This window comes from Phodopus roborovskii, unplaced genomic scaffold, assembly GCF_943737965.1.
Source record: "Phodopus roborovskii unplaced genomic scaffold, PHOROB, whole genome shotgun sequence".
Lineage (NCBI taxonomy): Eukaryota > Metazoa > Chordata > Mammalia > Rodentia > Cricetidae > Phodopus > Phodopus roborovskii.
The window spans coordinates 248,934-318,603 of NW_026125940.1; the positions used below are offsets into that span (position 1 = coordinate 248,934).

A 69,670-nucleotide genomic window follows, 5' to 3' on the forward strand; every position below is an offset into this window, starting at 1 on the left:
TTCTTATTGTTTATATTGTTATAAAATCTGTCTCCTCCATTTATGTAAACCTTGACACAATATGCCAGTTCCAAAGGCCTTCATATGAATGTTTTTTTAAGTTATAAATCAGGGAAAATGATATTACTGATGGTTCCTGTCATCTGACAATAATAATAATAATAATAATAATAATAATAATAATGGTGATGATGAAAATGATGAGTAGAAGATGAGTTGTGAAATCTGAAGTTTAATACAAGGCCAAATTCTGAACCACGTAGGATTCTGAGCCTTTAAGATTTCCAGGAAATAGCTAAGGGAGACACTAAACTTTCTTGACAAGGGTCAGGGTGGGGACTTGAGCCAACTTTATTTGAAATTGAAAGAACAGGCTAATGCTGGGCTTGCTTCTGCTCAGGTATTCACCTAGTATAGGGCCCAGCACAGGAGGCATGCTCCTCTAAGGTAGTGGTATCTGGCTCCCCATTTGGTTAAGTGTTTCTAATAGACTTGCCAGATGATGCCCTATGCTCTCTCTTGACAAGTCTTATATCTACAGACCATTCCATTTTTCTACATTTCATTCACTGTCTAAGAAAATGCCAAGTACAAGCCAAGCAGGGGAGAGAAAAGAGAAATGGGAGGAAGGTTGGGCTCTAACTATTCACAATAATTGCCATTTACCGTGCTATGGCCTAAGCTGGAGTGGGTTAGGAACCTAGTTTGGTTGACCACAAAGTCCTAAGTCTCAAGCATTGTGCAGCCTGTCTCAGGGCCCATCTCAACTTATCTTACCCTGGAAGAGCTTCCCTAGATTAGAGTAGGACTGAGAGGCCAAAAGCAATCAGATGAATGGAACTGGGACTCAAATTCAGAACAACTGTATACAGGAAACTGTGTTTTTTGTTGGAGGTTCCCTTAGCGGCCTTTCTGGTGCCTTCCCCAGAAGCCAGCCTGGCTTGCCATTTCGAGCAGAGTTCCCTGACATGTAGGATTGCCAGATTAACAAATCAAAGGATACCCAGTTACATTTGATTTTTGGAGAAATGATGGACTATTAAAAATGTGAGTATGTTCCATCCAGCATTTAGGACACACATATTAAATAATTTACCTGGAATACCACTTAAATTGTGCATTGTACATTTAACCTGGTAGCCCTGCTTTGTCTGAACATGATGTTTCAGAGAAGGATGGGGACATTGGGGCTGACCCATACAGTGGCCTTAGCACACGTGAAGTTGTTACCCTGCTGCAGTTGGTAACTCTTGAGATACCTCTGAAAGTGTAGAGTTTGGACAGTTCTCCAGCACTGGTGAATGCTAATCAACCTGTCTTGGGTTCCTGAAGAAGTACCCAGTTTTCACAGTGAAAAACCTTCACATTGTGACATGTTTTTCTTGCTGGAAAAATGTTGGCTGGTGATGGTTTTAAACATCGAGGGGGTGGTGTCTTTGGAAAGCAACAAATGGATTGTGAGTCCTAACACATTTCAGTCTTTCTACCAAGCACATTTCCTAATTGTTGTTTTAAAGACAGGCAAGTTTGGGGGATCTCTAGAAGTCCTAGATCTGAAAGGCAGTGGTGCCAGAGATCACTACAGTTCAGCATCTGCTTGTTGTTTATGAAGCATTTCCAGAGTGTCACTCCCTTCACCTGGTTATTATTACTGTTGTTTCTGTACCATAGCAGAGGCAATGTACTAAGAATTTCATGTTCATTGCATAAATTCTGATTGTCCCTGTGCTCTATGATAATACCAATAGAAAGAAAATCAACTGTGAAATCTGAAGTTAGTAACCATATCAGTTCTCACCAGAGACTCAATCATTGCCTAGTGTCATAGACCTGATATGCTAGCCCTAGCAGGTCTGACTGACCAAATCTATGGTTGTGTCCAAGGAAGGAAGCTGGGCCTTTGGCTTGTTCCTAGTGACAGGTACTGAACCAAGGGCTTTACTATGCTTGACAAGTGTGCTCCATCTTCAGCCCCTGGATCTATGCTTTAAATCACTAAACTCTATATTCATGTAAATTCCGGACTATGTGAATGGTCACATGATGACTAACTAAAATCTTGAATACTACCATTCAAAGAATTTTCTTTTTGCTCAGTTATCATGGAGAGAGGATGACTGCTAGAAAACCAAGAAAAGTCGGTTTCTCCAAGAGCAGTTTTCAGGAAAAAATCCAGTCCCCCTAAAGCCCCCACCAGCCATTTCTCTGTTGTCCCTATTCTGAAAATTTGAGATTGAACAGCTTCTAACTCCAAGATGGATTTCTTTAGACTGAGGTGTGGTGCCTCTTTCTAAGGCTAAGACCTTAGAGGGATCTCTAAAGCAGTGTGCTGAGTGGACTATACTAGGGGCAGGCCATGCTGGCAAACCCAGTAAAAGTACATCCTGGTGAGAGTTTCCTTGTCTTTCTACCGATTCAGCTTCAGGCATGCAAGAGTGGCTGCACAGGACTGCTGCCATTGTACTCTTTGAAGTCCTACCAAAAATTGCTGGATTCAGTCTGTGGAAGTGATTGTGATGCCTTCAAAATTCTGAAAGATTTTAAAGGGTAACCCAAGGAGCAGGTAAGGCCCTCTTTGCGGGGGAGGGGGTCCTCCAAGAGCAACTCTTCTTAGACTCTGCAGTTTTTGACAATTACACCTTTAAAAAGAAAGCATTTTCCCTTGAGGGCCAGGGTGCATGCAACCTCAAAAGTTAGGGTAGGATTCAGGGACTGGCCATCAACTTGGCAGGTCCCTGAGGTGACTTCAGCTCCAGGAGCCAGGACCCTTTATCTTACTCCTGGTTTCACAGAGTTCACCCAGCAGCAGTGGGGTCCTTTCAGTAGTTGGAGAGTGGGAGAGCTCAACACAGGCAAAAGCCCACTCCATCCTACCTGGACACAGATGAGTTCTTATCTTTTTCTGTACCAGTTTCTAGGCTGTCACTTAGGCCCAGGCTTCTGCGCAGAGCAGCTGCTGGGGCTTGGCTTTGCTGGGGCAAGAGAGGGAGATAGGAAAGCAAGGACTCTCTGTGGGGGCCCACTTGCCCTAAGCTCCAGCAACACGGCATGCACTTACCTGAGGCATTTAGCTCTCAGCAGGGAGGACTAAGTCTTCCCCTGTTTCTTCATTTTGGCCATTGTCCTAGTTTCCCAGGAAAGGTACATTAGCTTCAAGGTTAGACAATCTGCTCTGCAACGCCCTAACTTTTAAGTTGTAGTGTCACAGCTCAGGGGACCCTTCAGCTGGCTATGGAGCCATACGCTTGGTCATGTTCCTTTCTAAAATGCCCAGCAAATTTTATTATTGCTTTTTTAGTACCAGAAGGTGTTGACTCATCTCAGTAAAGACTGCTCAGGGCTGTGGCTCAAAAAGAGGTCTGTGCAGCTGCTAGAGCAGGTCCCTCCAGGGACAGATGCAGTCTTCAGTGCTGGCGGAACCCGTAGGGAGGCAGAAAGGCTTTGTGCCTCTGGCAGACTATCTCCTGGGTGAAAGACTTCTTAGAATGGGCACATTTTTTTTTCCTGCAGAAAGCAGAGCTGGGACAGCCACTCCTCCCCTAACCAGCTGTGCCCCAAGAGGGTTTCCTGGGGGCTCCCACTCGCTGTAGCATCCTCATAAGCTGTGTATCCGAATATGGCAGGTAGAAGGGTGTAGGCAGGGTGAATGTGAACTGGGACAGTGGAGGGCCAGCCTAACCACTATGCTAATGTCCACCTGAAATCAGAGGAAGTGACCTGAATGACCTATGGACTGATGTCTGAAGGAGTTTTCAGATGAAAGTTTCAATAAAGTAGGCCTGAAATGCACATAGTTATCAACTACAGCCATGCTAAGGGAATAGAATAAAAAAGCTTCTCTTAAGCTCCAGATTTCTACCCCTTTCTCCAGGCTAGGTGCACCCTTCCCAAAATAGACATCTCTATTGGGAATGTTTTCCTTTTTGTTTCTGGCTTAGTCCGAACTTTAACTGTAATGATGCTTCTTTTTCTGATTTATTTTAGTCATACACAAAGTAAAGAAAAGATAAGATGAACCTCCATGTTTTCATGCAGTTGTAACAATTATCACAATTTGGCTGATGTTATTTCATTGAATCTTGCTACTGCATATTTTTTTAGAGTGGGCAAAGCTCAAGGATTGTGACATTTTGCCATGAAGATATCTAAAGTAAAGACTAAAAGGCATTTCTGAGGCTAAGGATGCAACTTAGTAGTGTTTTCCTGGAATGCTGAGGCCCTGAGTTGGATCTCCAGCATCACACATACTCACTGTCAGTCCTGGTGTTGTGATCATACCTAGCAAGCACACCAACAGTCTTTCCTGTCATGTGGTCTCTTCTGAATCCCACTTCTTCCAAATCCAACAACATATATAACAACCACTGCATTTTGAACATTCACTTTTTACTTTGCTTTGAGGAGTGTGAAGGATTAGAAACATGGGCCTTAGCAGTCAGAAGCCCACCCATCCCCCCGGCTGTTCTTGTTCAGGAAAGAGGCTCTGTATTCAAACATTCTTTCAGAGCAGAACAATTGTCCTAGCAAGTCCCAAGCAGTGAACCTGGATAGAGGTGTCTTCTAAAGGTAGTTTTGTCTTTTGCCTATTAGTGGCTCTGGGAATGCTGCTTCTATGTCCTCCATTACTCAAATGGGGGAAAAATGTGTTCCTTAGAGTCAGGTGACTATTGATAACCACAAAAGTAATTTTAATTCTGTTGCTTTTTGAATTTATGCATATGCATCTTCTCTATAGGGGCCGCCCTACTAAAGATGGCCGTTTTTAGGATTCTAAATGGGTTATGTGGACAGCTGATTTTTATACACTGATACTGGCTATTTGGCATTCTTTGGGTGGTATCTTTCTGGCTTTATTTATCTGAATACTTGACTTCTAAGTCGTTCTCTTTATTCTATCCTAAGTTATTAGCATCTTTCCCGTATAAACACACACACAATTCACCAGTGCCTCCTGTCCATCTTTGCATTGCTCTTTGAATTACCAGAAAAAGAGCAGCACCCTCCACAACCCCCCCCCCCCAAATCCTGCATGATCAAATTATGTGACATCTCTGGCCCTTAGCTCTTAGTTTTCTTGCCCAGAAAGACATGGCCAAACCAACCGGCACAAAGTTGGGTGTGGAAAGTACTATCTACAAATACACAGGACTTGAAAAATTGCCTGCCATTCTGCCAGTCTTCTGTGCCAGGACTGGAAAAAAAGGCCTGTAAAAAGTAGCCACCCACCTTCCAAATTTGACCTATCATGACATGGTCTTGGGTAGGACAAGAAAAGCCTCAACTCTAGATTCTCAAATGCCACCATTTGTGTTCAGGAACTCACTGGTACTGTACCTTCTGGTTCCTTTTCCACCTTCTAAGTGGACCTGGAGAAGTGTACCACTAGATTAGGCACTGTGTACTTATCTAGTTTCGGGGGAAAAGCCACTGGGCTTCTCTGAATGCTCTACCTCAGTGGGGCAAAGAAAATTTGCATTCTGTCCTTCAAGAATCTGGTACTATGGCATGATAGGGGAAAGAACAGATGGAATATCCAAATATTTTATAGTTAATTGAAGACAGTTGCACAGCTAAACTGAGCTATGATCAAGGATGGCCTGATTCCCTGGTGGTACTACAAGAACTGCATGAAGCACAGTGTTTACAAGTTTTAACACAATCCTGCTTTGTTCTCCCTTACAGGTCCCCAAGGCATGCCATGGACTGCTAGCATGAAGGCTGATGGTGCCCTCTGGAGGAAATTTGGGGGCATTGCAGAAGCCAGGCTGGAATGGAGAACATTTTGTTCAGCTCACTTAGGAGACCCAGTAAAAGCAGAATCACAGAAATGGGTAGGGTGGATGGAATTTATGGGGCTGGGAGCTTCTTTAAGACCTTTAGGGATTGTAGGGGGTACTTAGAACATGGCAGCAGAGGGAGTGTCCAGGCAGACTGTCAGATGAACAGAGCTACTACATACAACATACTAGATCTAAGGGATATGGAACCTCAGGGCACTGGGGAGAGTGTGACATAATCACCTGGCTGAGTGCCTTTCCTAAGCAATTGGCATAAGAGCAAGGCAGAAACAGGAAGATTTGCCCCATCAATGAGGAGAGAAGGAGGGGAGGAGGTAGAGAGGAAGGGACAAGAAAAATACCAGAGATGCAATAACTTGTAAGACAGTAGAGAAAAGGAGCCTCACAGGAAGATGTTAGATAAATTGGTATCTGTAAGTTTACTGGGGACTTATTTTTTTCTGAATAGTATAGTCCCAGAGACTCTGCTAATAATGTATAAAGGTGTATAAGAGCACTCAGTTTGAGCAATTTTCCCTGTACACAGATCTGCCTTCGCTGTTTGGGCTGTGGAGGATCTTTTTTCTCCTGCCCAGCATCAGAATGTGCAAAGTTTAGGGTCTTTTCTTTTTGCCATCATCCCTCTCCTCCAGAACCATTAATATAAGGATTATCCTACAACTGCACTTCCACAGCAGGCACAGTCTATGTCTGGAGGGCATGCATGGGAAGACACGGACTTAAGACCCTTAGCAATCAGTCATGGCCTTAGTCTGCTCTGGGAAATAATAACTTTAGTGTTCTGCAAGAGGCATATACAAGGGACTTGTATAGGAGCAAAAGATTTAGTCTAGAGCTAGTGTTGTATACTATACGGTTCTGGACTCTACTATAACCAGGCAGAAATGTGGAAAAGCATAACCACAAAAGAAGTTCAAAATACACAATATTTGTTCTCTTCCTCCACAGAAAATTTTAGGTTCTGTTTGCCTCTCCCCCGCATTGTCTCTCATTTCAATAACCTTATTTCTGAGGAGTATAGAGATGACAGTCGCTGCTCTTGTTATAGACCAATGAATTGCCTTAGGTCCATTCAGTAGACTCTTGCTTCTAAATCAGTAGAGTTATGACTGCCTGGGACTGCTGAACTGAGAGAGAAGATTGACAAAGACCACCACACCATCCCTTAAGGTTCACCTGTTCTAGAAAGTTATAGAAAACTTTCCCTAGCTAACATCACCACTTATATTTGGTACTCAGGTCCCTTCACAGATTTCAGAAATCATTCTTTCTAGTATAGGTGTTACATATATTCCTGTTTTTACTTCTTGACCATTTTTTTTTATATAAAATTTCCTCCGAGACAAGGACTATATCCCCCCCCACACACACACCTGACTGCTACACTCCTTGCTTCTCTATGCCTTGTCTTCATGTTCAGATGAGAATAGTACATTTCCTGGGTAGAAATTTGACTAACAGATTCCCAGATTGTGATAATGTCTTCTCTCAAAGTTAATTCTCCTCAGAAATCACCTATAACTTCTACTCTGGCCCTTTTCTTACTATGAACTTGGCACAAATTTTGACCTCTCCTGTGAGTCTCCCTTATCTAACTATATAATTATTATAATTCTAGGAGGAGGAGGAGGAAGAATGATTTTTGCTAACAAACAGGAAGGGGAAAGGTTCTAGGGTCAAGGGCAGCTAGGAGTGAGGGTTATCTGGTGCATATTTGGTAGCATAGCATGTACGTTTTTGATCCAGACCCCCTCATCAGGGTTACCGTTTCATATGACTTCAGTATGCTCAGACTGAGATATGACACATTAGATAGACCCAAGGCTCAGTTGGAGGATTTCAGGATCCCTCCATTTAATTCCCACCCCCAGTTCACTTTTCAGATAGACGCCAACGAAGTTTTAGAGAATCTTTAGAAAAGAAAAAAAAAAAGAAAGAAAAAAATGAAACAATTAGAAGTGAAAGGCAGAAAGAGAAGATGGAACCCTTAAAGAAGGGAGTATCCCAAAGGAGGTGGGGACAAGGGGAGGAGAAGGGGAGGAGGAGAGGAGGAGGAAAGCGAGCCTGTCTCTTTAAGGGGGTTGGCTGTCAATCAGAGAGCCCTTTTCATTGCAGGAGGAGAGGACAAAGATACTCAGAGAGAAAAAGTAAAGGACAGAAGAAGGAGACTGGACAGACCAGCATCCTTCCAGCTGAACAAAGTCAGCCGCAAAGCAGACTAGCCAGCAGGCTACAATTGGAGTCAGAGTGCCAAAGACATGGGTGAGTTTCCAAAACTTTAGCATCAAAGATGCAGGCATAGGAATGCAAAAGAGAATTTCCAATGTTGGGGCTTTGGGTTTCCAATAGTTTAAATGAGTTGTCTTTTGGCACTTGTTTTCTGTTTAATTCCTTAGCGTTTGGTAATATTAACTCCTTCTCTTTTGTACTGAGCATAATGCTTTCTTGCCAACGAATTCCATCAGAACATGTGGAGTCCCACAGATCCTTGGAGAGAGTGCCCAGCAGGATGGATATGGCCATGTGGCTTTCCACCCCTTCACTTCCTTCCACTTTCTCCTTTTCCCTGATCTTAAGGCCCTGGCTATGGTGGGGTCATCTGTAACACCGGTTCCACTGGCAGCAACTTGAATCTTGATTATAACCCTCAGATGTGTCACATACTCACTTCCCTGACATAAACTTCAGAGCATGTTTGGTATCAATAGGACAGAGGAAATGGGAAAATTGACATTCCAGATTCAGAAAAATACAGTTCACAATGGTTTTGTGAATAGATATGGATTATCTATTATCTACATCTAATCCCTGTCTATGGGGATATATATATATATATATATATATATATATATATATATATATATTGTATGTGTGTGTGTGTGTGTGTATGCGCGCATGCACAGCTCAACATTCCTAGTAAGTGTCATGGACTTAGCCTGAATCCCTGCTATAACAAGAAAGCATCTGTCTAAGAAGGGCACTTGCTAAGTTGACTGAGACCTGAGGGCTTTTCTCTGTTTTGTAAGGATGGAAGCTGTGAAGTTCTAGTGTCCAGCAGCATCTATTCAGAGTAAGGTGTGTGGAACATAAGGTACTTTGCCTAGGTGAGATACTGCAGAGATGTGTACATATTGCTCACATTTGGGAAAGAGACTCAGTTGTCCTCTGTATTCACCATGCAACATAGTAGCCAATACATTGACAGAATCCACAGAAGTAGTTTTTCAGTTACTCTGAAGTGTTGTTAACCTTCCATTTTTTTCCTTCTCAAGTCACTGAGGCAACTGTTACAAGCATATGTGTCAGTAGGATTGTTAACAGGGTGGCAAACTAGACTGGGACTCCAAATAACCAGGTTTGGATCTCAGCTCAGTCTCGAATGAACTCTGCAAAATCGGGAGTGTCACCATGAATCGCCACTTCATTGTGTGGAAGACAGAGGCAACAATAACTGTTTCGTCTACTTTCAGGGTGGAAGATCAAGTAATAATGATGGGGCAGTTCTGTCAATGTAGCCAAGTTCTATATGCATTATAAATTCTGATGATACCAACTGCTGTATAACAATGCATGTCCAGGCTGGTGCTTCCTCTATCGAAGGTTGATGGGTTTTTCTCTGTGCACCCCCTGTATGTTTGTGTAAGAACAATTTGACCACCAGAGTGCAACAAGGTGAAAACAATTACGGGAAGAGTCAGTTCCTACTCTGGACCCAGGAACCCTACCTAATGTGAGTGCAGCTGATTGAGTAGGTTGTTCCTTCAAAAGAGAGGGGGAGTGCAGGCTGGATCATACTTCCTCCAGAGATAAAGCCTTGAAGAAAAGACAGGAAGAAAGAAAATGATCACAGAAATGTTTCTTTCCTCCAGATAAAAGTCAGCACATACACACAAAAGGTGTCACTAGGATGGATATTTGGGTAAGCCACATATGTAGTAGGGATATTTGACACAGTATGTGAGACAGCGCGAATTCTCAGCCGTATCTGACAAGGCAGTGAAATGCTATTGTTTCTGATGTGGAGTGCATTGCTATTTAAATTCTTTTTTTTTTTTTTTTTTTTTTTTTTTGAATCTCTATCAAATGTGGCTTTATTCAATGACAAGCACTTCTCTGTGCTGTTTAACTATTGCATAGACAAGTCAAATCAAAAATCTTATCCGAGATGAAGCTGTGTGTGGTGGCCCATGCCTATAACACCCTAGGAAGCTGAGGCAGGAAGGTCAGTAGAAATGGCCAGCTAGACAACAAAGGGAGACTGTCATTCAAAAAGGTTAAGTGACCCAATCCTTAATGCAGAATTCATTTCTTTGTCAATAAACATAGTCCTCTGCTTAATCACCACCAGAAATAGGCAGCTAAATACTTTGACCACAAAATCTCTTAGGATTGGAAATGAAGCAGAGTACCAAATTCATTGGTGTCTGAGCAAAAGGTTTATGGACAGTGAAATAGCTTATTAAAACCTTGTCCAGACTTGGCAGGGAGATGCCTCAGATGAGTCTTTGGAATAACAATGGAACTGAGAAAGAGCCAAAGAGCCATAGTGAATATTTTCTGCGCAATAACAATGCCATCACTGAGTAGCAAAACATCGACTTCCTCAACCTTGTCATCTGAGAACAGTGCCGGTTACCCTGGCAACCAGGCTGCAATGCTTCCCTCCAAGTGTGGCTTGGAAGTACAAAATGTGGAGGCAGAGCAGAGGCTGAGTTCTATCAGGTACCTGAAGACCATCTGAATGTCATTACAAGCACCACAAGAATGCCAGGACCTAAAAAGAAAACAGATGTAGACCATCGTGCTTACTGACTCTTCCTAGAGACACTGACTAAAATGATTCCGGCAGGACTCTTCCTAGAGACCTGACTAAAATGATTCCGGCAGCCTTCGATACATCACTTCTTATCTGGCTCTGCCTAGCCAGGAGTGCTTGAAAAGCTTGAGACATTAAACAGTTGGCCCTGCTTTGGGGGCTTCACCTTGGCCCTGAGCCAGGACACCAAGAACCTAGTCCACATCCTGACAATAATGTTCTGCAGGGCTCTGAGTAGTGACATCTTTAACCCAGGGAGAGAGGGAGAGGGTAGGAACAACTTCATGTCCCACCCAAGTCAGTGACAAATTTTTCTTTTGTTTGTTTGTTTGTTTAGTCGGGGGAGGGAGGAAGAGAGGAAGAGATTGTATAGCCTTGAAAATCATCACTTGGTTACAGTTCTTTAGCCTTAGAAGAAAAAGACAAATACTGTCTCTGCCCACGGAACTTTAGATTTAGAAAAGTTCAAGTCAGGGCAATAGCCTGATAAGGAAAAGCCATAAGTCATGGTCAGTGAACAGACTTTTATCATCCACAGGCCTTACCCAGTGTTAAAGTTACATCAAAGATTCAGCAAGTCCTTCCTTAGCCTTTGCCAAATAATTAAGAGTGATTTCTCACTCTTAATTGGAGCTCTTTGCTATGCAAGGCTTTGAAAAAGAATCAATGACATCCCAAGGAAGAGGGTGAGATTCTACAGGTCAGCTTGACACTTTAACTAAGGAAAGAGGGTAATCTGGTAGCATAAGGTACAGCTACAGCTACACTTGTCTCTAGTGACAGATTACTCTTCATTTCCCCACAACTAGACAAGGTAGAGGGTAGAGACAGTGATCAAGGGACAGATTTAATACAGCCTAGCTTGTATTTGGGCCTACAGATGTTTGTACATGCATTGCATGCCCCCCCCCCTCTCTCTCTCTCTCTCTCTGTGTGTGTGTGTGTGTGTGTGTGTGTGTGTGTGTGTTTCAATCTATATCTGAAAAAGAACATATGAAGTACAGCAGGCCAGGTACTGTTCCTGGTGGTGATAGCAATAGGCGTTAGCATTCATAGAAGCAGCAGTGATAATAATACCCTTCTAATAAAGAGGTTGGAGTTCTTTTCTTTGTCCGTATGACTTGACTGTTATTCAGGCTTGAATCCTTAGGCCTCAATGCCTACAAAGCCCCCTTTGAATGTGGTTTAAGTGCTAATATCATACAGAAAGACAGTCATAGGCAAGGCTTTGTCCTAACAATATGAGACCAGAAGCAAATATCTCTGTCTCTGTCACTTCCTTATAATTGTTGTTTTAATTCTAGAACCCCACCCATGGATTTCCATCTATCCCTGGTACCAGTCACAGCTATTCTAGAATCTTGGCCATGTTAATGGCTATAGGCCCTGATCAAGGAAGCCTCTGTTTGTGAGTTGAGGTTAAGGGGTGGATTCTGGGAGGAGGGGAAGACTACAGTACAGATTAGAGACTTAGGGAGATGGGACCGGTTTCTCACTCAAAGAGCTTGCCTGTTGTTTAGTTCTATTGTATAGCATTTTTCTATCTCTCCCTTTGTCAGCTGGATTCAAGAGACAAGCTGGGAATTGTGCAGGGTACAATTGGTCTCTTTCTCCCATTCCTTTCTATGAAAGCCCTTCCTCTCCTCCCTTTGATGAGTTCCAAGATTCAAACTGGATTTCCATCATGGAGCTAGTCCTTGAGGTGTGCCTAGGGCTTGGGAAAGGAGGGAGGGTGTTGGAGCACTTGGCTCTTGCTTAAAGAGACTGAGTCAGGATCAGGACAGTCAGTGGGATGGGCCGTAAACTGAGAGTCAAAATAGTACTGTTGGTCTCTGACAGAGAACATGATAAGAAGGGAGGTTCTATTCCAGATTGGTCATGCTTGTTTGGGGGAATATGAAGATTAACCAATTCTGAACTAATGTCTTCTGAACTAATAGTTTCACCACAGGATTTGTTTACAACCATTTTAACACTGGATAATAAGTAGCTTTGGTTTTGAATTTAAGAAATAAATTTGTTCTCCCAAATAAGATTGGAAGTTTTCTGAGGAAAGAGAATTGGGCTCTTAATTTCTTTCTATTTCTTGCTGCATGTTATTAGTCATGTGGTTAATGTTAGTGTCCTCAAGCCACTCAAACACAAAGAAAAAGAAAGCGTCATTAATTTTCTCTGTGATCACTCATCAAAATGAGGCATTTAAATCTCATTGAGTAGCAGTTGTATTATGTAATTCTTTTATACTAACTCTACTACATAACAATTTATACTTAGCTGGGAAATGACAAAATTCCTTTTAACATTCAAACCCTGTTAACCCCGAGGTATTCTGAAACAGAGAGCTTATGGTTTTAGGCTGTTGCTCGCTTGTTTCCCAAGTTTATTTCTTAGATTGTGCAAAATCAAAGTGAACCCAATGGCCTTTTATTCAGAATGCTTTGACTGTCAACTACTGTGATGAAAAGATAGTCTCTTTTATGTTCTGAGGTTTCCGCTGTTGGAATTCACCTTTTGGCATTTGCTTGGGCAGATTAGCCAAAATTCTGTACTTCCACTGAACTTAGAACAAACATTGCATCTGAACTTTGAGGAATTTAACATCTGATGCTTATTTTGATATTGTTGAAATATTTTATAACCTTACAGCAGTAGAGTTATCTCAGGTCCCTTGTGTTGGGTTCCACACATGAGAGAGACTCACTAAAGTCTGTGGCCTTGCTCCTTGCTGTGAACAGCAGTAGAGCAGAAAGAGGGCGTTAAGTTATTATCTGAGAGCTAACAAAACAGAAACAAACAGGTGTAAAAAATACAGTATCAGGTGGTGATTTAGAGTTGCCCTCAAAGTTTTGACGCCCAGTAAAAACACTGAATGTGACATTTTCTGGTTAGTTTGATGACCATCAAATGATCCTATGTCCAAGATGATCAATAATTCTTTGTTTTATCACTTGGTGATAAGAGGGGAAAATTGTCCTTAGTACAGATGATGTAGAAGGGCATCCATCAGCTAAAGTATTGAGCAGCTTTCTCTGTTTGGCTGACAAGAGCTCAATTTCCTGATCACACCTGCCTCACCATTATGCCATCCCATGCTGAAAATGCTGGGGTCAGTCAATGGGGACGGGATGACCACTTGCCAGGGTAGATGGCTGTCTTTACCCTGGGCTAAATAAACAGTCCTGCCATTGTTTACTGGATCTGACCCCCTCCCCACCCCCGGGCCTGCGGGGCCTTGCAGAATACCAATGAGGCTCCTGAGATCTCAGGAGAAAACAAGGCTTCTTTGTCTGGGCAAGTTATAGAGGGCTGTGTCCAAAGCTTGACCCTTTGAGAGAGAAAAAGGGAACAGTGGGGTCACTGGCCTCCCCTCCCCCACCTTAGGCTTCAGAGACCTTCTTTACTATGAGAAGAGTCTAATAGTCTGAGGGTGGAGAGGAGTTAGAAGGGCAGAGAATGAAAATGGTGGTGCTGTTTACTTCCGAGATTTTTTTTTTTTTTTTTGTCTTGACTTCCTGAGTACATGTAGTATTGTGTGGGTACAGTGATCAGTTTCAACTGGTCCACTTTTCTGCATGTATTGTACACATCTGTGCAAGTGTGCATATGCACACACATCATATGTCGGTATTGAACATCCTCTCTTGCAAAGTTCATGTTGAGTAAACTTGGCATCAACTCACAGCAGCACAACTACAGACCAATGAACAGCCTTTTGTGGAGTGCTTCAGTTTAGGGAAAATGAAAGGGATCCAGCTCAGCTACAAATGTTTCCTACATTCCTTGGCTTGGGCTTCTAAGCCTTATCTCTAATGCAATGTACAAGGATGTCAAAGAAGACACTCTTTGAAGGCCAGGAAAGGCTGTAAAGGGTGGGTAATAGGGCTTACATATTCTATGGTTCTGATAAAAGACACAAATGCCTCTGTCCCAACTTTTCCATGATACACATAATTTGATCTTTCAACATCTGTTGACATTGTGTGGAAATCACAACATTTTTAAGAATCTGAGGTTTTAATAAAAACTGAGCTCATATTAAAGGGATCGGTCAATGAACTTATGTTTCCGCTGGTACCCTGTTATAGATAGTTGAACTTGGCTTGGAGAAATACATGAATATGAAAGTCCAAACTTTAGAAAATTTTCATTCTATAAGGAGATAAGGAATTACAACATACTTATTACTAGCTAATATTTTCTCAGTCACGTTTCCTGATTATCTGTACATACATTTACTATAAGAATAGATTATAAAAATCAAATAGTCTATATGTGTATGTATATATGTATATGCATATTTTACTAAATGTATGTGTGCAGTTATAGCTTATATATTATATATATGTGCATATATTAAATACAGACTGTGTCTACATATACTATCTGATATATCTATATATGCATATACATTCTATTTAAAGATCTTAACATTTTCATTTTTCCACCTTTTGCAGATCTGGTCAAGAGGCCAGAAGGAACCGCATGTTTATCTGTCTAGTCAGTCATCTGCTTGGCATATCAGTTTCATTTCACATAACACCAGTATTTGGGCCATAGTTACTTCTAGAGTCTGTGACTACTTTGTGTACTTGTCTTGTCTCTCAGCAAAACTGTCCCAGGGCTAAGAGGTACCTGGTCTGGAGATTTTGGGTATTCTTAGCATTCTAAGACAACTGTATTCCAAGGTCCTGCATGTTCCTCTGGCCCACATCCCATGCTAGAAAACTGCTGTGTCCATTACAGAAAGTCTCTTTGTGGCTGTACCAACAAAATCTCAGTGTAATTTTGAGGGTACAGAAACTGGGCAAGCTCCAGTGGTATGGAGAAAACATGCAAAGCATGGGGAAAAAATCAAGCCTACATTAAAGTATATTTTTGTAGACTAGGGTATCAAATGCTCTGAAGCTGAAGTTATAGGCAGTTGTGAGCTGTCTGACATGGATTCTCTAAAAGAGCAGCAAGCACTCTTAACCAGAAAGACATCTGTCCAGCCCCAAATCTGTATTTGTATTCATGATGATGATAATGGATGTTGATGATGGTGGTGATGTGCAAAGCAATCTTCCTTGTCCTATGCCAGTTTCTTTCTTTGCAAGGATTTGGCATACCTTGCAACAAATACACATCATATGTGGGAATATCCAGAAACATGCAGTTTCCATCGTATCTTACACCTGGAGTGCTCTTTCAGTTCAAATTGTGTCTGAAAATACTAACGTCTATGGTCAGTACTCTTTCTTTTGAAATTCAAAATGTGTAGAGAGCTGCGAAGTGCCGCGCCTTAAAGATGGTGCTGGCTTCTGCCTTCCACCTTCCTGATGGTGAGCACTCTCTGTCATAAACAAGTCCTTATTTGGCTAAGCCTGTTCAGCTTGCTTGCTTCCATATAAGAACAGTCTATCTGCAGGGTTCACGTGGCTCATTGGGGTTGGTCAGCGCAAGGAGATTTAAGCCTGTGTGGGCATTTCCCTGGGGTTAGAAGAAGAAGCTTATTCAAGGATCCTGATTAAACTGCTAGAAGAAGATCTCCCCTGAGTTGTGTCTTTCTTGCTGGTCGAGGTTGGGCGCGACAAAAATGTATTTACTCTCTGTAGCCATTTACTTGGTTTCCTGGAATTGCTGGTGGAAAATAGTATACCTACTGAATTCATTCTTCCTCAGTAAACTGAAGACTCCAACCTGGCAGAGTTTGTACTTTTCTGTTTTCATATCCTATATACAGTGCTGAACACATTTATTCCACAGTTGATAAATAATTAAAGTAAAAGGGGAGCTAATCTTACCACCTTCCTGGATTGCCACTTGAATTATTTGATTCCTTTTAAACACCCATATATTCTATGTATTGAAGATAAGTGTTCATTTTTAATAATGGGACAAAATAATGATTGTGGGTCAATGTCACATCCCAAAAGCTAAAACCTGTAGATTATCCTTTAGAACTCCCAAGATAACCACTCTCTGAGCTTGGCAGCATGGGCTGTTTGGCCCAACAGTGGATATGAGTGGATCAGTTACCTATTATGCATACCTGACTTCCCCCTCCTCTTCCCTAGGCTTGTTAGAGTGCTGTGCAAGATGTCTGGTAGGGGCCCCCTTTGCTTCCCTGGTGGCCACTGGATTGTGTTTCTTTGGAGTGGCACTGTTCTGTGGATGTGGACATGAAGCTCTCACTGGTACAGAGAAGCTAATTGAGACCTATTTCTCCAAAAACTACCAGGACTATGAGTATCTCATTAATGTGTAAGTACCTCCCCTCTCTCACACCCATGTCTTTTTTCCCCCTCACCCTAACTTGGGGGGTACAAAACTCATCAGCACCTTAGTAACTAGTAGGGGACAAGTGTGGAGCCAGCTAGATTTCCTAACCATCCCTCTGTGTACATCCCCCATGCCATGTTGGAAGCTCTAAGTGAGGGATAAGGTCAAGTTCAGTAAAGAGGTCTGCCTCCTCTCACTGATCCATGTTTGCTCACACATGGTCCCGTTTCTACTAGGTACGTTCAGTGTTGCTGGAATTGTCTCCACAATAGCAGGTGGAGATCCAATGATGGAGTAGGGTGGAGTTCCTGGTCTTGGTCTGACACACTGTTTTTGTGTACTTGGGCTTAGTAATAAGTCTTCCCTGCTCCTAGAGCAAGTTGGGCTTTCTTCAGGTTTGTATAGCATATCTCTCCTGTGGAGTAGCAATTCTGAAGGATCAGTTTAGGAAGGGCAAGCTTGGTTCTCTAGGGTTCAGGATAAGAAGGAATCGGGGGAGAAGAGAGGCACACATGCTTTTACCCACATGCTACTGCCTGGCTTCATTTACTTCAGTGAAGAAAAGGCAAAGGAACACAGAAGAAACCTAGAGTTTCCTCTCAAGAACCTCTAGCTACTTATGCATGTACCTTCCTAACTTACAGAAGATCTGTGTCCTCTGAACAAGGTTGTCTGGACTCTTCTGTCAATACAGGATTCATGCTTTCCAGTATGTCATCTATGGAACTGCCTCTTTCTTCTTCCTTTATGGGGCCCTCCTGCTGGCCGAGGGCTTCTACACCACTGGTGCAGTCAGGCAGATCTTTGGCGACTACAAGACCACCATCTGCGGCAAGGGCCTGAGCGCAACGGTAACAGGGGGCCAGAAGGGGAGGGGTTCCAGAGGCCAACATCAAGCTCATTCTTTGGAGCGGGTGTGTCATTGTTTGGGAAAATGGCTAGGACATCCCGACAAGGTGATCATCCTCAGGATTTTGTGGCAATAACAAGGGGTGGGAAACAATTGGGCGTGAGTCTGTAGCCTCGTTCCCACCCAAGGTCGGGTCCTCTCCAGAGGCCTGGTTTTGGGATGAGGAAGCGATGGCTACAGCCGAACGATATGGTCAGGAAGAACGTGGTGCCTGGCCTGCTTAGCCTCACCTCTCAAAGGTTCCCTAGAAAATTTCATCTCAAACTGAAACACATGAATTTTATATGATGCTTTTTTTTATAATAAGACCATTTCTAACCCATCTGTTGGCATCTCTTTATTTTGTTCCTAGTAGAGACTATAAGAGTGGCCCAGACTATATAATAATCTAAAATGCTAGTCATGGGGTTGAGACTTAGACACGTAACCTGAAATGGAGGGTGGACCATAGAAATTAAAGTACTGATTCCAAGTCACAGTATTCTTGGATCCTATACTTTTGGGGGTCCTAGAGAGAATTAGGCTAGATCTGCATATTTCCCATTTATCTTTGGACTAGCCATGTTTTAGAAAGGCATGCATTGGATTTAAACCTCCATAGTTAAAGATCTTTTGGGGTTTTGAACATGTGTGTGTTGTGTGATGACTTTTTGTGACCAGCAGTTAGCTTAGAATGGTTTTAGATCTTAAATTTAAATCTCCTATTGGCATTGTTCAGTGACTAGGGAACAAAACTCCTGTGGCAAAGAACATCTTGTAAGCTCAGCCTAAGGCACAAAATGGCACAACTTTCTTTCAGGACTTTTTTATTTTTACTTTTTTATACCTTCTCTGCCCTCCAAATCCCCTGAAACCCCTCTAACCCAGGGATCCGCCTCACTCCAACTCCTATCCATTCCCCCTACCCTCCATCAATCACACTTGGGGCCAGTTCTCTAAGAGACACTGCCAATGATACTTCGCAGAACTGCCCTGCTCAATAATTTCATTTGAGGGAGATGCCTGGAATCTGACTTTACTGGCACATGCCACTCCAGGATCTTCCAGTTTGTATTCCAAACTATGTATGTTGGTGCTGATTTTTTACCATCCCATGTCAATTGTTTTAGTTTGTGGGCATCACCTATGCCCTGACTGTTGTATGGCTCCTGGTGTTTGCCTGCTCTGCTGTGCCTGTGTACATTTACTTCAATACCTGGACCACCTGTCAGTCTATTGCCTTCCCTAGCAAGACCTCTGCCAGTATAGGCACTCTCTGCGCTGATGCCAGAATGTACGGTGAGTTGAATGTGGGAGCCTTAGATTTCCTATCATCTATAAAAGCAAGATGTACTTGTTTTTGTCTTAAGGCAAGGAGGATGGTGATTATTGAAAGATATAAGATTATGAATAAATGCATGTTAGTTTACTAATTTCTTTCCTCTGAAATGGAGGATCCCTTGAAAGTGAACATGGGAATTATGGGAGTGTTTGTTTGTTTGCTGTTCTTGCTTTTTTTCTATGATTGACTGCTCTTACCAACCCCCAAAGCAACACATTTCAATACTATAAGATTTCACCATTATTCAATACCACCTTTGCTTTTATGTAAAGCTTAGAAGACATCAGGTTTACTGCCAGGATAGGGAAGGTAAAAGGACTTTGGAGCAAGTCTCTACATGAAGGCTTGTGGAGATTGCTCTTTTGGAGTTTACTCTGCTTGTGGAGATCACTTAGCATTATGAGGTTGACTTTGCTTGTGGAGATCACTCTAGCACTAAGACGTTTATTCTGCTTGATTTTTGCACTTAGGTGTGCTGCCATGGAATGCTTTCCCTGGCAAGGTTTGTGGCTCCAACCTTCTGTCCATCTGCAAAACAGCTGAGGTAAGTGAATGATTAGGGTTATTTTGAAATAAATTGGCTTAAAACACAGAATTTCAATCCCATAACAGAAGTTTCTCCTCATGACCTTCAATTTCAAGTATGATAGTATCTCCTTGTTGGACTTTGAATAAGCAGATATCCCTGCTACGAAATGATGGTTAAGTGTGCCTGAGTCAAGAGTATACTGATTAAAAGTAAAAGTACCTATTTTCCTCAAAGTTGCATCAGAAATCTTAATTTCCCAAACTCACCTCCTTAAAGGTAAAATGGATAGCTTTAGTAAAATTTCCCAAATGGAAAAACCTTCATTTTGGTTAAAAACTTGTCAAGAGAATGGGCTGTGAGCAAAGACACACATGGGCTCTGTATAACACTTTACATTTGGAACTCCTTCATCTTCAATGAGAGGTGAAATAAGTACAATTGAAAAAAAAAAAGATATGTGTCATAGAGGCAAGGGATAAAAGCAAATCCTGGGGAGGAAGTCAGAGAAACATCATCTTTGTAAAGGAAGTATTGACTTTAAAATTCAGGATCCTAGGTACAACTATAGGAAACAGTTAATTATTTGGGATCATTAGTATCTTTTCTGAGCCTTTGGGATACTGCAGGTGTAAGGTACTATGATTGACGGTGGCAAATGGGAGGTTGACACTTAGGGAAGTGAAAATTTAGTTAGAGACACAAAATTAACATACAGGTGAGATAGCAACCCATCCAGAAAACTGCATTCACTATTTATAGTAGATTCTGCTTTTATTTCCTGTTACAAGAAATAATTCTCTTGCACACATTTTCCTGCAGTTCCAAATGACCTTCCACCTGTTTATTGCTGCCTTTGTGGGTGCTGCAGCCACACTAGTTTCCCTGGTAAGTTGTTTTAAAATAATATTAGATAATACGTGGTCCAGGGAAAGCTTGAGTGGCATCAGACTGAGAATACTAGAGAGACTCCTTCAAATTTGGAAAAGCTGGAAAGAAGTTATGAGAAGGGACAGCAAGGTGTAGGACTCCATATTTCTTCCATGGGATGTCAAGGCACTGACAAGAACATGGAATTGTTACTAAACTCAATTTGCTTTGTCCCAGGATCCCGTATAGTATAAACATCTTAGATAATCTCTAGTGGATTTAATTACCCTCAGGGAAACTGGAGGGTCCTCCTGACATTAGAATTATTATGCATATGCTGCAATCCTATGCCCAGGTCCTGCAGCTAGTATTAGTATAGTACCAAAGCAGTGTGCTCTTCCTGACACTAAAGTCAAAGTGGTTTACCTCAAATCTCTGAGGTTGCAGTTAACTCCAAGGAGGATCTCACAGAATCCTCCTCAGTACCTGGAGGCTTTCACAAAAAGCCACCTCACTTCTACTTTGTAAAATCCGTTGACACATAAGAGATAGGAGGGCTATGCTGCATGAAGTAGCTGTGTGTCTACAGCAACACTTTGCGACCTCAAGTCACTTAGACATGCTGATGTGACAGAGCACAGACATAGTTAATTTCCTTAAGGAAATGTCAGTGATTAGCAGAACCTAGCTGTGGAATACATCCTTATTGATTAGGTTATCTGGGAATGGGCTGTTGTCTAAGTGTGTGATAGAAGATTTCTGTTCACATTTATAGAAAAATCCACAGGATGTGCATTTTAGGTTTTTTTTTTTTTTTTTTCAGACAGACAATTTCCTTTTATTTGGTTGTGATTTTGTTTCAACTCACCCTCATTCGTAAAAATTTCTACCCTCACTCATTTTCTCTCTTCTGTTCCCTACAGCTCACCTTCATGATTGCTGCCACTTACAACTTTGCTGTCCTTAAACTCATGGGCCGAGGCACCAAATTCTGATCTCCTGTAGAAACTCCCTTCTGTCAAATAGCGAGGCTCTAACCACACAGCCTAAAGTGTTGTGTCTCTTATCTTAACTCTGCCTTTGCCACTGATTGGCCCTCTTCTTACTTGATGAGTATAACAAGAAAGGAGAGTCTTGCAGTGATTAATCTCTCTCTGTGGACTCTCCCTCTTATGTACCTCTTTTAGTCATTTTGCTCCACAGCCGCTTCCTGCTAGAAGTGGGAAATGCCTGAGAAGATGATTCTCCAGCTGCAAGTCATAGAGGACTGAAAACTCTAAGTCAATTTGGGAGCATCTCCTGAAGTCCAGGATGTACTTCCTTCTCAAAGGGCATTTCCATTGAGAAAAACAAAGTGGAAAGAAAGATTCTCACAGAGAGCACAGGAATGTCCTTGGTCTCCTTGCCATCAATAGGAGCCAAATATATTATTCTCCTTGATGCACGAAACCAAGAACTCACTCTTATCTTCCTATTTCCACTGAAGACAGAAGCAAACGAAAGAATGCTAGCAAAGCAATAGCATTTGCCCAAATCTGCCTCCTGCAGCTGGGAGACAGGGATCAAAGCAAGGATCTTTCACCCTTAGAAAGAGAGCTCTGACCCCAATGGCAATGGACTATTGAAACCCTAACTCAGGCAGCCTTACTTACTGCATAAGGGAGCACAGTGTCTGTGTAGACAAAGGGAGCAAATCTGCCCTTACACTTCATTAGGAAGAGAAACAGTGTTGTCAGGATCTTCTCACTCCCTTCTCCTTGATAACAGCTACCATGACAACCCTGTGGTTTCCAAGGAGCTGAGAATAGAAGGAAACGAGCTTTCATGAAATAAGACTGTGACTTAAGAGCAGCAGTTGGTGGAGGCTAAAGGTATAACTTAAGATGGCCTTCGGGTAGATGCAAGATAGTTAACTCTTTGGATAGCATATCTGTTTTTTTCTGTCAATTAATTGTGTCCTCTGGCCTCTGCCATATCTTCACAATGGTGCTCTTTTCCTGGGGTTTTATTCATTCACTCATAGCAGGTGATTTGAAGATCTTGATTAGTTTGATAATGATTCATTTTCCAATTGTTCAACTCTCTCTTATTTGGAATTAGAAAGGGATGGAGAATGATTTTTGATTATTGTTTTTTTTTTTGGGGGGGGGGAAAAAAGGAAAACTGAACACTAAGCATCACAAAATATGTGAAATTGTCTAGTCCCATGAATTTATTTGGATTTTCCACAAACATTCTGCCATTGTAGAAATAGGCTTGGTAAATTTGAACCTCAATTTGAATTACCTGTCCAATAGTTTTTTTCTAACAAATGACAGATGATTTTACTTGTTAATGTTATCTTGGCATTTTGTCAATTAGGTTTAGCATAGAAGTTATTGTCTCTTGGTATATGTAGGTCACATAATAGATTGTACCATCTGTCACCTGTTCATTTGGTTAGCTTCCATGGAGATCTGGAGACAGGAAGAGGACAGACAGAAAGAATTTGTAACCGGAAGAACTCCCAGATTTCAAGATTATCCTGTATGTATTAACTTTGGGGTTCAAAAAAATCTCCAGTCTGTTTTTATTGAAGGAAAGGCTATTATACATCTTGTATCATAGATTTTTGTCATTCTTATTCCCCAAAGTGGTTTCCGCCATGGTGAAGGACTTTAGAAGAAGACAGTGAGACTTGTTCTTGGGCCAGGATATAGGATAAACTAGCACGATACACAAGAGTGAGGAGAGGGGAAGGGATATGTAAGAAACCAATCAAGATCAAGGAAAGTAAAATAATCTATATCTTTTATTTTGTTTTTATTTAATAACATAACAGATAACCAACTGTTCCCTGAAGACCTCACATACATACATACATACACACACATACACATACGCATACAAAGAGAGTTAATCAACTGCAAGTGTTTCCTTCATTTCTGATAGAGAGTTTTGATTTTAACAACATAAAGAATAAACTTTTAGAAACTCATCTTACAAAATGTATTTTATAAAATTAAAGAAAATAAAATTAAGAATGTTCTCAATCAAACACTGTGTCCTTTGAGTGAATTGTTCTGTTTGACCTCACCAATAGTAACTTAATTACAGCTAGCTCAAGGTAGTCATATATTTTTCAGGCCATGTAGTTATTTTTTATACTATTTCTGTGAAAAAATATAATAGATACATACATTCTTTCTTTTTTATACCTAAAGAAACTAAGAAATACATGCAAAATGAACAGCAATTTACCTAAAGAAACCCAAATCAATGCTTAAATATGTTTTCTTGAGGCAGGGTTTCACTATGATCCTTGGTTGTCCTCCTGGAACTCTCAATGTAGAGCAGGGTGGCCTTGAACTCATAGAGATCTGCCTGCCTCTGCCTTCAGGGTGCTGGAATTAAGGTGTGTGCTACCATGCTGGGATGAACTCAGGTCTCTATACCAGTTCATTTTCTGTTTAATGGTTTATTTTTTCTTGGGTTTCAGAGTGTTCTGCTCACCCTGAGTCAGTAAGGTTTACTTTTCCAGTGTCATTGTGGTGCTCGGGCACTATTGTATTTAGTATTAAATTATTTTTTATCTTCTCTCAAAATTGTCTAGCTGTCCAATAAAAATATCCTGGTACTTCCCAAGTGAATAATACATAGTTTCACTTGGGAAGTACTAAATGAGTGGTTTGCAATTGAACGTCTATAGACATGGGATGATATAATGAGGACAGTATAAGTTAAACATGCTGTGGCAGCTCAGGATTTAAAATGAATTAATGATACCCACTACCGTGGAGAGCTTAGGTCATGAGCTCACCCAACATAACATAGACAGTGCTCTGATGACCAGCCTGAAGAAAGCTAACTTAAAATTAGCTATAGATTTGTCTGTAGCTATATACTTGTGTCTGACAAGGAACATGAGAAAGGAGACTTTGGCTGTAGGCAACATGTTAGCTATCATTTAAGGCGCTTCATTTGGAAGTGGTTCAGTTGTACTCTCCTGATTTCTGCCTCACCACAATTAATATTCCCCAAGTAAGTCTGCTCGAATGACTTTAAGACAAAGAGAATAAAAAAAATATTAGATTTATTTTTAGACACTGGAAACAAGGACACAGCACCACATTTTGGAGAATGGACTGAGGGTGCTACAGACTGAATGTATTTTTGCCTCAGAGGAGCAAAAGCCAGTTCCCAAGAAAGCTGTGTTTTCCATCTGTCCATATTTAGTTCTGCCCTCTGGGAAGGATGTATAGATGGAGTTGTCTGGCTCTTAGAAGCTGAGAGCATCTCTAGTTTATCAATTGAGCTCATTGTTCTTAGCTCTCCCACACACCATAAACCTTCTTTCTCTGAACTGAAAGAGCTCTCTTTGTGCTCAGATGAGCTAACAATTAAAATACAGCAGTATAAACAAGAAACATGTTCTTACAACACCAGGGTCAGTATTGACTGATGTTTTATTGTGTGTGGAATCTGCCCCCCTTTTTTTCAAAGGGAAATGCATCCATTCTGTATACATTCATTGAGAAAACAAGCTTTTCACTAAAGCCTGGGAGGTTCATGTTCAGGGACTCTGTGGGTAGAAAGATGACACAGACATGGCCTTACACTCAAAGATTTTTCTCACCTTCAGGTACAGCCGAGGGGTCTTCCAGAGTGGACTAGAGTGGAGGCAGGGAGCATGAAAAACCAATCTGGTTGGTTTGCTGCAATGAGTATCAGATCCCTCCTTTCAATATGTGGGAGAGGCAGTGGGGTAAGGGTCATGACTTCATGTGGCTTTGGTTTTCTGGGACCTTGATGAAAACAAAACTTCAATTTAGAGTTCTTGACAACTTGTGACTTGCATTATGTCACCCTGCTTCTTGCCTTACATGTGACAGCATTTATTGCATACACTGGCACAATGCATGTTCTTGCTTCTACCCACTTAGTCATTTGAGGAGTCAAAAGGCATGTGGCTCAGTATTTATGTAAACACGAGCTATTCAGCCTGCCTCTTTCGGTCAAGGCTAAATATGAGAAGCAAAGGAAACAAAGGGTCCCATAAAATAAGATAGAAATGCAAGTGCATATGCACAGAAATAGAGACCTGATGTGCTATGGTGCTTAGCATTAAAAAATGCTTAAAAGCCTTGAACTGTTTTGCTAACTGACGTGAAAATTAACAAGCTCCATTGACACTGTATTGTGAGAAGCACTGTCTTGAAAACACCAAAAAGGAAAACCACAAAGTTATATTGTACGGGTTTCAGTCCCGAAAACAATATAATTAGCACTTGACAATTCACAGCTTATTAGAATCCTAATAGAGGAACAAAGTCACATGCAGAACAACTTTCTTAAATTAAGGGTAATAAGACTTGTCCACATTAACAAAAATAAATGAGAATGTAACTTAAGTATCATCCTATACCAAGAACTAATATTGTCCTCTAGTCTCCATAGGCATGTTGTGTCATATGCACATACTCACACTCACACATTATTCAATAAACACATTAATAATGTAAAAATGGAAAAAGTTAAAAAGGGTCCAATACAATAACTTGACAAGTGAATCCATTTAGTGTGCAAGCCTAATAATGATCCAAGTTCCATCCCTAGTTCCCACATGAAGGTGGAAGAGGGCAGACAACTGACTCCACAAAGTTGTCCTCTGACGTATGTGCACCATGTCACATAAGTGTGCACACTCTGACACACATTATGAACACACATACAATAATAGCAAAGTTAAAAACTTTAAGAATAATGCTAACTGGGCACATGGTGGCACACGCCTTTAGTCCCAGCACACAGGAGGCCGAGGAAGGTGGATCTCTGTGAGTTCAAGGCCACCTGTTCTAAAAAGTGAGTTCCAGAACAGCCAGAGCTGTTGCACAGACAGCACAAACAAAACAAAATAATGCTATATGAAGACAGCATTGCTGGCTACAAGTAGCTCAGTTTATTATTGCTAGAAAGAGAGCCTTACATAATATTTTAAAAACAAGTTTGTCATTTCAGTAGTCTCTATTTCTTATGTGAAAACATAAATAATTCTGTAGAGTAAGTATACCAGTATATATTTTTTTTCACCTAGCTTTCCTGGGAAAACACAAGTAAATGCTATATCTCAAAGGAAGGCGTTTGGTGGGTGCTTACTGAATTTGTGTGTATGGATGTGTGTTTCTTTTTAATAGCTGAAGTGGTTTTAGGCAGTTTTGGTATTTTTCTCAGCTGAAAAAAATTTAGTCACACTCTGACATAGTAATATTTGATGGTTATTTGTCTCAGTGTTAAAGAAAACTCAAAGTAATTGAAGATAGTCACAGCCCATTCCATAGGCAACCATTTCCAACTATAATAACTGTACTTTACTGAGTACTCTAGAAGATTCTATGCACATCTTATCACACCTTAGTTCTATAAGAAGTTAGTTATCCCCAGCCCTTTGCCGGACTCTGTGCCCTTTTCAGTTCTTTCTATTCCCACGCAGGGATGTTGATCTTGTCCCAGCTCAGGGAACGGCTATGGCACCCGTATGTCAGAGTGTTACTTTTCTGTTGCTGTGCTAAAATACCCTGACCATGGCAAGTTATAGAAGGAAGGGTTTGTTTGGCTTGGGTTCCAGAGGTTTAGAGTTTGTAACGGTAGGGGCAGCATAGCTGTAGACAGAAGGCATGGCAAGCAGATCGGAAAGCTTCAAACTCAGATTGTTTACCACAAGCATGGAGCAGAGAGAGTAGGCTGGAAGTAGAGCGAGGCTATATAATCTCAAAGCTCCCTATCAATGACTTTCTCAAGTAAGGCTGAGGCACCTACAATTCCCCAAATAGCACCACCATCTGGAAACTAAATGTTCAAATACCTGAGCCTATGATGAACATTACTCATCCAAACTACTGCAGTTGAGAAGTAGAAAAGCAATGACTGTAGCTCAGTTCCTTCCAATACTACTGAGAGAAGCAAAGAACTGTGGTCAGCTCGTTTATTTTCAGCAGTCCCCAAACATACTTTTAATTGTGCAACTCTACCAAACATGACATTGCTGCTTTCAAATGTGGTGTGAGGATAAACAGCTGAGCAGAAAACAAATCTTAGCAATATATATCCCAGGATGACTTACATTTACATTAAAATTTGGGATTTTCTGTGTGTGATCTTATAAGATACATTAAAATATTTCTCACTAATCTTGATGATAAACAGCATATCCATGTTCTACTACACTAACTAATATATACTATTTTAAAGTGAAATAAATATGAAATTATTAGATATATTCTCTGATAGTTATAGAATGTATCTCATATTTTAAACATGTTATTATTAGTATTTTAGTGAGGTCAGTATGGCTGACTATGCTTCATTAACTATGAAACTATGCTTTACTATTCTAGAATCCTGAGTTCATTTTAAATCAACACCTGTCTTGAATGGATGTCCTAGCTGAAAATGTAACCTTACAAGGATGCATGTATCTAAATAAATGCATCACTGAATTTTGAGTCTTAATGCAGTTAAAGATTTTGCTGAAATTTGATTTATCATGTTATTCTAACATTTAATCAGTGTCTCTTACAAGACAAAGTCACAGTCAGTTTACCTCCCGTATGCCTTGTGCTTCTAGAAAAATTTTAAAAATAATATGCAAAGTATTAGATATCATTATGACATTTTTAAATAAAGTCTGTTTTAGAAAACTATGAAACATGAATTTGCATGTCATCCTTGGGTAACAGACCAGGCTTATCGTCTCTGTATTATTCCAGTTTTAGTATATATGCTGTCAAAGTGAGCACCAAAGTAAAATATTTATACAAATAAGTTTAAACTATTGTTATAGCTAGTTAACTGGGAAGTTAACTGGGAAGCAATCTACCACAAGACCCAGAGTTATACTGATCTTTGGGCATCCAAATGATGCTCAATCACACCACAAAGACACTTCCTCAATTATGCTCATAGCAGCATAATTCATAATAGCTAGAGCCTGGAAACAACCTAGATGTCCCTCAAGCAAGGAAGGGATTAAAAAAAAAAAAACATGTAGTACATTTACACAATGGAATATTACTAAGCTGTTAAAAACAAGGACCTCAGGAAACTTGCAGGCAGATGGATAGAACTAGGGGAATAAAGCAACCTGAATGAGGTAACCCAGATTCAGAAAGACAAACATGGTATGTACTCCCTCATAAGTGGATATTATATGTAAAGCAAAGAATAACCAGGCTACAATCCACAGACCTTAGAGAATAGGAAACAAGGAGGGCTCATAGGAGAATGCCCACATCTCCCTGGGAAGGAGAAATAGAAGAGATTTTGTGAGTGGACTGTGGGTCAGTGAGGATGGAATCATGAGTGATCAGGTTGGCAGGGAGGGGGACAGTGCTGAGGGGGACTTCCCATGGGGGTCATTTCAGAATCAGGTGGAAGTAGTGCTGCAGAGGTATGTGCTCATTTTATGCATAACTTTTTGAGAAACTGTCAAACCTATTTTTCTTCCACATTCTATAAGAAGATTCCAATTTCTCCATGTTCTCATTAACACTTGTACTTCAAATTTTTGAGAGACATAATCTCATAAAGGTTTTGACTGCATTTTCCTGATAACTAACATTAGACTTAAAGATGCCCATGCTTGTGCTTATTGAACACTTGCATATCTTTAGGAAATGCTTAATACTTATTCAGTAGTTTGCCTATTTTTAAGTTGGGTCATCAATGTTTGCCTATCATTTTTTAAAAAAAAAAAACTTTCCATAGATTCTTTTCTCATATAAATTATATAGATTACAGTTTCTCCCTCTACTCTTCCTAGTTCCCTCCCCTCCCATCTGTCTCTCATTAGAAAAGAACAGGGTGCTAAGATAGAACAATCAGATATGACATAATAAAATATAATAGGATAAAACAAAAACCATCAAATTGAAGCTGGACAAGGCAACCCAACAGAAGAAAAAGATCCCAAGATAAGCCACAAGAATCAAACTCATTCATTCACACACTCAGGAGTCCCATACAAACACTAAGCCAAAAGCTACTTTATATATATATAATTTTATATTATATGTAACTATGTATATGTGCAGAGAACCTGGTGCAAACCTATATAAGCCCTGTGCTTGCTGCTTCAGTCCTTGTGAGTTCATGTTAATCACCAATTATTATGTAAAACTAATGTTTTATATATTTTACATTATCAATACTGTAGCATAAAAATGGTTTTTAAATATTCCTTTTCACTTTATAAGTTGCCTTTATATTTATTTAGGTCATCTTTAATTCCTATCAACATGCCTTTGTATTTTTTTGCATATAAGCCTTTTTCTTTCTTGCTAAATTTCTAAGTAATTTCTTCTTCAGCTGTTATTATAAATGGAATCAAAACTGGAGATAGTGCAGCAATTAAGATCACTTGCTGACCTTCCAGAGGACCTGAATTTGATTCCCAGCACCCACATCATGGCACATAACCATCTGTAACTCCACTTTTGGGGGATATAATACCCTCTTCTGGCATCCACAGGTACCAGGCATCCAAGCGTTGCACAGACATACAAATAGATAAAACACCTATACATACAAAATAAAAATAAATCAATGGAATTGACTTAAATAATTTCAGTTATAGATGATTCAGTATCAGTGTATAGGAGTACAACTCATTTTTATGTGTTTAATATTCTGAAAGTTTACTTAATGTGTATATTAGCTCTAATGGATTTTAAAGTCTTCAAAATTTTTGATGCTTCATAGCATTAAATAGAAAATATTTATATTATCCTTCTTTCTATTTAAATGCCTCCTGTTTTCTGCTCTTGCCTAATGAACATATTTAGGATTTCTTAGAGTGGCTTACAGGCTATTGTTACTAATAGTTTTCTCTCTGGTCTGGTCCCACCACCACGCCAACCCCAAATAACACAGAGAGACTCTGTATTAGATATAAAGCTATTGGCCAGGTACTAATTTGTTATCGGCTAGCTCTGTCATAATGATTAACCCATTTCTATTAATATAAGTATTTTCACGTGGTCTCATCTTAACTGGAGAGAGGGGCCGGCGTTCTGCTATGTCCGTCTTCCATCTTGGATCTCCTCCCTACTACTTCCTGGAATCCTCCTTGTGTCCTAGCCCCACCTATCTTGCTTTCCTATTGGACAACAGTGTTTTTATTCATTAACCAATAAGAGAAACATATTTACAGAATGACATCTCGCATCAGGCTATGGCCCTGCTGGTCTAACAATGGCTCCCAATGCAAAGCAAGAATCCAGTAGTTTTTCAGTCCACAAGGCTGGGTGTCTCAGTTGTGGGAATGCAAACCTGTTCAGACACTTTGGAAATGAGTATGGCAGTTTCTCATAAAATTGGGAATCAATCTACATTAACATCCAGCAATATCACACTCAGGCACATACCAAAAGGATGTTCAACCATACCCCAAGGACACTTGCTCAACTACGTTCATAGCAGCATTGTTCGTAATAGCCGGAACCCGGAAACAACCTAGATGCCCCTCAACCAAAGACTGGAAAAAGAATATGTGGTATATTGGGATGGAGAGATAGTTCAGAGGTTAAGAGCACTGGCTATTCTTCCAGAGGTCCTGAGTTCAATTCTCAGCTTCCATATGGTGACCCACAACCATCTATAATGAGATCTGGTGCTTTCTTCTGGCCTGCAGGGATACATGCAGGCAGAACACAGTATATGTAATAAATAAATGAATCTTTGTTAAAAAAAAGAAAATGTGGCATTTACTCAGTGGAGGGGAGGGGAAACGGTGACATCATGAAATTTGCAGGCAGATGGATGGAACTAAACAAAAAAAAAATCATCCTGAGTGAGGTAACCAAGACAAACACAGTATGTACTCACTCATAAGTGGATATTAAATGTAAAGCAAAGAAGCAAAGGATAACCAGACTACAATCCTTAGCCCCAGAGAAGCTAGGTAACAAGGAGGATCCTAAGAGGGATCATGGGTCTCCCTGGGCAGAGAAAGTGGATGGGATCTCCTAGATAAACTGGGGCCAGGGGAGAGTAGAGGGGAGGGGATAGGGGATGGGAATATGACAGATCAAGATGGTCAAGTTGTGGGTGGTATAGAGTGAGAGAGTGATGAGGGAAATAGCTTCATAGAAGGGGAAATTGGGGGGGAGGTTAAGGAGAAACCTGATTCCAGGGAGGCTCCTGGGAGCCCACCAAGATTCCTTGCAATAGTAGTTGCCTGAACTAGCCTTCCCCTGTAATCAGATTGGTAACTGCCCTAATTGTCAGCATAGAGCCTTCACCCAATATCTAAGCAGATCAGAGATCCACAGCCAAGCACTGGGCAGAGCTCCAGAAGTCCAGTTTTTTTTTTTTTTTTTTTGGTTTGGATCTTTAAATAGAAGTTTTACTATTCAGCTCAGGCTTGTCCTATACCCATTATCTTCCTGCCTCAACTTCCTAAGTGCTAGGATTTCATCATGTATTACAATACCCGATTCAGATTACTATCTCGAAGGATAAGGATATGGCTTGTGCCTATCATTTTTATTAATCCTCACACCAACTGTATAAGAAAGGCATCACTTTCTTAGGTTAAAAAATAAGTCTAGCAAGGTTATATAATTATTAGATACATTATCCATTGAATGTCAGGATTGGATTTATGTTGGGGAAAATATGTGTCTCTATAACACTGTGAAGATACTAAATATAAATGAACTGTATATTTTAATTATCCTACTTGTGAACTTTGCCTCAACAAAAAAGGTAAAACGATTTTTACAAATCAGAAAAAAAGAGTGTTTGTAGTTTGAGTTATTTGAACCAAGCCATGGTACTGTAAATGGGAAAGTGTCTTGGAAACAGGGTCTCTGTGATCTTGAACAAACTGTTGAACTGCTCCAGTGTTCATTTTCCTTGTATATGAAATAAGGGAAGGGTGGACTAGCTAGGCACTTTCTACATGCCTGTTTGGTTTTAACAGTCTGGGTTCTAATGTCTGTGGCAGAATACTAGCAAGTCTTTATTGTCCCCTTGTGGGTAAAAGCTGAAGTTACTCTGACTATATTTGTATGAGTTAAGAGCAATATGTCTATTATGGCAAAAACTAAATCAATTCAAACCAGCTCCTTGATACTTTGCAGTGAACCATCTAGATGTAAGAGTATTTTGAGTTCTGTCTGTACTTTTATTATGTTGACAATACTACGTCCCACAGAATCTCTGAAGGACAATAGTGCTCACAGTTTCAATGTGACCTGGAGCAAAGAGGAAATAAGAGAGGGATTTTTCTCATTCCCACCTACTATAGTTTCCTATTTTATCAGGACATAGTCTTTTCAAGAATTTTTAACATACGTTAAACATACCATCAACAGAAAGATGAGAAATATGGGGAGGAATTTAAAAGACACGGGGATATGGATCCTATCAAAGGTTAAACCCCACAATATAAAAAACGAATTCCTAGAATTCCATCAGAAACAAAAAATGAGAGCTGCACCTCAGAGATAGAGTATTTGCCTGGTAGGCATAGGCATGGATCCTACTCCCAGCACAACAACAAAATGAAATAAGAAACAAAATTATGCCCGACATTCCAAGTAAGCTAAGCAGCATAATTGTCCATTTACTTAAGAAAAATAAAAATGATCAATATATGTCTGCGCAGTTTCTCTCAAATAACAATGCAAATACAAATGTGACATTTTACTTTCATTGGTTGAAGTGAGTATGTTTAGAGAGGATGATAAGCTTGAGAAAATCAGTCTCTTATTCTACTGTGTTGATGTAATTTGGGACAACTTTGTAATGAGCAATTTGTCATTACATATTAAAAGCCATAACATATTCATATGCTTTGATCTAGAAATACTACCTATAAGAAATAAGCACAGATCTGAAGTAAGCTTATTATTAGTAACCCTCTTTTCCCCTTTGTTTTATAATAGGATGCAATTTGGTTACAAGTTATACAGTGAATTCAATAGAAAAGTATTTAAAAATTACATACAATTCCCTAGAAGTAAAAAAAAATGACTTAATGAAAATACTGTGTATTAAGTGGAAAAGATTGCACTATGTGCACAGTATCACAACCTGTTTGCCTTCATATAAATACATTTAAGACCCCACATAATTAAGACAAATTTCCTTATCTTAGAATATTATTAGAAATGAATATTATTTATCCTGCTTGACTATTTCCTTGGTTTTCTGGATTTTTCTGCCATAGATGCATAAATAAACCCCATAAATAAAGACAGGGATCAAAATGTACACTGGTGGTGCCATTTTCAACCCAGGAACAAAAGATACAGAGAAGATTTAAAGGTACCAACACATGTTCATGTATCACCAGGCTGTTAAGCCGTATATTACAGGGAAAATGTGCTTTTGTTAAGGCAGCCAGGAATGATGTAATGGACAACAGAGGATCTGACCCTGTCTCTTGCTTCCTCACCAATGCACCACAGGAAGTCATGATTCAAATGTTTATTCCAATCAATATAGCTAATGTTCACTTGAGTTATTTCTTTCATTAGGCAGCATTTTCCAATTCCTTTTTATCAACCTATTCAGAATAAGCAACATATCTGGTTAAAATTCAGGAGTGCTGAAATGAGACGCATTACACATTTATCAGTAGTTGACAGGGATGAAAGATTACCTAAAAAGTGCACATTTGTACACACAAAGCACACTATTTTTAAAAAGCATTTGTACGTGGCTGAATCATAATGCTTTGTGTTTCCTTCAAGCAGACAAAAAGATTCATGACGATGCACAGTTTACTGACTGCTGCAGTTCCTGTATGACTAAAGAGGACAGCTTCTCGTCTCCAGATGTGGAGATGCTTATTCTCACAGGGAAAACACGAAGTAACCTCTCACTCTGTAAAGAGAAAACAGCTTTTCCCTCAAATCAGTGCCACTACTACTAGCAGCTAAATAAAAAGCAGTGTGTTGATGATCAGTGTGTGTAAACTTACCACTAAGATTTTTACCGAATAGTATTTAACTTTTAGATTTAGTGTACTTTAAAATTTATCTGTAATGAATATGTGTCTGTTTGTGGATATGTACATATGACTGCAGATGCACTCATAAGCCAGATGCATTCTAGAGCTGGGGAACTGGAGTTACAGGTGGTTGTGAGCCACCTGGCATGGGTCCTGAAACCTGAACTCTTGGAACCTCTGCAAGAGGAGTATGCACTATTAACTACTGAGTTATATCTCCAGCCCATATTTCTTTTAAAAATAATGCTTATTTTATTCTGTAAAACATGTCTAGCTTCTGCAATTATCCTTTTGCTGTCTTCAAAAGAGTAGACTGAACAATTGATATGAAAGTTTGGGGTAAGTCAAGATAATTTGCTTGGATGAAAGGAAATACCCCCAAAATACACATATTAATATGTTTTCTATAATCATACTGTTTATGCCCATTCACCCCTAATTCACATTGAAATCCTAACTTACCAAATGATAGTATCGGGAGGTAGGGACTTGATAAAATGATTAGGTCATGAGGAATTTGTCTCCATGAATAGGATTAGTGCCACACAATGAGAAGATGTCATTTATGACTGAGAAATCACCAGACACACAAATCTGCCAGTACCTTGATCTTAGACTTGCCAGCCTTCAGTACTGTGAGGAACAAAATTCTGTTGTTTGTAAGCCACCCACCCTTATGGCATTTTGTTGCAGCAGTCTAGACTATGGCAGTGCATCACAGTTTATCTTCCCTGAAATCAAGTATTAGCAAAACCACTCTCTGTGACAAATTCTGTCTCTCCAGCAAGGAAAGACGTGAGATGACTATCTAGATCACTGACACTGAAAGACATATTGTTGCAGGAGTGCTTTAAATAATTAAAATTAAACAGATATGCCGATTTCAATTCCCATCATCAAATTATTCAAACCAATACCTCAATTTTAGGATGAAACAGAAACCATATCTTGTATATCCTCCATGTTTTTTTCTGGAAAAAAAATCTCTTCTACTGTCCGAAAATGAGACATCGTATTATATCTAAAGGCACCAAGGGGGGATCTCCCTGGAAGCAATGATTGAGGCAGAAACATATCAGACAGAAATCTAGCTTGAGAATACCAATCCTGGAAGACAAGCTTCATTCCCCTCCCCTTTTTGTTCAGGTTATCAACCACAAAGCCTGAAACATATTATGAGTACTTTGCTGTGGAAACTGTGTGTGTGTGTGTTTCTTATTTTACATATTGATCCCAGTTCCCTCTCTCTCCCTCCGTTTCTCCCTCTCTCCTTCTCTCCCTCTCTCCTTTTCTCTCTCCCTCCCTCTGTTTTTCTCTCCCTCCCTCTCTCCTTCCCTCCCATGCCCCCCAACCCCCTCCCACTCCACAGGGAGGGTGATGCATCCAGAAGGGGCAACAGAATCTGTCAAGTCATTTGGAGTAGGGACTAGGCCCTCCCTCCTGCCTCTAGGTTAAGGGAGTATCCCTCCATGGGGAATGTGCCCCTAAAGTCTTTTTGTGCACCAGGGATACATCCTGGTTCCACTGTCAGAGGTCCCTTAGACTGCCCAGGCCTTTTAACTGTGACCCATATTCAGGGGGTCTCAGTAGGTCCAATGCTGTATTTCCAGCTATCAGCCTGGGGGTCCATGAGCTCCCTCCTGTTCAGGTCAGCTGTCTCTGTGGGTTTCTGTAGCCTGGTCTTGCCCCCATTTTCTTATCACTCCTCCTTCTCTGCAACTGGATTCCAGGAGTTCGGCTCAGTGGAAACATTCTTTTTGAGGTGATTAGAAATTTATGGCTTTCTGTAGTCTCAAAGTTGTATCATTGTAGAATTTGGTTTATTATATTTTAAGAATGGTGTAATATTTCTGGTGCAAGAAAAATAATTAATTTTTTTTACTTCACAAAAGTCTAATAACCAAAAGTACGTAGAATGGATGAGACTTCTAAATCTGTAGCAGATGGAATCAATGTGATGAATCATGTATGAATGTGGCTGGACTGGCAATATGGCTCAGATGGTAAAGGCACTTGCCACCCTGATGATCTTATTTAGAAAGTTGTCCCCTGATCTCTTCACTCCTACCATGATGTGCACGCACACACACAAATGAATGTAATTTTAGAAAATTCACTATCATATATGTTCAAGCCATTTGATGCTTACTGTTACATTAATGGCCCAAAGTGGTGGTCAAAAGAATAGAACATTTTTGTATAAAAACTATCTTTCATGTTCTGACCTGTTTTGTCTACATTTTCATATTTTTCTAATAATATCTATACAATTTTGTTTCTCAATCGCTAGTGCATGATAAATAGGGAGAGCCACTTGGAGTATCACATTAAAAAAATGATAGAGAGACCACATCAGGTACCATCTGAGAGAGGGACTTGACAGAGAGATGTACCTGCCATACTGACCAACTGCTCAAAAGAAGAAAAGGAGAAAAATAACACCCACAAACATTGTATGTTGGTTGTTCAAAATGCACTTTTTATTCACTTTGACACAGATGAGTTTTTAAACAACTGGAACAAAGTATCTTATACACATTTTGAGATGTTTAGCAGCACCTGCAGCAAGAGGACTGTGGAATACCTCAGGATAAATGAGAGTTGGCTGAGGCAGGTACAAATACACCTGAAATTCATCAATCCACTGAAGACATATGGAACCTGAGGCCCCCTCAAAGCCAATACATGACAATAAACTAGATAAATATTTTGTAAGATGTTTTAATGGACTATTGAAAAACAGTATGCTTCTAATGAGAAATACATCATTCCAAAAATTGAGTGTTCATTAAAAAACACCTATTGAAAATGTTTTGCTGCACATTCTAGATATACAGTCAATTTCAAAACGCATATGCACAGTTCCTGGTACCACAGATGTCAGCTTTTGGTGTTTTAAAGCTTACCCAAACTCTATGTCAGCACCCACTGAGTGTTACTCACAAAAATGACACTGTTTTGTCACTTACTGCTAAGTGCTTGATACTGTGAATTAACTTGGTAGAAAAAAAAAGTGCATGTCTAAGAAGAAAGGGGCTTCAGTTTACCTTCCACTCAAATTAATACTTGTCTCGATGGACAGGGTGCCTATGAATTTAATAACCATGTACTTTTTTTTACTCAAATGACCACATGCCACTCTACAGAGACAAATAGTTTTTGTGAGATGATGGAGATCTTTATGAAGGCCTGAGATCTACAAATAGAAACTATTATCAGCAGAGTGCAAGGAGAAAGAGAAGGCCCCAGGTCTCATGCACCTAAAAACAATTACTACTTATTAGCTCTGACGTACAGATATTCACCCTAACATGATTGTAGCAAAACGACTAGAACATTGAAACCAGTGTGGCTGGCTATAGGCATAGGCAGGATAGGAACCAATATTTAAGAGCTGTGGGGTCCCAGTTCTGGCTTTGACTTCTGGCATATAACTTAACTGGACAATAAGGTCAGGACTATGCCATAATTGGAAATACTGAATATGTCCGGGTTGAAATACTGTCCGCCTCTTGTCTATGTGGCCAAAAAATACCAGAGTTCTTAAAGCACATAAGGTCCCACATGTAAGGCTGATTCCATGTGTGGCTACAATGGAGAATTCTAGGCTGTATTCCCGTGAATGCTCCTACCCCATCTTGGACCTAAATCTCTTCGGGAGGGTTTATCTAACTGTCCCTCTCTATAGTGGGTCACAATTTTTATCATACATGTTTTAAAGCAAAGATTAAATCTATGCAGAACAGCCAATAAAAACCACATGGCACACTCACAATACAGTATATAATTGGCAGTCATGGTAGTCAAAATTTGCCAAACCATTTTGAGCATGGTTTCTTTGGAATATGTTTTAATAGTAGTTGTTGTTAAAGGCTAATCCCAGAATGGCTTGAGGAGTTTTAAGGCCCTCTCTTTAGTCTTAACTATTATTTTCAGAAAAATCCAACAAGAATATGGCACTGACATAGTTTATAAGTTCTGAACTTAAACCTGAAGGAACCTTATACCAAACATGTAGCCAGTACAGCAATTCCTTTTACAGTATTTGAACAGATGGCCATCCAGTGACTACTTTTACTTGGAGGGAGCTCACTATTAAGGCAGTCTATTCCACTTTTTAACAAATCTAATTATGATGAATTCATTCTAACACAAAGTTTAAAAAAATCTGCTCTTTTGCCCATTTTACTGTCCTAGTTTGGCCAGCTGAACATTTTGTGGGGCATCTCAAGAAGAAGACCCTCTATAACACACAACTGAGTGAAGGAGCCTGTGAGAAAAGCCTGTTACTCTGCAATCTTTCCTGAAGCCTTCTTTATGTGCCAGCATGGTGAACCATAGGACCATCTAAATTGTAGGCAGAGAGCATGACACCTGAAGCCACATACTAAGCAGCATTGCTAAATTGATAAGTTGTCAAGGAAGCAACATCTCTATGGAGCAGCAGTACTATGAAGGAAAAGCAGGCCAACCATGTATTTGCAAAGGGGGTTGGCATATTTAAGCGTAACCCATTCGCTAGTGTCCTGTGACTCACACACACGGATTAGAATCAACCTCCAGTGTCATTAGAGTAATTCTTGTTCAGATGATTTTTAAGTTCATATGAGATTAAACCATATATGAAGATTTGAACATGTCAGTGTGTATTTTTATACATCCACATTCCTAATCATCACCACCATTTTCTAATTCATGCAAAGAAATCCTTGCTTCCGTTGTTATTTTTGCTGTAATACAGCCCAGAATCTTGTTTTCCCCTTTGGTAGAAATGTCATAAACTGCTTGGCAAGAGTCTGGTGGTGGTATCTGCTAGCTGGTTAATGGGACACTTTAAGCTCTTTCACTCCTTCATGCGGCTGGGTTCTAGGTTTAAACCTTGACTTAAAAAGTACTTAAATCTCTCAGAACTAAAACTTTCTGAAGTGTCCTGAGACACACAAGAAGGGAAAATAGCAGGAATCACACAAAATACACTTGGCTCAATAAAGCTTTTTTTAAAAACTGGTCTACAATTTCAATTTGAAAGGTTCTGTTTCAAAAGTAGAACCTTATCTTTTACCCTGGCATGCCCATGGGTGTGTGCATGCCTGTGTGTGTGTGTGTGTGTGTGTGAGAGAGAGAGAGAGAGAGAGAGAGAGAGTGTGAGAGAGAGGGTGTGTGTGAGAGAGAGAGAAAGAGAGACTGTGTGTGTGTGTGTGTGTGTGTGTACTGCCAGAGGGTGCAGTAGTTCTTACACTATGGACTAACCAACTTAGTGCACACTTTTCAACACAGTCCCTATGTCTAACAGCATGAAGAACTTGCTTTGGTGCCACTGTTTAAATCAATGGTGTGACCTAACATGCAATGTTCCAGCTGTTCCTCTACAGCTAACACCTGCCTAACAGCTTCTTCAAAGGCCACTGTCACATTAGTATCATCTTTGGCACTTGTTTCTAGATAAGGGTAATTTCCATTCTCCATGCACCAGGCTTTTGCCTCCTCAGTCGTCACTTGCCTATCCTCTTTGTCTACTTTGTTACCCAGAACCACAAAGGGGAAGTGTTCCGGGTCCTTTACATCTGCATAGTAGATGAATTCTTTTTGCCAGTTACCAAGGTTCTCGAAGCTCTGCCGGTCATCCACACTGTAGGTCAGCAAACAGCAGTCTGCTCCCCTGTAGAATGGTGTTCTAAGACTCTTGAAACGTTCCTGCCCTGCAGTGTCCCAGATCTGAAGTGTCACAAAGCGTCCATCTACCTCCAGATCTCGATTTAAGAACTCTACCCCTATAGTGTGAAAAGCCTGGGAGTCGAACTTGTTGGTGACATAGCGGTTCATAAGTGAGCTCTTCCCAACTCCACCATCACCCAAGAGAATGACCTTTAAAAGAAGGGATTTCCCACTCATTGTTGCAGCAGCAAACAGGGAGAAGTTTGCAAACAAAAGAACCTGAAAATACATGAAGATGTAGGAAAGAACAGTTAAACATGAAACAAATCAACTTCATAGAAAATTTCCTTAAATAATGATCTTAGATGAGCATTTCTTAATTTAAAACAGGGAGAGAAAGAAAACCCTTTTAATAAAAGAGGGAAAACTTGTCTTATTTTTCTGAGGCTTCTTACCTGTTCAAGAAATGGCTGAATGTCATGAGTAAGCCAACTAGCAGATTGCTCCACAATTTGTTCAGTTCAAACACTATTCTAAGTGAGAGACTCTATAACAGGTATACCACTAAAATGTGTGACCATATTAATTCCCAGTTTGGACACTTCTAAACAAAATGCAAATATGAAATTTATTCAAGGTTTAATGTTTGCTTTTAAGGGACCTAGGTGTTACTGGATGGTATAAAGTCGTATTTTTGATTCTATCAGTCAGGATCTGGCTCCCAATTGAACTGGACCCAAGAATATGGAAAAGAGAAAAAAATCAACCTTCTCTAAGCATTTACTCCCATTATACTTGCATTGAAATGGATACTATAATAAGGAATGGATTTTCCATAATTTTGTCTTCATGGTACAATGACACTTAAGTTTATGACAGTTGACTAAGATCAACATAATAGGTATTATCCAAAGAGGATATTATGGGTTTCTTCAATATAAGTTTTAATACCCCCCAAAACAATATATTAACAGTCACAATAAAACCAAAAGCACTCATAATAATGTAGCAATTTTCTTGTTATCTATAAAAAATATTTATACATGAACTACCCAGAATACATGTTAAAATATTCTGTTAGGTATTGTCACATTAGATCTATAATGGAAACTCAAGAATATTGATATTGAGTAAGTTCTTTTATGCAAAAGCCTCAAAGGAAGGAAACCTAAACACTAATCAAAAAGTATATGCAAAAGAGATTCTAAAAGCACACACAATCTGAAAGCCACAATAGTCCTTACATTATTTTTGGAATTATTTTTAAAATTATAAATATTCCTTTTTCAACAAAAGAAAATGTAAAATATCAAAATTTATGGCATGATCTCATGAATTACTTACCCAGCTGGGTTTTTTTTTCACAATTTCAGCCTTCCCCTTTGTCTCTTTTGTTGCTTTGTTCTTTTACTAGGGTTCTAAAAAACAGAATGGGAAGCAGATTTTAATAATCTATAATAAAATGAAAATAAGTCTATAGAAAAAATACTTAATTCTGACAGAAATCCCATAGCAATCTCAAGTAACCTGTGGCAAATTCTTACAAATACACTTAAAAGTTCAAAATGTTGCAGGTGTTCATTGTGAACAAAATAATTTTATTAGCCAAACTTACCTTAATCTGACTTTACTTTATGTGAGTTAAAAGAAAAAAAAAACTTTTTGTATTGTCTTTCTGCTGAATGATCTATTTAAAATAACAACAAATAAAAGCAAGTAGGTGATATGCCAAGAAGTGAAATTTGAGAGACTGAAAGCACGGGAGTTGAAGATAAATCAGAGACAAATTTCCTTCCCTTTATTCCTACCAACACTCCCACTTCAAACCCACCTATCAATTTGCGTTGAGGTAGTCTGCAATTGATCCTCATGATCAAAGAAGAAATCATTAATATGTTTATGGACTTACAGTCTACCTTCTTAACTAATTATTTTATACACTAATTGATGTTATCTGTCTTGAACCAAAGTTTTTGTTTGGTTGTTTTTTGAGACAATTCTCTGTATTTATCCCAAGATGGTTTGGAGCTCACTACGTAGCTTGAGATGGTCTTAAACTCCTGATTCTTCTACCTTAGTCCTCCTGGGTGATGGTATCCATGACCTTACCTAGCTTGAACACAGGTTTTAATATTTAACTGTCCTTACAACATGCACGCATTTGTTTATTATGAATAGTTAATTGAAGCATATATTAATGAAGCAAAACTAGAATAGTGTTCCAAAAAGACAAATAATTCCCATGCTTGTTAAGTATGTTTGTTGAGGAATAAAGACTATTTGAAAAAAAGCTCAGCTGCTTAAATATTTTATGATGTTTTACAAAGCCAATCAGGTGTCTATTGAATATCTAAATCAGTAGCTAAAATGTAAGCATCATTTTATTGATAAGCTGTATCCTCCTCAGGATAAATCTACTCTACAGAATCTTAAATTTTCTTTTCTGCTTTCAAATTTCTGTCATTGGAAGTGACAAATGTTTCTTGAAAAGAGGTTGAAAATATGTGTTAACCCGTTTTTTTTGCTTTTGATATACTGGAGAGGGACATGGGTCTTCAGTGGGCTAGGAAAGTCCTATACCATTGAGCTATGATTACACTTCATACTTTACTTTTAATACAAGTCTACAACATAATTTTACAGTGCAAAACTCTTCAACTTTCATTTTTATAAACAATGTAAGGAAGTACAAATTTATATAAACTATAGATGGCTGGTATAAATGGTAGATACCAAATGAGTTTCCTTAAATTAAGTACCTAGAAAACAGGTATTAGCATTATTAAATAACTCACTAATCCTACTTCCCAAGCTGTGGATAAATTGAATCAGTGGGCCAAAAACAAACTGAATATGGAAACTAGATGCCTAGTTCTAAGAATAATGATCAGTATTAATGCCAATCTGAGAATTCTCTAGTTGGTAATGGGTACACATAACTCTAGGTACACAAACTATATGGTGTGGGGAAAAGTGGCAAAAGAAGGTGCTCCTTGCTTCTATGCCAGTAATTTGTTTATGGAGATATCAGCTCTTCCTTGTTCTTTGATGTGTAACAATGCCTGCTGAACATCTGCATATGGCATAGAGTCCCAGTGTTGAAGGGATCTTCAGGAGCTTCTGGTATAACCCTTCTAGTGATGTTTGAGGAAGCACTGAGTTTCCTCAGTGGTGATATTTACACCAACACTTCTCAACCTTTCTAATGCTGCAACCCTTTAATGCAGTTCCTCATGTTGTGGTGACCACAGCCATAAAATTATTCCATTGCTACTTCATAACTGTAATTCTGCTACAGTTATGAATCTTAATGAAAATACCTGATATGCAGAATATCTGACATGTTATATGATATGACCCTTGTGAAAGGGTCATTCGACCCCCAAAGGGGTCACAACCCACTGACAACCCACTGCTCTACATCCTCCTCTACCATCTCCAATGCTCATTTCTTTGTTAAAAGTAGAAAGCTATACAGTTTAGGTTGGTTTCCTTGCCTTCAGTCACTATGTCCTGCTGACTTGGCCTCTAATAACCATTTCCACCTCTCTACTTCTACGTCCATTTAAAAAAAAAAATTAGAATCCTGCTGTGTTGCCCAGGCTGGTGTCAGACTCCTGGTCTTAAACAATTTATACCCTTTTCCATTCCATACTTCATAACAGGCATTCATCACTGCACATGGTTGTGTTGCCATTTGGCCAGCATCTTCTCACATCTAAGATATGAGAGCCTTTAAGATCTTCTGTCCCTGTCTCTGGTTTCTCCTCACCCAATATATTTTGTAAAGTTTTAGCACTTGCACACCCAATGATGTAGAGATGTTTGGAAATGTTTAAGGCAAGGACTTTCCCATAAGGAATTTACAAATAAACATCTAAGCTTCAATTTCACAGTAGGGACTGACTGAGGGTGGAACTCAGTGGTAGCAGCAATTGTCTAATATGTATGAGGCGCTGGGTTGGCTCCTCAGTGGCGTTCTGTTTCATGCTAGAGAAAGAGAGTAGTATTAGCTGCTTAAATCAATTAATTATATATTTAAAAATAACCAGGAGAGGGTATACCTTAATTGGTAGAGTATTTGAATGCACCGAGTTTGACCCTCAGCACCATATAAAACCAGGGATGGTGGCGGATATGTATAACTGTAGGACTCAGGAAGTGGATTCAGGAAGATCAGAAATTCAAGATCATACTCAGCCACAGGAGTTCAAATTCACTCTAGGACACATAAGGACTTACAGAGAGGAGTAAGTGCTCCATAGGTAAGGAAAGGCAATAAGAGTGCTGGAGGTGAGAAAAATCAGGATGCATTCTATACCTTCATGAAACTGTCAATGATCAAATTTAATAAAAATATTTGGACATTTAAAAAGGAAAATAACATATTTTCCACTGAGTCCTTTAGGAAAACAAAAACAAAAACAAAAATAGAATACGAATACCCAGCACATGGAAATGGTTAAAATTTAAGGAAATGTAAGTAATCATTACTCTTCACCCATTATATATTGTATATTTGTATAAAATGATCATATTGTGCCCCAAAAATATATTCACCTTTTATGTCTCAACGAAACATCAAATTCTTTGCAGTTGATATCACACTGCTTGGTGTTGTTAACAGATTTCTTTTTAAAAACTATGTCTTTCCTACACAACTGCTTTGAAGTTCCTTTGCTTGTGTATGTCTTTGAAGCCTCTTCAGCATGTGGTCCCAGAATTCATCATGGAAATAAGCAATAAGTATTTATGATTTAGTGTATTTGGTAGTTACCCAGAATTAATGACTTGGAATTTATGCCAACAATCGATCTAAGATCCTGTAAGATATCCAAATGTTATCACATATAATGTAACTAAAAACACAAATTCTGGCTTTATCTTGATCCCTTTCTAGACAGGACCTAACAGAAATTCCACCTGTTGAAAGTCAATGGAAGTCTTTCCATTTCCTTCTTGCTACACTCACATTTCAAAATAAACATATATTTCCAGCAGTATCCCCATTCCTACTAAAAACAAGAGAGTAATGAAACCGATTGCTTTCAATGGATGCTATCATTCCTGTTACTATGTTGAAGGTGAGAATGACATACATTGTGGCATATTCAAACTGAAAAGAGCTATCACAGTATAAAAATCAATGGAATCAAATTCCCTCCCCCAGGTGAAGCCAAATTTGATCCAACATAAAAAGAGGAAAGCATTAAGCAGAGAGAAGACTTTCTGATAACAACAAATATATCTAACAGGAAGGTGAAATTCAGTATGGCTCCCATGTTATGCTGGATCTGAACCAAATATCTTTTTTTTTCCCTTTTCTTTCCTTTTTTTATTTTCAATCCTCAGCATTGGAAATTAGACCTAGGGCACTGGGCCTTAAACACTCTACCACGAAGCTGCATCTCCAGTCCTTGGACCATAATATTTATTCTAATTTTGGTCCCATTCAGAGAAATAGCTGGCATTGACTCAAATATTGTCTTGGATAAGATGAATCAGGAGTTCATATAACCAATATTATTAGCTCTCTATTCTTTAGTGCACTTAAAACCTTTTGAATCAGGTATGTTTGCACCCACACAGGCTTATTAAAAATCACCGTATTTAGTTGGGGGTGCTTGAGATTGGGAGCAGAGGGAAGAAATAAAGAAAGGTTGAACCTTTTAAAATAATGCATTTTATTGTGATTACGGTGAGAAAAGAGGCATAAACGCAAATTGACAGCATCAGTTCAGTTTCCATGGGGTGAAATGATGCTCACAATCACTAGCGCAGGTTGTTTGGGAGCAAGTCTTGACAGGAGTTTGTACTGCAGGGCTTGGTGGGGGGAGGTGGGGGGGGCTAGACAATGGATGAGAGTGACCCTGATGGAAGTCTGCACAGGGGAGGGCACACGCTTGGAGCTGTCAGGAAAGCCCATCTTGTGGTGACATGCTGATTAGGGCTATTCAATTTGCTGTTTAATCGTGAAGTATGATTCAGAAATTCTGCACCAGAGAAATGGGTGTGGCTTTTTTTAAATGTATGTGAAAATCAACACAAGTAAGAAATGATTGATTTTTGAGACCCTCTAATTTAAATGGTGTAGGTTGCTTCCCATACAACCTGATGCTGGAAAGGGGGTTGTTTTACAGCGGGGAAGCCCTGTGACGCATTCAATTTTCTTTGCAGAGCTCAGTTATCAACTACATCCATGCTACAAAGTCTAGATGCCATAGCTGTCATGCCACTGAAATGCTTTTCCTAACTTCATGCTGGCATTTACATCATATATGCAACTAAGTGTTCAGTGTGGAAATGCATGTCTAATCTTTCACTCTTCATAACACTTCTGGACCCATAAGCCCAAAGACACACTTGATAGGGAATTTGGCACTGTCCCCAGGCCACGTCTTCCTTAATAGGCTGTCTGGAAGTAAAGGTTTTCAGGACACTGATAAAATGTCCTCAGGAGAACCAGGGATGTTGGCATCGTCACGCCCGGAACACTGTTTTAGTATTGGGAACTTAGGAAGTGAGACGTCACGCATAGTCCCAACTACCTTAGACCCAGGTCCTCTCACCTCATCCTTAGCTCCTAGAGCCAGTCGACTGTGGCGCATGCGCAGTGAACCACACCCGCTCCCCACGGAACCCTGCGCCTCTCTGCCCAGCACTGGCAGCCACTCCAGATTACTCAGCAACGCCCCCCTCCACCATCACCTCCGACTACAACCTCAGCAGCTCCTAGGCCCCTTTACTGTGCAAGTAACCCTGGCGATGACCGAAGCTGCCCTTTCTCCTTCTGCTCACAGGCCCTCCCACCTTCTGGCCTCCCGGGTCCACCAGCCCTAGCCCCCACTTCCTGCCCCCGCACAGACACCTTACCCAACACAATAGGAAGGAGAAAGGACAGGGCTGTAGATGTCAGGCAGCTCAGTTCTGCGTGCCTCTAGCCTGGCTCCTCAGCGACCAGGTCACAGCTCGCGCTGTCGCCTCGTCCTCAATGGGGCAGCAGCAAGTGCAGCTTGGACCTCGGTGGCCTGACAGCTGCCGCTCGCTCCCGCTGCTGCTGCTGCTGCTGCCGCCGCCGCGCAGCGTCTCACGCGCCCGCGCCCGCCAGGGGAGGGGGCGGGGCCCGCGCCGCCTCCTTGTGCCCCCTTCTTGACGCTGGGGACTCACTGTAGTCGCCTCCCCGCTGGCTCTTGCGGAGAGTGTTTCCTGGCTGGCTTGATCTTTCTTCCAGCTCAGTTGTCTAACCAGGATCTCCCTCATCTTTCTTTCCCTCCCAGCTGATTAGAAGTCACAGTGACAATGGACCATTAAATAAGTGCTCTCGCAGCCTAGCTTCTCTTCTGTCTACGGCCCAAAGTCTCAGGCAGAGCTAGTTACAGCCTCATTTCCTACAGTGACTCTTCTATTTACCTCATTTACCTAAGAAACAAACATTTCATTTCTTTTCGTATCTACATGTTCTGTTTTGGTTTTGTGCCAAGAGGGTAGTACATACACCTTACTTCAAATAGTACAGGAAAACACATGATTGCAACACATTAGTAGGCCCTGTTGGTGCCTGTTGCTCAAGAAATTCTCCTGATGCTTCTAAAGGAAAGACTGACATCTGTAACTCCACCCACGGAAAACACACAGCCCTTTATGCCTCGTTATCAATTACTGTTCTAGAGAATCACAGACAGCAGTACTCGAGGTTCCAGGAACTGTTACTAAGGTAGAATTCAATGTTCCAATTATGCCCAGCCACCAAACTCTTGGTTTCCTGTGGTCCTCTGGTATCTTTGGCTACTTTGTGATTAACCTGCCCATCTCTACCCTCATAACGAAAGGAAGGCAATTGAAGTATAAGCCTGCACCCTTTCTATTGCTCAGTTACACACATGTCTGAAGCTTCACGGCTTTCTGAACACCAGCTCGTGTACGGGACTATCCTCCCCCCACCATATGTTCCTCACACATGCTATCTCACCATCTATGCCACTCTCAGCAAGGCTCTGCTTAAATGCCACTTCTAAGGATAGTCTTTCTCCATAATCCCATAATGAAGACAGTGCCTCAGTTCATCTCTTGTAGCTTCCTGTGCTTTTATTTCACATCACAATCATATGATGTGATATATATACATATACATACATACATATACATACATACATATACATACATACATATACATATACATATACATATACATATACATATACATATACATATACATATACATATACATATATATATATATATATATATATATGTTACAACTGTCTCCTGCACTGAACTAGGTTCAGATATTGTGATTAAGTTTACAACTATATCCCCCTAAAATGAGATGCATATTATGTACCAAGAAAGTATTTATTAAATATGAATGATGTATCAACAATAAATCTTGCTATTTTAAAATGCATGGAGCTAACCCTAACGCAGAATTCATTGACCACTGCACCCAGCCAATCTGTTAACTCCAGGTTTGATGAGAGTCCTTGTCTCAAAAATAAAAGTGGTGGAATGTCATTAGGTCCTGAGAGTGGGACCCTCAGCAATGGATTAATGATGATCTCACAAATTGGGTTGAGTTTTTCAAGAATGAGCTAAATGGAATGGTAGTGAGATGCTATACAGTAAGGACACACCATGCATGTACGTGTCTCCGAAATGTCCTTTTTTGCTTCTTCATCATGTTCTTAGCCATCCAGGGAACCCTCATAAAGATACTGATGGCATTTCATTTCTCTATAATAGTTGATGAGAACAAGCATCTTCACAAGTTTCAAAACCTCAGGTCTTTTGCTATAGGGATACAAAAATGGATTAAGGTCCAAGTGTGTGTATATGTTTAATCTACATATGTGTAATATTTGTATATACATACTCTGTTTACTATGTATTAGTTTATATATATATATATATATGTTATAAAACACACATACTAAAAACACTCCAACACAGAAATTGTTGCTGTTATTGAACTCTAATGAAATGTTTTGTGAAAAGCTCTAAAGAAATGTTCTTAAGGCATCACCCTACATGTGGAGTTGCGGGTGGGTGGGAGGGTGGTCGGGGGGCATGGGAGGGTGGAAGAGAGGGAGGGAGAGGGAACTGGGATTGATATGTAAAATAAGAAAAATAAAAAATAAAATAAAATAATAAATGTTCTTAGTAGAGACTCATCTTCAGGCATAATGATATGTACTCATTTGTTCCTTCCCCAGAATGCTGTTTGCTGAAAGCTTTAACAGTCTTTAAGATTCTCTCAAACCTACATATAATTGTTAAAGGCTTTTTTTTACTTCTAGTTTCGATACCTAGTTCTGTAGTCAGGATCTCATGACTGCTAGAGACATTACACTGTTGGAAAGCTTAGGGGTAAGCAAAACTTTATGTTAGTTCAGAGACTCCTAAATGCAAATTCTATATTTAAAACATTTATATAGCTCTTATAAGAAACAAAGAAGTAAATTTTCATGACTGTGCTCTAGGCAAGGAATTCTGAGATATGATACGAATGATAAGAAATAGTTTGGCTCCTTCCAGATGAAAATAACCTTTATGCTTCAAAAGACACATCAAAGTTCTCTCCAAAACAGCCACCTCCACAATAGAGAGACTGATTCATATAGCATCACCAAGCAAAAGTTTAAATGCTGGGCTTGCTGATTACTTTGTATCATGTAACATTTCTCCAATTTTCTAATTTGTAAATGTAGGAAATAGTAACACTGTGATAAGCATTTGACTTATCTGAATATGAAGAAGTGTCTTGGACTTTAGTAAGTAGTCAAGGAATGTTAGTACTATTAACATCATGAAAATATCTTGAACAGTAAATTTATTATGATTTAAAAAAAAATAAGACACGATCAAAGGGTAGGGGTGATACCTTATCATAAAATGGATGGCATGAAAGCATGAGTGGATAAAAACAGACCCTAGAACCCATGTAAAATGCAGGGTGTAGATCGTGGCAGTGTGCATCTGTAGACCCAGCAGTGAAAGTCAGAAACAGACAGTCCCCTCCAGGGGACCAATGCACCCAGACAATCTGTTAACTCCAGGTTTGATGAGAGTCCTTGTCTCAAAAAAAATAGTGTGTAAAGCAACCAAGAAAGACACCTGAGGCCAACCTCTGGTTTTCACACACATAAGTGCACACACTCACATGAACAGAGAACTGCACACACACACACACACACACAAATAATAATAATAATAATAATAATAATAATAATAATAATAATTATTATTATTATTATATATAAAAATATTTTTAAGAATGAAACCTACTGAGCATGGTAGCCCATGTCTTTAACTCAAGCATTTGGAAAGCAGGAGCAGATGTGTGAGAGAGAGGCCAGCCTGGCAGGTGCACCATAATCCAGGCAAGCCAGGGAGACCCTGTCTCAAAACAAACAAAAGAGAGATTTAAAAAAAGAAATAAATGAATAAAAACAAGCAGATAATCTGAGTATACCTTTTCCAAAAACTCTACGAATGATTAGTGAATGTATGAAAAATTCTTGGCATCATAGGTCCTCCAGGATATACAAATTGAATTCATAGTAACATACCATACCATACCTACTAGGACAGCATAATTAAAAAGTCTTATCAGGGCTTGAAGAGGTGGCTTAGTAGTAAGAACACTTAATGCTCTTCCAAAGGATCTGGATTCAGTTCCTAGCACCAATATGATGTCTTGCAAGTGTCTGTAACTACAGTTACAGGGTAGTGAATGGCTTACAAAATGCAATGTATCTCCACAATGGAATATTAATAAGTCACCAAAAGGAATAAGTTGGGGATAAATACTATAAATGAGTGAACTTGAAACATGTACTAAGTATACTGTACTAAGAAGACAGGTACGAAAAAAATTAATCTTATTCATATGAAGTGCTCATAAATGGAAATGTACAGAAATAGGTTAGTGCCCAGTACTAAAGAGTAGATTGAGATATTGACATTTAACACTAATGTGTACGAAATTTCTTTAGAAGGTGGTTAAATTCATTGTTGTGGTAATAGCACAATTTAGAAAGAATTCTAAAATCCATTTAATTGAAGACTATATAAAATATCTGTATGTATTGTAGGTATGATATGGGATTTATATCTCAATAAAGTTAAACCTAAAAATGCAAGGAAGGTAATAAAAGATGTGGAAGATGAATCTTTAACAAAAATGTATAAAAGAATCCTAAATAATATCCTAGAGACCTCTTTAAGCTAAACATTATCTCTCGTTAATGCTGCATTAAAAATGATAATAATCTTGTAAGAAATATATCAACCTATTTTAAAGTTATTTCCTTTTCCCAAGTACCAACATCCTCATTTGAATATAAACTTAAAATCTGTAATGTACTACCAGGGAAATTCTAACACTGGTCTTTATATTTTATGATACTGATTATCAATTTTCTTTCAGTTGTCATAAAGATAGTGTGGTAATAGTTTAGAGAGAAAATTCATCTTTTAAAGACTTCACTGTAATCTGATATTTACTTAAAATAATATGGTGGCAGAATTGGAGGCTTAAATAAAGACAGACTGGACATGAATTGAAGCAGCATTATGGGCATATACACTAACTTACTATATAGTCTTTTCTTTTTTGTATGTTTAAAAAGAAAAATATTTCATTCTTATTTGTCCCATTCTATGCTTGTTTGAGCACCTCATGTTTTTGTTTCTCTAGTACTTTAATGTTGGTGTCTTCTAAAAGATGGACATACGAATCCAAGTCTCTTAAAATGTAATTATTCTCTCTAAAAGGATAAATTAGGCATGAACATACTGAGATTGGCTAATATACTTCAGTTTCTTTTTTTTGACAAATCTATATGTGTTTTGTTGTGACAAATCCATATGTGAACTTCAGTTTGAGAAGTGAAATCAATGTCTATATCTTGCCCCTTGCTATAGATGCTCTATCCTTTGAAGTCCCGCTAAAGTAGAAAACTCACTTTCACCTCATCTATTTTCTTTGGAACTCACTTCATAGACAGCTGCTTTGAACATATATGTTCGAGACTACTTAATCTGGTGATTTCTAAACTAATTGCACAGAAACTTACGTAGAGAACTTATCAAAACTACAAATTCCAGATATGTGACCTTGAAACCACTGTAGTAGTGCTCAGGGTCCACATATTCAAGTTCTCAGGATAACTCTAGTACAGGCCACTTACATAAATTTAGGAACTATGAACTTCATGTATTCCCTTGACAATTTTCAGAATCCCCTCTATCAATTTCTGGACTCAGGGGTATTCAGCTTCTGAATACTGACTTCTCAAGTAACCCATTCTATCAGTTAGAGCATGTACTTCATCAGAGACTTCTTGGAAATGATGAAATCTGGAACCTCTTAACACCCTCACATTTTGGTACTAGTTCTGACCTTAGAGATTGCAGTTAGATTTTGTTTCGTTGAACTTTCTTTTAAGAGAGTATAAATTTTTCCTTGGGGAGTGGTAAGAAGCTTCTAAAAAGAATAGGTTGCTTGTCAGAAAGTATGAAGTTTAAAAGGAAAAATATTCAGAAGACACACAGTATTCAGTAACTCTGTTCATGAAGTCGTTGCTTTCCCCCTCTTCTACTTTCATACTATGTATGTTATGTATGTATGTATGTATTTATATATGTATGGTTATATATGGAATACATTATGTACTTATTGCTTGTAAATGACATCTTTTTATTTTTCTTTATGGTTGAATAAAAAGTGTGTATTTATGGTGATTTGATTTATCCGTTTATTAATAGGCTGATTTCTCCATATATTGGCTAATACGAATAAATGTGGATGTGTTAGCATCCCTGCAGCATACTGAAATTCCTTCAGATGTACTCACATGGGGTACTATCACTGGGTCATAAAGCAGTTCAAGTTTTAGATTTTGAAGAAACTCCACACTGATCACCACAGAGGCCACTTAATTTACATTGTTATCAGCAGTGTATAAGGACCTATATCCCCATCTCCATACTTATGTGTACTATCATTTGTTTGTTTCCTGCCCTTCAAACTACTGTGAGATGGAATCTCATGGTAGTTTTAATTTGCATTTTCTTAATGGTTTAGGAGTCTAAAGAGATGGGAAAGGGAAAACTAGAGTGTGTAATAGGGAGAATAAAAGAAAAAAACTCACATGTTTTCTTTTACATGTGAATCTAGATTTAAACACCACACACACACACACACACACACACACACACACACACCATGAAAGCTGACATAACTGTGTGGAGTAATGGGGCCAGTTGAAAGGGGAAACCAGACAGGGGAACAGTACTACAAATATTAACAAAGTACACATACACCTATAAAACTGCCACAGTGAAAATGATCATTTTGTATGCTAACTAAAAAAATCAATAATAAAAAAGAAGTCATTGTGTACTGAAATATCAACAAATTCTATTATAAAAATGGATTTTTTTCCTAAGATGCAAGGCAGTGTATTGTTTTATTTCTTTTGATAATACTATATATTTATTGTCTTATAATTGTTTGAAATTCTGTAAAAATGTTTATATGAGTATGCAGGTTATATGATATTTTTCATGAAAATTAATGTTTTAAAATTTGTGCTAAGTAATGTAAAATATTCATCACTTGCTCAACTTTTCCTAAAGTGACATGCCCAAACCCTATAAAAGTTCAATTTATCTTTCTGGGGATAGAGGTGCATGCATTTAATTCCAGCCCTCAGTAGGCAAAGCCAAGAGCATCTCTTTAAGTTTGAGGTCAGCCTGGTCTACACAGTGAAACCTATATAAAAAATAAAGCCCATTTATCCTGATAATAAAAGAGTTAAAATGAGGTTTTATCTTAGAAATAAAATAGTTTCCCTAAATCTTATATACAGCCTGCAAGTTTGTTAATCTAAATAGTATCTTGACAGTTTCAGTTCATTTACTACTAAAAATCAATTGAAATTTATTGTCTCAGTCACAATGGGAAAAATTCGCTGGTGTGTGTTGTGGGGACTGAAGAAGAAAAGTGGTAGCAATCTGTATACCAATACAATCCCTCCTCAACATAGACATTCACGCCTCCAAGTTGTTCTCACACACTCTTTTTGATCTTCTTTTCCATGAATTGAGCATTTAGAATTCTTTTGATCATTGTACCTGGTTTTTAGATGCTCTTATTTTATTTTTATAAAATTGTATTTATTATTGGTGTTTGTGTTTATGGGGGGGTGCATGTGTACCATGGCATGTGTGGGGGTCCAAAAACAACTTCTGGGAGCGGTTGCTGCCTTTCATCATGGGTCTGGGTATTGGACTTAGGTCATCAAGCTTGCATAGCAATCACATTTACCAGCTGGACCTACTTGATGGCTTACTTCCTTTTCCTTTTTCACCAAATAATTTGTCATTGATCCTGTGAAACTATGGTACCAAGACATAAGTCAATGCACACATGCTCCAGCCACATTTATAGTATGAACACTCATAGAAAATGGTTAGCTATTTTGTTTCATCAGTGACCATTTGGTTTCATTTCTTGCCTTTTCTCACATTTGTGGTACTAATGTAAAATACTGCTTTTAGATGTGAGCCTTCTTTTCAAAATTGGTGTCATTTAGTAAATCAGTGAGCATGCTCTTGGTTCTATAATTTAGGTGCTCATCCATCAAATAAGCACAGGTGATTGCTTACTCTGTTCCCCGACTCCTACTCAAAACTTTAACAGTATGGTAGAGAACATGTTAAATATGACACCAGAATACAGAAGTTTACTGAGTTAAAATCCTAAATGCCATCATGTATATAAGCCATCAGCATCAGTGATATCAGTTCCTGCAGAGAAGACTATTGTACTAAATAGTGTTTTGCACAACTACTAGAGCACTCTGGAGGACAAGAGGCTTTGTTTAGAAGGTGTGTTTTTACTGACCTGGAGCTCACTTACTATAAAAGTTAACATTTGCTGAAAAATAAAGTTTTACTCACCTATTAAGAAAAATAATTTACCTTTTGTCAGTACAATAATACAAATATACACACTCAATTTCTATAGTAGGAAATGCTGTGCATAGACTCTACACTTTACATGAACACCGAACCCACAACACATTAAAGCACTAGCTGGAATTGATGTTAAATGATTAAAATATATATTAAGTTATAAGTTTAAAAAATATGTGACAGTCTGGCAATTTCCTGGAGATCCCTTTTCACAGAGCTTCTTTGTTATATACCTGACTCTGAGCTTGACCACAGCAAAATACTCTTTCTGAAGGCTCCGTGTAAAACAGTAAGTGGCAGTTGTGTAACATTTCCACTCCCTGTGGCAAGGATAACAATGGAAGAAAACACAAAATCGATCAGAAAACAGTAACAGGGAAACTGAGGAGTGAGGGAAGTCTGAAGAAGGCACTGATCATTTCAATAGCCACACAAACAACGGTTCACAAACACCCAATATACTTTCCCCAAGAAACAAGACCCAGAAAAACAGAAGGGCATCTATAAAATCCCACAGGGAGCATTGTAATTAATTTAAAAAAAATTAGAAACGTTCTACCTAAATTCAGTAACAATAAAAGTACATCATTGGTGCTTAAGTCCACCATTGACTGGCCAAGAGCCCCAGGAATGCCGCTGTTTACATTTGGCCAATACTGAGTTAACATATAAACAGCACCACGCTTGGCTTTTAACATCATGCTGGAGATCAAATTCAGATCTTCATAAACTGATCTACTTCCCTAGGCCTGCATTAATGGTATTTAGGGGGGGGGGAAAGGTCACCACATTAATACCTAAGCTTTATTCCATAATATGGACATAGGTGGATTCCATAGATCAACCTGCCTAGATTAAGCAGGAAGTCCAGGTTCTCCTGAGAAATCTTGTCTCTGAAAACAAGCATGTTGTGCAGGCTGGGAAATATCAGACCAAGGTATGACAAGGCTCAGTCTTTGGTGAAGATTCTTTTCCTGGTGTGTAGACAAATGGCTGCTTAGCCACCATGCCATTACATGGCAGGGAGGGTGGTGGACATAAGTGTGCTCAAAGGCCTTGGAAAACTAAAACTGTTACCTTGTTCGAGAGAGTGTAAAACTAAGTATGCTTGCAGACCAGTACATAACTGAAAGTGAAAAAGATGAGAATGTCAAAATAGGAAGAGTCTGTCATAAAGTGCATTATGAGGTTATGGAACCTTGGCTCTCCTTGTCTTATTTTTTTTCTTTTATTTACAAACAATCTAATTTTGCATACTAATCCCCCCATTCCTCTCCCTCCCATTCGCGGGGAGGCCATAGTGAGCATACTCCAAGGAGCTGATGTAATCAATGTGTGGCAGCCGCGATGACTAGTGAGGGGTTCGGCGTGCATGCCTACATATGAGGTTTGGTGAACGGGGCTGTTAGACCTGGGGGTGTAGCTCAGCGGGAGAGCGCGTATTTAGCATATACGAGGTCCCGGGTTCGAGCCCCGGCATCTCCAAGGGTAACACTTTTAAACCTTGACTTTTCTTCTCTCCTTTCTGTAGTAATGACTTTTACCTAGAAGCAAACTGAGTTTACATATCAGTCCCACCAGCGAGCCCTCTCCGTCCCATCCTGCCAGGCCTCCCACCGACCCGAACCAACCCAGACCCACCCACTCCCCAAGGATAGTAGCCCTTCCGTGGGAGATGACCATCAACGTCTGTCTTACCACTTGGGAGAGGGCCTAGGCCCTCCTCCGCCTCCCTGGGCTCAAAGGGTATCTGCCCAGAGGGGAAGGGGGCTCCCAAAGTCCATTCCTGCCCTCGCGGGAAATGCCGCTCCCTCCCTTAGAGGTCCCATAGAATGGCCAGGCCTCCTACATGACATCCACAGGCTGAGTGCTTGGCTCGGTCCAGTGCTGCTTTCCCGGCGTTGCAACTGGGTTCCTCCCTGTGCTCTGACTTACTTGCTCGAGGCAGCTCTTTCTGTAGGATATCCTGGCCAGGTCTTGCTTGCTTTCCTCGGGCCACCTGCCCCCATCACCTGCAACAACTCTATTCCAGGAGGATGGCTCAGAGCTTAGCTGGGCCTGTCTGCTTCTCCTTCCATCAGCTACTGGGTGAAGGCTCTGTGATGGCAATTCAGGAAGTTTATCTGTCTCATTATAGGGGAAAGGCATCACATATGTGAGACCCTGGGTTTTAGCCAAGGCATCTTCAAGTTAGACCTATTCAAAATTGAATTTTTTTCAGGATCTATTTGCACATTGTGTAGCAGGTTAACTTTGTTATTAGGTAATATTTGAATTGATAATTAGTGGAGGAAAATGCTTATCTATCACTTGACAACAATGTTCATCTATGGATTGGCCGACATTTCCTTGGAGACCTCCATAATCTAGTGAGTAGAATTTGTTTATGTCTCCAGGCACAGGTATTGTTCTTGGATTTAACAAAAAAGTGAAGCTCTGCTTTCATTCTGGTGGCAGTTTCTCTAATGAGTGTGCTCTCCAGGGTGATAACAAGGGTAAAGAATTCTTGCTCAGAGAGAAAGGAAGGGAAGGATAGGTAATCTTGTATACTGTGGTGTCTCCTCTGGTGATATTTATTATTTTTTCACTCCTGTGAACATATAGAAAATACGTAGTTAATGATTTTTTTTAGGTTGAGACATATAAAAGACGGCACGTGAGGAAGGGGGCATACTGTAGTAAAACTCTCATCGTCAGAAGCTTACGATGCAAGTGGTGAGATGGGTAAACATACAGAAGGCGCCTGCACATTCGTGTTTCCCGAACAAACGGGGACCTCAATTCAAGGTGTTTCAATAAATGCAGTGACAGATAGTTTGGGAAAGTTTGAAACAAGATGACTAGCCTGCCCCAAATCAAACAGGAAGAAAAAAAAAATGTTTCTCAAGGCCTGCAAGCTAAGGCATGTGCTCAGAAAACATAGACATATGAAAAGGAAAGTTTCTGGGAACTGCCCATGCTCTCAGGTATGGTGGAATATCGCTAGTGAGTGAGCCGCAGGCCATTATGAATCCCACGGGACACTATCATGTTGAAGAAGGAGTAGAGCATAAAAGTGAATGACAAGGGAGGAGCCTGGATTAATTCAAGTAGTATTAGTTGTTAGCCTGCCTCGTTTTGAAGAAGGTGAGGTTTGATATTACTGTTACTTTGCTTGGCTTGCAAAGAAGTTGACTCCTCGCGCAGTAACTATGGTGCAAACTGTCATGAGAACATTGGCGGGGAGGCCATAGCGAGCATATTCCCAGGAGCTGATGTAATCAATGTGTGGCAGCGGCGATGACTAGTGAGGGGTTCGGCGTGCATGCCTACATATGAGGTTTGGTGAACGGGGCTGTTAGACCTGGGGGTGTAGCTCAGCGGGAGAGCACGTATTTAGCATATATGAGGTCCCGGGTTCGAGCCCCGGCATCTCCAAGGGTAACACTTTTAAACCTTGACTTTTCTTCTCTCCTTTCTGTAGTAATGACTTTTACCTAGAAGCAAACTGAGTTTACATATCAGTCCCACCAGCGAGCCCTCTCCGTCCCATCCTGCCAGGCCTCCCACCGACCCGAACCAACCCAGACCCACCCACTCCCCAAGGATAGTAGCCCTTCCGTGGGAGATGATCATCAACGTCTGTCTTACCACTTGGGAGAGGGCCTAGGCCCTCCCTCCGCCTCCCTGGGCTCAAAGGGTATCTGCCCAGAGGGAAGGGGCTCCCAAAGTCCATTCCTGCCCTCGCGGGAAATGCCGCTCCCTCCCTTAGAGGTCCCATAGAATGGCCAGGCCTCCTACATGACATCCACAGGCTGAGTGCTTGGCTCGGTCCAGTGCTGCTTTCCCGGCGTTGCAACTGGGTTCCTCCCTGTGCTCTGACTTACTTGCTCGAGGCAGCTCTTTCTGTAGGATATCCTGGCCAGGTCTTGCTTGCTTTCCTCGGGCCACCTGCCCCCATCACCTGCAACAACTCTATTCCAGGAGGATGGCTCAGAGCTTAGCTGGGCCTGTCTGCTTCTCCTTCCATCAGCTACTGGGTGAAGGCTCTGCGATGGCAATTGTGGGAAGCCATCGGTCTCACGAGGACAGAAGGCCATCAATGCGGCCTCTCCACTGATGCCCAGATACTAAGTCGTGGCCATCTTTGTGCATCTCTGAACTTCTCCCTAGTGCCATTCTCCTCTTAAAACCTTAGCTGGCTCCCTCTGTTAAGGTATCTCCTTCCCTGCTCTGCTCTGCTCTGCTCTGCTCTGCTCTGCTCTGTCCATCCCCTCATTCAGGCTGTCTCATCCATGTCCTTCTCCTGCCCCTCCTCTGCCCTGTTTCACTTTCTCCTCTCCCCCAGGCTTCCAATGTGCTCAGAGGTTCTTTTCCACTGTCCCCTTTTTCGGGTGTCTCTCTTCATGTCCTCCTGGTTTCCTCGTTTCTCCGGGAGGTGTGGATCAGAGGCTAGTGGGTGGCCCTTTCCTCTGTGCCTAACATCCATCTATGAGTGAGTACTTCGAAGGCTTGTCTCTCTGTGGCTGCTGCTTTGCCTCAGTCGGGACAGGTTTCTTGCAGTGCCCTCCGTTTGCCTTGGTAATTCCAGCTTCCACTGTTTTGTCCTGCTGAGTAACCCAACTCCTTTGTGTAGAGATACCACATTTTCAACATGCATTTGTGGGCTGAGGGGCATCTGTCTAGATGGCTTCCATGTCTGGCTATTTCAAACAAAGCTGCTAGGAACACAGGTGAACGTATGTGCTTCCCGTCCGGATGTGCATCCTTGGGGTATTTGCCAGGCAGTGTAATTGCCAGATCTTGAGGTAGACTGATTCCTGTTTTCCTGACAACAATTGGCCGCATCACTTTGAGCTCCCACCAACGATAGAGGGGTGTTCCTCTTTCTCCACACCCTCTGCAGCACTGGCTGTCATTTTTGTTTTTGTTTTTTATTTTAACCTTTCTGATAGGATCACCAAGGTATCTCAGAGTTGTTTGATGGGCATTTCCCTGAAGGCTAAGGAGGTTGATCACTTTCTCAAATGTCTTTTGCCTTTTGGGACTCTATATTGAGAATTCTCCAGTTATTTCTGTTCCCTTCCTTTCAATTGGATCATTTGGTGTTTTGGTGACAAGCATCTTGTGTTCTTCGTGTATTTTGGAGATCAGCGCTCTGTCACATGCGGGGTTGGTGGAGATCAAATTTGACTTTATGTTTCTCAGGATCTGATGGCCCAACCTGTGGCTTCCTTTAACTTCCTCGTAAGGAGCTCCCTGGTGCAACGGTAACTAGTGGCTGAAAACGCTCATCCGGCTCCTGACGATAATGTTCATCAAGGACTGTGACTACATCCCGGTGGAGAACTCCGTAGTCTGGTGAGTAGAGCGTGGTCAAGCCACCAGGCATATGTATGGCTCACGGTTGCCAAAAAAAACCTAAGGCCCGCTTCCGTGCTGGTGGCACTTTCTCTAATGCTAGTAGGCTTTCTAGGGTGTTAACAAGGCCCGAGAGTTCATGCTCAGAGGGAAGGGAAGGGAAGGCCGGGCGATCTTGTATACTGTGGCATCAGCTGGGCCAATATTTATTCCTTTGTCACTCTTGTGACCATAGAGAAAAATACTTAGTTAATGATTTTTCTGTTGTTGTTGTTGTTGTTGTTGTTGTTGTTGTTGTTGTTGAGACACAAGAAAGAAGGCACGTGAGGAAGGGGGCATACTGTAGTGAAACTCTCATCGTCAGAAGCTTACGATGCAGTTAGTGAGATACATAAATGTACAGAAGGTGACCGCATATTTGTATTTCATGTACCAAAGGTTACCTCAGTAGAATTTGTTTCAATAAATGAAGTATTAATAGTGTGGGATAGTTATGAAACAAGATGACTAGCCTGCCCCAAATCAGACAAGAAAAATGTTTTTCAAGGCCTGATGTGCTCAGAGAACATAGATGTATGATTAGGAAGGTTTCTGGAAACTACCCATGTTCTCAGATATGATGGAATATTGCTAGTGAGCTGCACTCCATTATGAATTCCACAGGATACTGTCATGTTGAAGAAATAGTACAGCATAAATGTGAATGAAAATGGAGGAGCCTGGATTATTCCAAGTAGTATTTATTTTTAACCTGCCTTGTTTTGAAGAAGGTGAGGTTTCATATTAGTACTATTTTGCTTGGTTTGCAAAGAAGTTGTTTCCTCGTGCAATAAATATCATTCAGAATGTCATGAAAACATTCAATGGAGGCCATAGCACATACTCAAAGGACCTGATGTAATCAATCCATTGCAGCCGCTATGACTAGTGGTTCAGTCTGTGTGTCTAGATATAAGGTTTGATGAAGGGGTTTGCATATATGGGAGTGTAGTTCAGCGGGAGAGCACATATTTAGCATATATAAGGCCCCGGGTTTGAGTCCTGGCATCTCCAAGATAGCACTTTTAAGCTTTGACTTTTCTTCTCTCCTTTGTTCAGTAATGATTTTTACCAAGAAGCAAACTGATTTTACATATCAGTCCCACCACCGATCCCTCCCATTCTGCCAGGCCTCCCACCAACCCCAACCAACCCACACCCACCCACTCCCCAAGGATCATCCATGGGAGATGATCATCAACATCTGTCTTATCACTTGAGAGAGGCCCTAGGCCCTCCTCCATGTCCCTGGGCTGAAAGGATATCTGTCCAGAGGGAATGGGTTTCCAAAGTCCATTCCTGCCCTCGCGGGAAATGCCGCTCCCTCCCTTAGAGGTCCCATAGAATTGCCAGGCCTCCTACATGACATCCACAGGCAGAGGGCTTGGCTCGGTCCAGTGCTGCTTCCCCAGCTTTACAACTGTGCTTAGAGCTTAGATGTGGGTGTCTGCTTCCATCAAGTGGAGGAGTGTGCTCCTTTCTCCACATCCTCTCCAGCATTGCCTGTCTTTGATGTTTTTTATTTTAACCATTCTGACAGGAGTAAGATGTTATCTCAGAGTTGTTTTGATTTGCATTTCCCTGATGACTAAGGATGTTGAGCACTTTCTTAAGTGTCTTTCAGCCATTTTAGAATCCTCTATTGAGAATTCTCTATTCAGTTCTGTACCCCACTTTTTAATAGGGTTATTTGGTGTTTTGGTAACTAGCTTCTTGAGTTTTTTGTATATTTTGGAGATCAGCCCTCTGTCAGATGTGGGGTTGGTGAAAATCTTCTCCCATTCTGTGGGCTGCCGTTTGGTCTTGCTGACTGTCCTTTGCCTTACAGAAGATTCTCATTTTCAGGTGGTCCCATTTGTTAATTGTGGAACTCAGTGTCTGTGATACTGATGTTATGTTCACATATTACATAACAAGCCTTAAATCCTACCTAGTCCTCATCTGTCAACAGTAGCCAACATATCAGACTGCTCATTACTACGATGGTGCCTATTTATTCCACCATTCTCAATTCTGGCTAGACCTGTGTCAGTATCATAACAGCACTCTATTTTATCAGCCTATTTGTTTCTTTTTTAATTTACTGTTTACTTTTCATTTTACATTCCAACCACAGTTCTCCCTCCCATATCTCCTCTAGCCCCCGGCCCTTGCCTTCCCCAAGCCCACTCCCATCCACTCCTCCCAACATATAAGGGCTCACATGAGGAGTCATCAGAGTCTGTCACATTATGTTGGAGCAGGAGCAAGCTTCTGCCTGTTTTATTAACAGCCTATTGTTTCTAACTCAATTCTCTCAGGTCTCTAGACTCCTATATTGATTGGTTAGATGAATTATCGTGTCACTGACGAAGAAAACAAATCAGTCATAGAAACAGAACTGACTCAAATTAAATTGTAGTCATGCTGTATTTTAGTTGGACACATGAGTAGAAACCACAAACATCAGGTCATCTGTGTTTACTTCCTGGTCCTTGTGAGCACTTGAATCTGTGAGCATGGTTTGTGCCTGAAATCCTGGCAAAAGTCACACCAGAGGACTGGAAAGGAATCAGATGCTTAAAATTAAGAATGAAAAAACATAGGTGGGACATAAAGAGGAGGGCACTGCAAAAATAAATGATGGAAAGAGGTCTTAAAGGAAGCAGAATTAATGGGTTAAGAGTAAGAGCAGAACAATTGGCCTTGGACAAAAGGGGAAATTTTTCCAGTATACACTCAGAGTCTGTGACTCAGAGTCTGAAAAGACATGTCATCGACTATATCCTGAAGGCTCCTGAAATAAGCAATTAAGAATGACCTTTCAAGATAGAATGAAGCAACCGAAGGTCATTTACATGTTGATATTTGTCACACAGACACTTCTATGACTACTGAAACTTCCACATAATGAGACACAATATATTTATAAAATAAAATATTTAATATGTAATCAACAATGCCCTTTATGACCTGTGGCTCAATTACAAGATAAAGTTTAAACTCTGACAAACTTTATATTCTTCAATATTGTCAGTTTATCTCTGGAAGTGAAGCAAATTTCTCAAAGTTTAGTCTCATTTTTTTAAAATTATAAGTCCAAATAGACCCCTTAAAGAATGTAAGAACTGTTTCACAGATGGGTGGCTTCTGAAAGAGTAGGCATAAGGAATAAGAGAATAAATATTCACCATATGTGTGTATGGACTTATTTATTTATTTTATGAACATGCATTACTTAGCATTCTCTAGAGGAATAGAACATGTGTACTGTGTGCAGAGGTGATTTATTTGATTGGCTTATCTGAAATTGCCTGGCTAGTCCAACAATGACCATTTTTCACTCTACTGGCTCTTACAACCTGGTAGCTGCTCCGTCCATGAGGCTGGATACCTCAGCACTCCCAGTTTGCTGCTGAAGCCTACAAGATTCATGCATAGATACTGATATTCAGCCCATGTCGGAAGGCTGAAGAAACTGGGTCCCAATGTCAACAAAGAATGGCAGCATCAGTTTAGATGCACTCACCAAGGAGTGAAGTCTGGCAGGCAAAGCAGACCTGATTTTCCCTCAGACCTCTTTGTATCAGGGCCAACTCAGGATGGTGCTGTTCACTTGTGTGCAGGTCTTCCCCTGTCACTCAATCCATTCTGCTAATACCTTCCTGTTGTGGTGATATTTTGTTTATGATATAACTAACAAAGCTTGCCTGAAGAGCACAGTGCAAAGCTAGCCACACTCATTAGTCAGCCATACAAGCTAGGCAGTGGTGGCATACACCTGTAATCCCAGCAGTCACACTAGTTAGCCATCGAGACTGGGAGGTGGTGGTGCATGCCTTTAATGCCAGCCCTAGAGAGAAATATAAGGCAGGGGGAGACAGGAGAGAACTCTCTAATGGTTGGCTGCTTTGTTTTTCTGATCTTCAGCTTGAACTTCAATACCTCTCTCTGGTTTTTTAAATTATTTGTACTACACACTGTGCTGGCTTACAGGTTTGCCTCTTCTTCTTTGATTCAATAGCTAATCCACTTGACAATGTTAACCATCATAACACAGCCCCCATTTTCAGACCTTAAAAAAAATCTTTAAAATCAGACAATACAGCTAGGCAGTAGTGGCACATGCTTTTAATTCTAGCACTTGGGAGGCAGAGGCAGGCATATCTCTGACTTTGAAGCCACCCTGGTCTATGGAGCAAGTCCCAGGAGAAAATCTGGCTTAAAATACAAAATCAAAAACAAAAATTTGAGAACAGAAACTAAATCCGATAAGTCATTTTATTACACACAAAGAATCTCAGAATGTTTGTGGCTTAATATTCTTAGCAGTTGCTAAGACTCAAGAGCAGGTACCAAGTCTCCTTCAGAGGTTTTGGAGCACATGGATTACCTCTGAGTGTTGTGAAATACATATAAATCCTATGTGCACACATCTTAGGGTTTCTATTGCTGTGACGAAACAGTATGACCAAAAAGCAAGTTGGGGAGGAAAGGGTTTATTTGGCTTATACTTCCACATTGCTGTTCATTATCAAAGGAAATTGGGACAGGAACTCAAACAGGGCAGGGATTTGGAGGCAGGAGCTCATGCAGAACTTATGCAGGCATGCTGCTTACTGACTTGCTCACATGGATTGCTCTGTCTGCTTTCCTATAGAACTCAGGAACACCAACCCAGGGATGGAGCCACCAACAATGGGCTGAGCTGTGGTGATATCTTGTTTGTACTCTTAACAAATAAAGTTTGCCTGAAGAATAGAGGGCAGAGCTAACCACTAGTTAACCACAGAAATCTGGAGGTCTGTAGAGACAGAAAGGAAGTGATATGGCTAGACAGAGAGAGGGATATAAGGCTGGAGGAGACAGGAGCTCATTCTCCTTTCCGTTGAAAAGTTGTCGAGGTAAGGTTTGTCAGTGGCTTGCTCCCTTATCTCTCTGATCTTTCAGCATTTACCCCTATAGCTGACTCTGAGTTTTTATTATTAAGACCAATTAGAACTCATGCTACACTGGGCTTTCCCTATCAATCACCAGTTAAGAAAATGCCCTATAGTCTTGAGGAGTGGAACTTGAGAATCTGTGTTTTTAATAGGATGTCACATACAGATGATTGCTATCATCAGGTAATTTTTGGACACATTGTATTGATATTTCCATTTTTACACTTGGCCCTCATTATCATCACAATAACTGACGTTTTAAATGTTGGTAGTGTTCATGTTCTAAAAAATCAATCAGGCAAACTTAGCTTTAATAATCTAAAATACTGTGACTTATGTCTGTGCTGAGACACTACAGCTTCTCCATCTGTGTCAAAATATTCTGAACCTGATTTTTATCAAGGTTCTTTTTAGTGTCATATTAGCTTCCTCAATTTCTGAGAACCTTTGGACTGCAGGTGCCCCAAAGTATACCTAGGGACTTGGCCATGATAATTTAAGTATACCATATTTAACTTCTCATTTGCCACTAAGATCTTGTCTTTGAATAGAGACCACTTTCACAAAAATAGAGCCTCAAACAACTCACATTTTATCCATGAATAAAATGACAGTGGACACAAAGGAGGAGTCATCCCTGATCATATGGGTATTCAGCAACGGGGCCAAAGCACAAACTTACTCATCCATCTTGTACTAACCGAGTATCAGCTCCTTTTGTGAACCATTATCACTGATCAAGATACCCAGATGAAAAACATTTAGCCCCTATCCCTTTAAACTGAGATCTTCATTATGAAAAATAGGTTAGGAACCCTAACAATGCCTTGTCACTCCTAGCATTATTTGAATTGTGAACTGTATCAGAGTAAATAATTTTAATTTTGGCTCTTGTTTGAAAACAGTCCTTAAGACATGTGTTACATACTTCTAAAGTCTTTTTATAACCAACCACCTAACAAAAATATGAAAGGAAACTGTAGTCTATGAGGTGGGAAAAGAATTGCAGTGGGCATAGTTTCAGGCTGTGACTTACAGTGCTGCTTACACCTCCATGACCAGAAAGGAGAGAGCAGGAAATGACGGCTATTAGCTGGCTTTCTCCTTTGTATTATTGTTTTTTTTTTTTTAAATCAGTTCATGTCTTTTCAACCTAAAGGATGATAGCCTCTACATTAAAACCAGATCTGCTCTCTGTAGTTAATCAGCTTTGGAAATGCGCTCACAAAGACACCTGGAGATGTGTCATTTTGGTGACTCAAAATCCTGTCAAGTTGGCAATGAATCATCACGTAACTATTGTAGGTCATAGAACAGTTGAAAAAAATCACCCTAGAGACTTCTTTTGTTTGGCATAATGGTGTATGCATAAATATTATCTGAAATGGAACTGTGCTGCCTGGGATGTATCCAAGCAACCCTGCTTCAGCTTCCTGAGTGTCTTGGGCTACAGGCATCCATAACCTTACCCATGTGGAACTTACATATTTTATACAGTCAATTAAAAATTGAGAACGTTCATATTTTAAAAAATATAGACATTTGGATTATTCTGGGAAAAATAAAACAGAAATCTGGCCTTAATAGATCAGTGTTCTCTTGTGGGAGTAATTATCAGAATATAATGAGCTATTTACTGTTTTGTATGGGCTGTGTTCTAAGCCAGACCAGCTCCTGGGTTTACCAAATGAATGAGCTCTGTCTAACAGCAGGTGGCAGCAGTAAGCTGTTGTCATAATCATCATTTCTCATCCAAGAAGGAAAGATTCCTCTGAAATACTCCCCTGTCTCTCTAAAAGCACAACATTGCTATGTTTTAGTTGATGTGTATTTTGACTAAATAAGTTATAACAAAGATTTGGTACTAGTAGTGATGTAAACAGCAGTGTGGAAATCACTGGTTCTCAAACTTCCTAATGCTGGACCCTTTAATACAGTTCCTCATGTTGTGACTCTGACTGACCATAACATTATTTTCATTGCTACTTCATAACTGTAATTTTGCTACTGTTATGAATCATAAATAAATATCTGTACTTTCAGATTGTCTTAGGTGACCCCTGGAAAGGGTCATTGACCCCCAGGTGAGAACTACTGGTTTGGTATAAGGCATGAATAAAAGTATTGCTGCCAGGGGAACAATCTTCAATTTAAGAGCTAAAAATCAGCTGGGTGTAGTGGTGCACAGCTTTAATGTTAGGACTTGTGGGGCAGAGGCAATCGGATCTCTCTGTGTTAGAGGTTATCCTGTTCTACATAACTCTAGGACAACAAGGTCAACATAGTGAGACCCTGTCTTGAAAAAAAAAATCAAACCAATATCCCCCCAAAATAAAGGAAAACTCAAAAACTTTTAGTAAAATCATAGGAGTATGTCTTTGTGGCTTCAGATTAGGGAATGGTTTCTTACATATAATGTCAAAAGCAAAAAAAAAAAAAAAAAAAAAAAAAAAAAAAAAGGCAAAAACCAGATTAATGGGACCTCATCCAAATTTAAATTGTTCTTGCCAAAAAGTGCATCATCACCAAGGAAAAAAGAGACAGACAATCTGTAGAATTGGAAAAAAAAATTTCGAATCACATATCTCATAAGACACTTGACAGAATATTTAAATAATTCTTCCAACTCGAGTATTAAAAATAAAAAGAGAGGCAGGTGAGGTAGGTTGGTAGGTAAAGGCACTTGCTTCCAAGCCTGATGAGTTGATTTTGCTTCCTGGAGGGTACAGGGTACATGGTGGAATGAAAGAACCAACTACTCCAAGTTGCCCTCAGACCTCTACATGTTCATAGTGACCATCACACACACATGAACATGCATGGAATAAATAAATATTTTAAAACTGAAAGAAAAAAATGGCTTAATTTAAAAATAGTCAAATGATCTGGATACAAATCTTCTCAAAGAAGAAAACAAAATGCCAACAAGCAGATAAAATATGTTCAGTGTCGTTAATCACCATAGAAATGCAAATCAAATCAAAACCACAGTAAGATTCCATCCAAATAAAGCTTACCTGAAGACCAGAGTGCAAAACTAGCCATACTAGTTAACCATGGAGGCCAGGCAGTGGTGGCACACACCTTTACTCCAGGCAGCTACACTAGTTAGCCATTGAGGCCAGGCAGTGGTAGTATACACCTGTAATCCCAGCACTCAAGAAACAACAGAGGCAGATAGATCTTTGTTAGTTCAAGGCCACCCTGGGATACATGGAATTGATCCAGTCTAAAGGAGAAACAGCCAGTCTGTGGTGGCTCACATCTTTAATCCCAGTATTTGGGAGTGACACACCTTTAATTCCAGCACTAAGGAGGTGGAGAAAGGAAGGGATACAGCTAGGTGGAGACAGGAATATAAGACAGGACAGTCAATCTGAGGAAGCAGTTTGAAACAGTCAGTTTAAGTAGTCTGAGGACAGCATCTCCCCTTTGGTCTTTGCATTGGTAGAGGTGAGAACTCTAGCAGCTGGCCGCTTTGCTTCTCTGATCTTTCAGCTTTCACCCCCTAGTAGCTGACTCTGAATTTTTATTATTAAGACGAATTAGAATCTGTGCTACAGCCCACTTCATATCGGATACCAAAAAAATCCTGAACAGATATTAGTAAATTCTAAACAGATATTAGTAAATGCTGTCAATTATGTGGACAAGATGAAAACTTTGCTAATGGGATTGCAGTGGTAAAGGGCTTTGGAAGCATTTGGAAGTCCCTCAAATGTAACCTAGAAATTCTACACTTAAGTTACAGCAAATAATAATAATAACAAGAAGAAGAAAAGAAAAAGAAGAAGAATAAGAAGAAGAAGAAAAAGAAAAAGAAGACTTAAAGTTTTCTTAACCAAAAATTCTCATTTTATTTTTAATATACTGGAGTGATGGCTAAGAGAGAGGAGAGACAAGGAATAAACATAGAGGGACTGGAGACAGGCAGGAAGAGGAAGAACTCAGCATTTCATGGTGGCCAAATTAAACATGTGCTGGAGAAAATGTTGGCAGGGCTCTCAGTGGGTTGCTGTAAATGAAACCTAAATTACCAAGATTCAGTCATCCCACACAGTGGGGCAAGTGGTGGCTGAGGTAGCTATTCAAAGTAAAGACCCCCACTATGCTTATTGCCTATTTGAGCTGCTCTAGCTAATTGCCAAGGTCAAGTTATGAGAAAAGTACAGGAGGGAACCAGATGCTGCTCTCATCCTACGCCAACCAGATATCTGTGGTCTGCAGATTGGAATAA

General features: G+C 40.0%; 2 protein-coding genes and 3 non-coding genes across 6 annotated transcripts; 3 read left to right on the forward strand and 2 right to left on the reverse strand.

Moving 5' to 3' along the window:
• Positions 1–2,447: 2,447 nt before the first annotated feature.
• Positions 2,448–22,638, forward strand: Plp1 (proteolipid protein 1). Of its 2 annotated transcripts, XM_051179068.1 has the most exons (9): positions 2,448–2,563; positions 5,683–5,831; positions 7,914–8,060; positions 16,671–16,857; positions 17,570–17,726; positions 18,895–19,063; positions 19,577–19,650; positions 20,455–20,520; positions 21,426–22,638. In XM_051179068.1, exons 3-9 carry the CDS (start codon positions 8,057–8,059, stop codon positions 21,495–21,497), a joined length of 729 nt encoding a protein of 242 aa, XP_051035025.1. In that variant the 5' UTR covers positions 2,448–2,563; positions 5,683–5,831; positions 7,914–8,056; the 3' UTR covers positions 21,498–22,638. The 2 variants fall into 2 exon arrangements, with proteins under 2 accessions (XP_051035025.1, XP_051035024.1); XM_051179067.1 differs by lacking the exon at positions 2,448–2,563 and having other exon boundaries at positions 17,570–17,831.
• Positions 22,639–28,174: 5,536 nt separating this feature from the next.
• LOC127218075 (U6 spliceosomal RNA) lies at positions 28,175–28,277 on the reverse strand. The gene has a single exon (XR_007834148.1). It is a non-coding gene; the product is annotated as a U6 spliceosomal RNA (small nuclear RNA).
• Positions 28,278–39,689: 11,412 nt separating this feature from the next.
• On the reverse strand, positions 39,690–40,450 carry Rab9b (RAB9B, member RAS oncogene family). Its single transcript, XM_051179077.1, has one exon. The coding sequence runs from the start codon at positions 40,442–40,444 to the stop codon at positions 39,785–39,787; it is 660 nt and encodes a 219-aa protein (XP_051035034.1). The 5' UTR covers positions 40,445–40,450; the 3' UTR covers positions 39,690–39,784.
• Positions 40,451–56,545: 16,095 nt separating this feature from the next.
• Trnaa-agc (transfer RNA alanine (anticodon AGC)) lies at positions 56,546–56,617 on the forward strand. Its single transcript has one exon. It is a non-coding gene; the product is annotated as a tRNA-Ala (tRNA).
• A 1,860-nt stretch (positions 56,618–58,477) lies between these two features.
• On the forward strand, positions 58,478–58,549 carry Trnaa-agc (transfer RNA alanine (anticodon AGC)). Its single transcript has one exon. It is a non-coding gene; the product is annotated as a tRNA-Ala (tRNA).
• Positions 58,550–69,670: the final 11,121 nt, after the last annotated feature.

Excerpts from the sequence above, each read along its gene's own strand:
- Plp1 (XM_051179067.1), top strand. Across the intron at positions 16,858-17,569 it reads TATGAGTATCTCATTAATGT|GATTCATGCTTTCCAGTATG; the intron begins GTAAGTACCTCC and ends CTGTCAATACAG. Across the intron at positions 17,832-18,894 it reads GGCTAGGACATCCCGACAAG|TTTGTGGGCATCACCTATGC; the intron begins GTGATCATCCTC and ends CAATTGTTTTAG.
- Rab9b (XM_051179077.1), bottom strand. The coding sequence starts at position 40,444 with ATGTATTTTCAGGTTCTTTTGTTTGCAAACTTCTCCCTGTTTGCTGCT.